The sequence below is a fragment of the Cajanus cajan genome, chromosome 5 (assembly GCF_000230855.2).
Source record: "Cajanus cajan strain Asha chromosome 5, NIPB_CcT2T_4, whole genome shotgun sequence".
NCBI lineage: Eukaryota > Viridiplantae > Streptophyta > Magnoliopsida > Fabales > Fabaceae > Cajanus > Cajanus cajan.
The window spans coordinates 67,141,822-67,212,241 of record NC_138521.1 but is presented as its reverse complement, the minus strand read 5'-3'; the positions used below and the strand labels follow the sequence as shown (position 1 = coordinate 67,212,241).

Here is a 70,420-nt window from a genome sequence, read left to right as displayed (position 1 = left end):
TTCACTTTGAAATCATCCCAACTACAAGTTCATTTGTAACTTCTAAGGCTTGTAGTTTTCTCTTCTCTCTCTATTGTAATATTTCTTAGTGAAATATATTTGGTAGTGTCCGAGGAAGTAGGCATAATTGGCTGAACCTCGTTAAATCCTTGGTGTTCTTTCTTTCTTGTTTTGCTTTTGGTTTAAAATTTGCTAGACGTTTCCGCAACAATTGGTATCAAGAGCCAGGTTATTTTAAGGAAAAAACACTATGCTCTGTGCGCTGTAGGTATTCTATAGTCGGCACATCAGAAAATTTTTCCTTAATCCTGGACCTATTTTTATTATTTGACATTTAGCAAATTTTAAACACTCTTTTCGAATTGAGCTGAGATGGCAAACGAAGAAAATCCACTTAGAATTACATCATCAACTTTGAATGCTTCTTCAAGCATTTTGCAAAGAGCTGTTGGTGGGAATCCAAGGTTGATGGTAGAGATTTTCGATGGCAGCGGTCATTTCGGCATGTGGCAAAGTGAGGTTCTAGATGCTCTTTTTCAGCAAGGTCTAGACATTACAATTGAAGGAAAGAAACCAGAAAGTATGGGAGAGGAAGATTGGAAGACCCTCAATCGATTGGCATGTGGTACAATAAGGTCATGCTTATCAAGAGAGCAGAAGTATGCATTCTGCAAAGAGACCTCTGCTAGTAAGTTGATGACGGAGTTGGAGGAAAAGTTCTTGAAGAAAAGCAGTCAGAATAAACTTCACATGAAGAAAAGGCTGTTTCGGTTCACTTACATTCCTGGTGCCACAATGAATGATCACATCACTAGTTTTAATCAGCTTGTTGCTGATTTGTTAAACCTGGACGTGACTTTTGAAGATGAGGATCTTGCCCTAATGTTGTTGGGATCACTTCCTGAAGAGTTTGAGTTTCTGGAAACAACTCTACTCCATGGGAAGGTTGCTGTGTCTCTAAATGAAGTTTGTGGAGCCCTATACAGCTATGAACTGAGGAGAAAAGACAAAAAAGATAGCTCAGAGAAGGCTAATGAAGCTTTGGTTGCAAGAGGACGTCCGGTGATCCAGGCGAAAGGAAAGAAGAAGCGATCGAAGTCGAAGGCTAAAGTTGGGAAAGATGAGTGTGCCTTTTGTCGAGAAAAGGGGCATTGGAAGAAAGATTGTCCTAAACTAAAAAACAAAGGTCAATCTAAGACTGTTGCAGATTCAAATGTAGCTGAGTATGTTGATGACTCAGATTGTTCACTTGCTGTTTCTGGTTCAACCAGCTCTTCTAGTGCTTGGCTTCTTGATTCGGGATGCAGCAATCATATGTGTCCTAATCGAGAATGGTTCTATGATTTCAGAGAACTAGAAGAAGGAGTTGTTTATACAGCAAATGATGTTCCTCTTACCACACATGGGATTGGTTCTATTCGATTGAAGAATCGTGATGGAGCAATCAGAACTTTGAAGGATGTTCGTTTTGTCCCGAGTTTATCAAGAAATCTCATTTCTGTGGGAGCCTTAGAAGAGAAGGGTTTCACGGTGCACGCAGAAGGTGGAGTAATGAAGATAATCTCTGGAGCTCTGGTGGTAATGAAAGGAGTTCGGAAAAATAATAGGTTGTACTATTACCAAGGTACTACTATTATTGGAACTGCAGCAGTGGCATCCAGTGACGAGAAGGAGTTGGAGTCGGCCAAGTTATGGCATATGCGGCTGGGACACGCTGGTGAAAGATCCTTGAATTTACTCATGAAACAAGGATTGTTGAAAAATATTCAGGCTTGCAAATTGGACTTTTGTGAGCATTGTGTCAAAGGGAAGAAGACAAGGGTGAAATTTGGAACAGCTATCCATGATACTAAAGGTATTTTGGATTATGTTCATTCTGATGTGTGGGGACCTTCAAAAACAGCATCATTGGCAGGAAACCACTACTATGTCACCTTTGTTGATGATTTTTCCCGGAGAATTTGGGTGTATGCAATGAAGACTAAGGATGAGGTGCTTGGAATTTTTCTTAAATGGAAAAAGAGGATGGAAACCCAAATTGGGCGAAAGATCAAGCATTTTCGAACAGACAATGGTGGGGAGTACACGAGTGATCCATTTAAGAAGGCTTGCGAAGAAAGCGGCATTGTCAGACACTTCACAATCAAGCACACACCACAACAAAATGGAGTGGCAGAACGCATGAATCGAACATTGCTGGAGAAAGTTCGGTGTATGTTGTCCAATGCTGGATTGGGCAAACAGTTTTGGGCTGAAGCTGTTGTATATGCGAGTCATCTTATCAATCGCCTACCATCAAGTGCAATTGGTGGCAAAACACCACTAGAGAAATGGTTCGGAAAACCTGCTACAGATTATGATTCCTTACATGTATTTGGCTGCACTGCTTATTATCATGTTAAGGAGTCAAAATTGGATCCTCGTGTAAAGAAAGCAATTTTCATGGGGATTGCATCTGGTGTAAAAGGATATCGTCTTTGGTGCCTAGAGACCAAGAAGACAATCATTAGCAGGGATGTCACCTTTGATGAATCTACCATGTTGGGAAAGGTGACAACAGAACAAAAGAAGAATGGTACTCCAAAACAGGTGGAGTTTGAAAGGAAGATTGTTTTTCCAGCAAATGATGAAGAAAAAACTCCTATGGTAGATGAGGAGTCAGATGAAGAAGAGGTTCATATCCAAGAACCTCCACAGCAACTTGAATCAATTGCATTAAGAAAGCCAAAGAGGACAACCATAATGCCTGCTCGTTATGTTGATATGGTGTCCTATGCATCTCCAGTTGCAAGTGATGACATTCCTACCACTTATATTGAAGCAGTCAAAGGTTCAGAAGAAGATAAGTGGAGAAGTGCCATGTCCGAAGAAATGGAGTCCCTTAGAAGGAACCAGACTTGGAAGTTAGCAAATCTTCCAAAGGGAAAGAAAGCAATTGGGTGCAAATGGGTATATGCAAAGAAAGATGGATTTCCTGACAAGTCAGAAGTGCGCTACAAAGCAAGGTTAGTAGCCAAAGGTTATGCTCAGAAGGAAGGAATTGACTACAATGAGGTGTTTTCTCCAGTTGTAAAACACTCTTCCATCCGTGTTCTGTTGGCTTTGGTGGCACAATTGGATATGGAACTGGTTCAAATGGATGTAAAGACGGCATTTTTACATGGAGACTTGGAGGAGGAAATCTATATGACTCAGCCTGAAGGGTTCAAGGTTGCTGGAAAAGAAAATATGTTTTGTAAACTTGAAAAATCGTTGTACGGATTGAAGCAATCACCAAGACAATGGTACAAACGATTTGACAAGTTTATGTTGAGGCAAAAGTACACAAGGAGCAAGTACGATCACTGTGTGTATTTGCGCAAGCTGCATGATGGATCTTTTATATATCTTCTTCTTTATGTTGATGATATGTTGATTGCTTCCAAGAACAAAGAGGAAATTGAGAAGTTAAAAACTCAATTAAATGGTGAATTTGAAATAAAGGATCTTGGTGAAGCAAAGAAGATTCTTGGCATGGAGATAAGTAGAGACAGAAAATTGGGAAGACTTTGTTTAACTCAGAAAGAGTATTTGAAAAGGGTACTAAAACGTTTTGGCATATCTGATGAATCCAAACCTGTTAGTACACCACTTGCTTCTCATTTTAAACTCAGTGCAAATTTATCTCCAAGAGATGCAGCAGAGAAAGCCTACATGTCTAAAGTTCCATATGCTAGCGTTGTTGGAAGCTTAATGTATGCTATGGTGTGTACAAGGCCTGACATTTCATATGCAGTAGGGGTTGTGAGCAGGTACATGCATAATCCAGGAAAAGAGCATTGGCAAGCTGTGAAATGGATTCTACGGTACATTCTGAACACTGTAGATGTTGGTTTGGTATTTCAGCAGGAACAAGATGGTCAAAATGTGGTTGGATATTGTGATTCCAACTATGCTGGAGATCTGGATAATCGTCGATCAACTACTGGCTATGTTTTTACTTTGGCAAAAGCACCGGTATGTTGGAGGTCTACTTTACAGTCAACTGTAGCTTTGTCTACAACAGAGGCAGAGTATATGGCTTTGACAGAGGCTGTGAAGGAAGCAATTTGGCTTCAAGGGTTGCTTGGTGAATTAGGAATTCTACAAAAGCATGTGAAGGTGCATTGTGATAGTCAAAGTGCAATCATGTTGGCAAAGAATCAAACTTACCATGCAAGGACGAAGCATATTGATGTTCGTTACCACTTCATAAGAGAGATTATCGAAGAAGGTGGAGTGGCTATCCAGAAGATAAGGACCACAGAGAATCCAGCTGATATGTTGACAAAGGTAGTAGATTCAATCAAGTTCCAACACTGTTTGGACTTGATTAATATTATCAAAATTTGAAGACTGCATTGGTAGACACTATCAAAGATGAGAGATTTGAAAATATGAAATTTGCCAAGGTGGAGATTTGTTGAATATGGTGTGGCAAATTTAGTCCCACATCGAATAAGTTTTTTTTGATGTGGCCAAATTAGTCCCACATTGGATAGGTTTGGGAATGTGTAGTGCCTTAGGTTCTATATATAGAAACCCTTCCCTTCACTTTGAAATCATCCCAACTACAAGTTCATTTGTAACTTCTAAGGCTTGTAGTTTTCTCTTCTCTCTCTATTGTAATATTTCTTAGTGAAATATATTTGGTAGTGTCCGAGGAAGTAGGCATAATTGGCTGAACCTCGTTAAATCCTTGGTGTTCTTTCTTTCTTGTTTTGCTTTTGGTTTAAAATTTGCTAGACGTTTCCGCAACAGGCAGATGATTTGTTTCCTTTGGTGTTTTGGGTTTATATATATATAAAGCACCAATTCAATCTATGCATTAATATGTGTTTTTCTTAATGGTCCATATCTAGATCTATATATCATCGTCCTCCCTACTTACCCTATATGTTTCTTGTTTTTTATTTTTGTAGACAAGATTGATAGCTTCTTAGTTTTATTTTGCTCCTATATGTAAATTTGGTGTAAAGTTACCTTTTATAACATCTACATTGATGATTGAAGTTATTATGTTATTCATTACTTTTTGGCTTGCTTCAGCTCATGCTAATGATCATGATCTACTATTCCCCGCGCCTTAAGGCTGCCCAGAACTTCTAGTACTAAACATTTATATGTATTAAAAAATTTAATGCTAAGTGAAAATTTAACACAAGAATCTACACTCAAGATACACACAAATTTAGTATGAAGTTCTTCCACTCTTGTATTCTAGTTAATATATGATCTGAGTTTTAAAATGTGCTCTACTTGAGCAGTGCAATTTAGATTTGAAGCTGAGATAATTAATGTTTTCTTTACTCTCAATCTTTCATAGACTAAAATTAAATCTTTCATAAACTAGAATTAAATAATTTTTTGTTTAAACACTAAAAATAAAAATTGAGTAATTTGTAATCCGTATAAAATTGAACTTATGTATAATTTGTGAACTCAAAACTTTATTATACGTGTCTTGAACTCCTAGCATTTCATTCAATCAGTACCTCAAATGGGGAAATAAGAATGTCGCTATCTTAGGGAACTTTCATGTTTGGTGACCGTCCAATTTATTTGAAGTGAATAATAAATGAGTTCATTGAGGGTGACTCCTTAAAGGCAAATGGTCTATGCATTAATTATATAACTACTCTAATCTTTTTATACTCCATTATATTACATGTATTAGCTATTTTTCTTTCCGTTGTTCTTGCAAATTTTGGGAGTGTGGAGGAGAGGGAGAGATTAAAAATAAAACTAGTAATATAATAAGAAAATGACTTTTATATATATTTAATGCTACCTGGACATTGAGGAAACTAAACTAAAAGATTTATTAATAAGTTTTTATTAAAAGTATACAAGTCATTAAATGCTTATTTTATTAAATAATTAAAAATATTTTATACTAACTTATTTAATGTTTTTAATATATACTTCTTTAAGGTTTGTTTGGTGGATAGAATGAGAAGGCTATCATATTGTATATAATCTATAATAATATATAAAGGGGATATCCTTTTCGGTAACTGCCTTGGTCTATATTTTTTTTGACTATTAAAAAAATATTTTTTAATCAAATTTAAGAACTTGAAACTAATGAATATATACTAATATATAAAGGAGATATCACTTTCAATAATTACTTTTAGTTTTCATTTATATATGGACCATTTTATCATTTGTTTATATATTTTTCAATAATTACTTTTTTATGAGTAATTTTTCATTTTTTTCTTATTGATTTATTTATTTATTTTAATACAATGCAGGTACGGAGTGCCTTTTTCCTGCTAGTAATAATAATAAGTTTTTGTTGTGCACTTACTTTAGTACATTAATTAATTTTTGTTGTGCACTTAATCTACTTCTTGTCGTATTTTGTTGGTTTATCATATTTTTTATTTTTAGAAAAATTGGGTTAGGAAGTAAAAATAAAAAAATAAAGTTTCTTTCTCTATATTCAATATAACGTACATAACATTATTATATACGGTATATATGAGATTTATATACAATATATACTATATATTATAAAATATGTATTCTGACATATTATAATAACATACATTAACCATTTTAAACTAACCAAAAAAATATGATTCCATTTCTTCTTTGTAGTTCTGTCTTACTAACCAAAAAAAATATGATTCCATTTCTTCTTTGTAGTTCTGTATTATATTATATATTTATCATTAGATATGACAATTATATTTGGACATGATAGCATCTGAAGAAAAAAAATCCACAATAGATAGGATAAATATCTGCTTAAAATGGGTAAATATGAGATCGGATATTTATCTGCAAAATTTGGTGAGAATTGGTGCAAATGAAATAGTAACTGACATGCCCCATACGTGCATCTAGTGTCATATATGAAAAAAAAAGTGTCATTTTAATTTCTTAATATATTATTAAAAACATTTTTTCATTTATATCTATAATATTTAAAAATATTAATAATAAAATTAATCTCATAAAATTGATATTTTTTTCATTTATTATTTCACTCTCTGTCCTATAATAAGTATTATGTGAAATGAAAAAATAATTCTCAAAATATGTATATTTTTGGTTTTCATTGTAGTATTAATTTTATATTTTTTTAAAAAAATTAAATGTGTTTGATATATTATAGCAAGAAAGATTAATTAGTAATAAGACTAATTTTAATAAATTATTATTATCTTTCATCAATTTATTAGTTTATATGATAATAATAACTTAAAACAACAAATATTATAAAAGACGAAGAGTAATTTAATTTGGTTTTGTATATAGGAAATATATGAACAATGTCAACCACTTTCTTTCCAACTCTTTTTCAACATTTAAAATTTATTTGAATATAATTTGTGATTTTCACTGTTAAATTAATATAAAGACTCGTTAAGTAAGATATAAAACTCACTGGAATTTATAAATTTTAATAAATTTCGGTCTGTAATTGAGATTGTTTTAAGAAAAAAAATAAGTGTTGTTATCATTCTTATATATAATAAATAAATAAGTTAAATTATAGGAATTATTATAGTATTAAAGTTTTTTACTTAAACAAAATAAAAATAAAGATACCGTAAGACCATGAGTAAGGAAATAAGAGTTATTTTATATACAATTTTAGTGTACAATATTTTTACACATATTAATTAACAGGATGTGATAAAAATAATCAAATATTGTTACAAGTTTTACGTAAACATATTGCAATGACATTGTATATAAATTGAATTTATTATAAAATAATTTATACAAAGTATATATTAATTTTATCGATGACTTACTTAAATTTTTTTATTATTATAATAATATCATTTAAACTTACGATTTATTGATAAGAAAAAAAGTGATTTATATTTACTATTCAAATAATGTATTTTTTTAGAATATTATTTATAAAAAAAATTAATTATTTTTATTGTTAGCTATAATTTTCTTATAATTAAGTATTATTTGATAACAATTGTGTTAAATACAGTACAAGAGTCATATAGTGATATAAAAATTGACACTAAAAATTATTTTCTTATATAATAAATATAATATATGTTGATGTATTATTAAAAATGTGTATATAGATTAAAATTGTGTGTAAATATTAAATAGATATATACTTGCATACATTGTACAATTGTACATCTAATGACATTTTTTATATGCCACTCTATGTAACATTTTTTGTATTGATACCTTAAAAAATTTCATTAAATGATAGATATATCTTTTTATATATCCACAGTGAAATGTCATAAATATTTAATTATAACATTTTAATCAATAATTTTATAATTAATAAAAAAATAGAACAATATTTGATAAAAGTATATTATATTTTTACATTAACAAAAATAATTCTTTTGAACACGGGAATAATGTTTCTTAAGAATTTGATAGTATTGTCCATGAATTTTGTCTCAAAACCAAAAAATATATATAATCACCAAAATCAATTCAACAAAATACAAGGAGGTTTAAAAATTAATATCTAAAAAATATAGAGCAAAAATTGTTCATTATAATATAAATTGATGCATACTAAAGTTATCATATTCATCATATTTATTTATGCGTATCTTTTCACTATGAAAATATTTATAAAGATTAATTACTTACTATATCTCGTATAAAGGAAATCCATATATAAATTTCTCACCGTCATAAACGATTGTAACTTTTAGTAGATAAATTGAAAAAATATACACCACTAATATTCCAAAGGTATTAATGTTCATTATATGATTACACATTTAATTAACATACTCAAATGACACTCAATTGTCACTGGCTATCTCTAATGTAATGCCATATAGATTAACATATAGCCTCAAAAGCAATAAGTTAAAAAAAATAATAATTAATACACCTTAAAGACTCAAAGTAATTCTATATATGTTTATTATAATTAGAGTAACAAAAATACTCATTTATTTGTTATATAAAGAATTTTGTTTTTTTTTCTTTTTCTGGTAATGAAAATTTTAAATTAAGGCAAAACAAGACTTCATATAAGATTATAGTAAATCACCAACTTTTCTAGATATTTTTAGTGGGATAAGTATTGCTTATCACATCCTCAAAGCAAGTTTGCCATGATGATATTGTTGTATAAAATTGCGGACGCAACTATGAGCAACCTGAAACACCGAATAAACATTAGTAAAATTCTCCTAAGGCATGTGATGACAGACCTTAAGGATTTATCCGCGGGATATGTGCAAGCCCCCCAGGATACAACATGGTCGTCTCAAGGAATTGAGGAGCAGAACTAACAATTAAAAAATTTGAGTACTCATAAAGAAGGAAGAGAGAAATGAGTTTTGGGATAAGAAAATAGTGTACCAGGGGCCTCTATTTATAGAGTTTCAAAAATCCTAAAAATCACGTAATTAATTCGGTAATTAAAAAAAATAAATCTGGTAATTAAAGGAAATTAATTCGGTAATTAAAAGAAAATTAATCCAAATTTGTAACGGTAAGATATTAATGACAAAATTAAATTTGAATTTGAAATGTGAAAATTGTCATTTTTAAATAAGGTTTCTTATATAAACCAACCAATTAAGAATTCTTAGATGTACTGGTATTAGCAATAGCAAGTGCATATTTGATGCATTTCATCAATTCTCCCGAGAAGCCACAATTACCGCTAGCAAACATATTAAAGATGAGGAACGCATTTTTGCTACGCTAATAATACTTTACTTGTTGTGCTATTCTGCCCAAACCCGGCTGAGGAAGAATTACTAAGCGTAAAACAAAAAAATGGGAATTAAAAGATTAGGGGCATATTGGATTTATATCAAAATATCTAAGATTTACGAATATTTTTCTTCTTCTTTTCTTTTTATTAAACAGAAAATAGTAAGGTAAGGTCATTCCATTTCGATAAAGTACTTACAAGTTCCATAGCTTTTGGTCCTCTAGTCCGATCATGATTTTCCTACCCCAGAGAAAAAATAAAAATATTTTTGGATCTCATTTTTTTTAGAATATCATATGTTCAATAAATATAAAGTATAAGTTAAGAAAAGTTAGATTTGATCTAAAGTCTTAACTAGTAAAAATAAAAAGATTTAACCATTTGTATTAACATTACGAGATTATATAAAAGGATTTAAGATAGTATTTCTTTATAAATTTTAATGTTTGAATGCATTTTTGGTCTCTTGATTATTGAAATTATATTAAAAATTCATTAACTTTTGATGATGTAACATTGACAAGTGACATGATATGTAATATGGTGTTGATCTTGTGTAAGATATGTCATGATAATTTTTATAATAAGTATCATCTTATATTATTTTACACCTATTTATAAAAGTTAATAAATAAATGAAAGAGAATAATAATTTCGCAAAAATAGTCATATAATTTTTTTTATAGAAATGATGCAATACAATAATTACCTTTTAAAGAATATTACAAGAGATAAAAGAGAAACAAATATTTAATATTACATTAAAAAACTAACATAACAGTTATTTTAAAATTTATATTTTATTTAAATATAATACTTATTATAAGATAAAGAATTTTTTTTCTTTTTCAAAACGTTAAATATATGAGATTTGAAATCACACACATAATAATTAAATGGACAATTAAAGTATATATGTTTAATGCTAAATATTTTTTTTATATATAATTATGTATATATATATATATTATTAGTATATTAATTATATTTATAATCTTAATAAATTCTAACTAATAAAAATAGTGTGTTTAGAAGAACGTTAATAAAATTGATTTTAAATAAAATTTGTTTTAAAGTAAAGTAATTTGTGTTTAAACATTTTTATCTTTAAAACAAATTTGATATAAAACTTAATATATATATATTATCTTAAGGTAAAAACTATATTTTATCACTTTTAATTAAATCAAAATTTAAAGATAAATCAATTTTACCTAATAATAATTAAAGATTCATAAAAAAATACTAGTATCAATTTAGTAGTAAGAGAGTTGAGATAGTATATTAAAGTCTTATGTTTAAATTTCATTATTGTATTGTAATTAATTTTTATTGATATAAATATTACTAAACTCATGTTGAACCGGAAACAAAAATAATTTTTGATTATGTCTACCATAAAATCAAACACACGCTTAGGTCGTAGGGAGGTGAATCGAAGTGGTAGCTAAATTTTGAAATTTCTACCCTCAAATTATTTTAAACTCTTTTAATTGTCAAATGGTAGTACTGCAATATATATAAGAACAACTCACATGATTTATCGGTTTCCCACCTAATATTAATTTAGTTGTGAAAAATTTTACTTTGACGAAACAGCTTGCATCCATTGTAGTATTTATAAATCATACTTGACTTTCAGAACTATTTTCCTTTGGAATCAAATTCAACATATTTTTCTATTAATGTTAATCGTCCCTGATAATTTATTAAGCAGCAAAATACTAGGTCAGCTACTGAAATATCATGCGTAACACGTGATAATATCATTATATTAAGATTAATTTTTGTACGTCATCATAGGTGGTTGACCATTATATGTATGATGTATCTATGACGGCACCAAAGCTAAATCATCTTCTTCGTCAACAGTAGGAATTTATATCCTAGCTGTTGGTTGTTGAGTATTTTAAGTGTCATGTCGTATTAAATATTTGTCAATTATGCAAGTGGTTATTTATATTAATTTGATTAATTAATCGAAGGCTGGGTTAGGTAATTTTTCAATCTTCTCATAATGGCAACGTTAATGTAACCCTGTTTAATTGGGTTCTTAAACTATGGTTTTTTTTTTTTTCAATATATAAAAGAGTCGAACCCTTTCATAATTCATGCATAGAGTGAGTTGAGGTGCCTGTCTCTGTGTCTCATATAAAACTTAGAAGCAATTATTGCTTTAGAATAAAATATAAGAAAAATGTAATAAAATGACATGGCATGTGTCCATTTTTTAATATTTTAAAAATAAAAAAAATGACATGACATGTTGGATCAATTAGTGACACCTATTGTTGTTAACCGCTCCAAAATGATAAAATATTTCAAAAAGTAATATGTTTTTATAATAATTAACTTTCATTCTATATGATTCAACACGTCCTCATTTTTCATATTTATGATGTCCCACAAAGTACGCTTAGGGTACAAGTATGAGTTTTTACCATGGAGAAACTAAAAAAATTATTAAATGTTTATAAATCAGATAATTCGTAATTAATCTTGATATATAATTAAATGTCATTAATTTCTTCACAAATGATTAAAAATATTTATGTTTAGAGAAAATGTCTAAAATTATAAATACTTAGTAATTTTGAGTTAATCATCCCGAACTAGTTAATAATTTATCAAGAGAAATTAGTCATATTCTTATTTTTTAAGTCAAATATTTATTGTTATGCTATCAATATAACATCCAAAGAGAAAAGAAAAAAGTCATATAAGTGAGTGAGATGTACACCTTCTTGTCCAATATCCATTTATATCAAGTAGATGCTTCTCCACACTCACATGTATTAGTTATGTGACTTTCAATTATCTATTAAATGAACAATGAAGTTTGAAGAGGATCTTTATCATGTTATTAATTATAATCATGGATGATATCATCCTTTATTTATAAAAAAAAAATATACTAATCTAATCCCACATTGATTCTCACCCATGATTAAGTAATAGTTAGTTTGTAAATTATTTGTCATACCAATATTTATTTAACTTTCATTTTTTTTATTATTCTTTGTTAATGCTTTCATTGCTGTTAATCGTTAAATAATTGAATTTGTGTCCTTTAAAATAAAATGTATATTTTTAAAAACAATTGGTCTCTGAATTTTCTTAAAAATATGTAATTAAGTTCCTAAAGTTAAAAATATTATAATTGAGTCTTTGATTTTTTAAAATATTTTTTGTAATTAAATATCTGTGATTAATCTGTGACAGTGTAAAACTATTACAAAAGTAATTATTCGTGATAATTTTACTAACTTTAATGAACTAATTACAAAAAATTTAAAATCTTAAAAATCTAATCAGAATTATTTTTAGTTTAAATACTTAAATTAAAATTCTAAAGAAAATGTAGTGACACTAAACCTTTAAATAATTAAAACTTGACGCTTTCTTCGGCAAATTGTACGTATTATAAGAACTGCAAATAAGAACTTTTGCAAATTGTGAATACTCCCTATACTGTAGCATATTTATAGATAGATCTCTATTATGTTTGGATTTTATAGTAGTGTCCCATACCCAAATCAGTGGCCACTGTTTAGTTTAGTGAAATTTTTGGAGCCCCAGAAGCAGAAGCTAGTAAGGGTGCTGTGTCCACTCATTATTCATATATGTAGCCTTCACAAATCATATGAGTTGTTGCTCTGCTATGGCGTCCCTTCTCAAAGCTCCTTCCTTTATCTCTCCTCTCAACCAAAAGGTGTTTTTTAATTCATCATGTTCAGCAATCTCATGTCACTTGTATTCTGGGTTTTTGTTTCTTGCTCCAATAATCATAACAAGGGGTTTTAATTTGTGTTTCTATTGTGGAGTGTTTGGTAATTGGAGAGTTTGGTGGATGTGTTTACTTTTAACTTGTTGTTCCCAATTAGGGAGTTGGTGGGATTGTCTTTTAATTCTTTGGCTGCTAAATAACTACATGTTGTGCAATTACTACAAGGTGCAAAATCCATGATTTAATGATTTATAATGCATAGGAAACTCATGTTGCTACTGATACCACTCTTCTCTTCCTTGCCACCCTTGATGATTTGATATATTTTGTACCACTTGTCCTCTCTGTTCTTGGTATTGATCAATGTTATTGTTATAATTGAGAAGGGCTAGGAGGGAAAAAAGTGGATTTTCGTGGGCATTTGATGCCTTTTCGGATTGGTAAAAGTCATAACTGATTGGGATATTGTTGGCATCTGACTCCCCCTTACCCCTGATTGTTTGACATGTTTCTGTATCGATCTTAGGTGCTTTTTTGGTTGGTGGTAAACCTAGTTATTAGAATCTTCTAAATCGAGATTTGAATCACACAAATTGGATACAGCTTGGTAATAAATCACAAAGGACTTTGTATCTTATGATACTTGGATGAATTGCTGTGATTCCATATCTCAGATTTAGTAATTTGTTTTATTTGATATTCAACTTTTCTTTCACCATTTAAAGGAAATTGAAAAGTCAGATGAGCTTAAATTATTAAATGAAAAGTAAAGGAGGGTTACATAGCTCTGTGGCTTCATCCACTCAGTTGTTTCGTGATACTAATGGTCATTTTTGTTTTGTTTAAAATTATTTCACCGAACATTATAACATCATTAGTATGGTATATTTTGAGTTATTTAGTTTCTCTGAATCTTGCGTTTGATACAATTTATGATTCATTATTTGAATTGCAATTTGCGAGTTGCGACTGATTCATTATTTGATGCTGAATGAAATTTGTTGTCTATTAAGGAAAAAAATGCCCCAAAAGATTATTTTTTGTTGGTATTTCTCAATCAGATTGAGGAAAAATGGATTAATGAGTGGATCTCGAAACCATGTAATTTCAATTATTTCAATCTGAATTTCATCAATTTATCAGCAGTGAGCCTTGTTAATTGACACTTCAATAGTATGTCCTATAATATGCTTTGTCGTTCCGGAGATCCAATCTTAATTCTCTTGTTTAGTAACCCTTTTTTGTTGCAGTTGAATTATGTTAGCATTACTCCCATAACCACAAACATGCAACCCAAATTTTATCATGCTGGTGTTAGAAATGGGAGATGGCATTTTCCTAGCATGACAATAAAAGCTCAGGCAGCTGTTGAAGGGGATGTACTTGACAAAGAATCAGTCTCTGCCAATGAAGAAAATGGTATGAAGTTGGTTATTGTTCAGTTTCTGCTTTATTCATGTGTTTCAGAGTTGCTTTTGATCCATTATTTCTATTTTGATCTTGCTGTTTCTTTTTCTTTTTCTTTATCAGATTATGGGCTCGTTTGTATGCACCATGTTGGAATTTTATGTGAAAGCCTAGAAAGATCACTTGACTTTTATCAAAACGTTCTAGGTATGCCAGCTCGTGACATTAATTGTGTTTACCATGAAGCAAGTATATAAATAACTAAACTGAATGAAATTTAGGCCTCAAGATAAATGAAGCAAGGCCACATGATAAGCTTCCCTACAGGGGTGCTTGGTTGTGGGTAGGCTCTGAGATGATTCATTTGATGGAGCTTCCAAATCCTGACCCTTTAACTGGAAGACCTCAACATGGTGGTCGAGATCGTCACACATGTATCGCAATCCGGGATGTTTCCAAACTGAAAGCAATCCTTGATAAAGCTGGTACAACTTCTTCCCTTGTTTAAACAACATAACTTGTGGTTCACCATGATATACAGCATTTTAAATGGCATGTGCTCTATATTTTATAATATTTTCTGTGTTTTTTTACTTTGTAGGCATCCCCTACACACTTAGTCGTTCTGGAAGACCAGCGATCTTTACACGTGATCCTGATGCAAATGCTCTAGAGTTTACACAGATAGATGATTGATGTTTATGGATGTTACTTGCGTTAAAGTCACCAAAACTGAATGTAGAATTATATGTACAAATAATTGCATGTATGTAAAAACTGAAGGCTGAAGGGATTGTAACCAGTTAGCCATAGTACTTAGTAAAGTAGCCTGCTATGCAATGGCACTGGCAGCAATAGATGATTACTGGCTCGTCTTATAGCAGAACTGTATGGATAAACGAGACGTAATGTTGAAAGAGACAGTGACCTTATTTGAAGATATTCAGAAGCCAAGAGTTTCATTATTTGAACATAAAAAGCCTGAACAAATGGGATAATCGCGTGCAACTTACTTTTTCTCATGTATACGAGTCATAAAAGATATACTCCAAATTAAAATGTTATTCTACTTTGATGTTCACCAAACTTTTTTCTTCAATACATTATAGGTTTTTATGTATTTTTCACAACTCGTGCATTTTGAGATATGTAAACACTCCTTTGAATAACTAAAAGTATTCCATTACACTAGTCTTGTAAACATCAAATGTTATCAACACAATATTACTCTTTATTTTAAATTAAGGTATAGTTGAAAAATTGTTAATCGCCTCCTGAATTTCTAAAGCACCAATAGCTTTTAAACAAAATTAGAAAACTAAAACATCAATAAATATCAAACACAGGGAGTAGTTAGTATGTTCTATCTGTTATAATCTCACAAGTAAAATTATTTATCTTTGTAACATAAAATAAATAAAAAGGACGTTTTCAAACAAAAAAAATATAAAAGAGTTTCAATACTTTAATAATAGAACAATGACACAATATACGTGATTGAAATTAGGTATAGTTATTAGTTATTACTAATCGATTCCTTTAAATAATCAACTCAAAGTGGTATAAGTATTAGGTAGTATTAATCAATTTCTTTAAATAATCTCGTAGCTACATAGCCTTTGGACCCTTTTATTCCAATATGGCAATATGTATTCATGTATCTTTACCATTAAAAGCCTACAGGGAGTATTTCCTTGTTCGTGCCTCATGTACCACCGATAACTTTCTACCCTCATCAATGCCCAAAATATCATATAGACTATCGGTTTTCACTTTTTTCGTCATCTACACAGTAATGCTAAGCATTATACAAGTAAGCAATCAGCAAGTACTCTGATTTGCATGCTAAAAAAGAAACATCACCAAGATGTTTTTAAAAAGCTCACAGTGCCGGAGACAAAACATGCAGGAGAGATTCCCTTTCCATCAAAGATGTGCCCATGCCAATGTTTTCCGATGGGAGGAATCATGCGTAAGCAAGATCTTTCTCTAAATCATCACATACCATTGTCATATGTTAGTACAATTGGCTGTTAGTACTTATTAAGCAATCACAAGATCCAAATCCCTTCACATTAATAAAGTTATATACTACACTATACTAATACTATAATATTACACAGCAAAAACACGAGGTTTATACATTTTTGGTTTTCCCTCGGCAAACCAAAGACAAATGCATAAAGATCGAACATAAACTATGTCCTGACATCATATTTGGATTCTATCATCTTATTCAAAACATATAACCAAAGGACTAAAGAAGCAAATCTGCCAGATAATTCACAATACTAACCCAAAAAAGGGCCTAGAATCAATACTCAAAAACATAATTTATTCACAACCAATCATATACGATGCAGTCACTCTAGCAATGAATTATCCACGCAAAAGAGAGATCAGGTGAACCACACCGAGGATTTGGTCCCAGCACTACACATCACTTGATGAGGAAAATTAAAGTGAGGGTCATTGATTGAATCTCCGAACACACGAGGGACCCACAAAGCGCCTTGGTGGGTGTCCAGGGAATGCTACTGGCTGCACACCATATCCTCCACCCCAAAATGGAGGAATTCGAAAATGGATGGGTGGGGGAATAGTGCGTCTTGAAAAACCACGATAAGAAATCCCTTGCCACCTCTTCTTTGTTTTCCATGACAAAGCAAACAAATCCTTGAAAATGCGCCCTCTACTCTCTCCCACTTGTCCAAACTCCTCCTCGTACTTCTTCTTCCACAACTCATTGCTGGTGGACAAGTATCGCAATTCGGAACAGGTGCAAGCCACTTTCGCCAAATCAACACCGGGAAGACGCTCCAAAATCACGAGCTTAAGCTCCATTGGTAGCCACATGAAACAAGGTGGAAGATCCAAACCAGCCTTCTCACAGAGATCAATCAACAGTGGCAATGCAAGCCTATCTTTCAGCATCTTCCACATTTCAAAAACTTCATTTCCAAACTGAAAATCTCCCCCATCATTAACACTACCTTTAGATTCAGAATTTGACAGCATCAACTCCAAAGGTCTAGCACACTTACGTTTATCCAAACAAACATAATGCAACCTCGATCCAACATCATCAGACAAAGACCCACACACATTCACAAAATGCCCCAATGTCTGAAATTTCAAATTCACACTATGAGAAGTACCATTAGTCAGAATCTCAGGCAGGGTATACCTCAAAGACACCACCGAAGAAAACGCTGAAGGAGAATAGTCAAGCAGGTGAGAAAACCTAACAACCATACCCGAATGCAGATCGACTCGAACAAACCCGGATTCAAGAACAATACCATGGACAGTAAACACTAACAACTTGAAATCACTAACGTTGTTCCCAAGCGCTTCTTTTAGAACCCTTCTCACAAAGAAAGGCTCGGAATTGGTACTCACCACCACCACCTCGTCAGACCCATCAGTCATATCGACGGTATCAGCTTCCGCAGCATCCAAAGTCGGAGGCTTTTCCGCGGCGGGAGTCGAGGGGGCGTCTCCGGGGAGGCTCTCCGGTGAGTCATGGATGGTGGGTCCGTCGCGGGAAGCCGTTTCTGGCTTGTGGGGTAGGGTTTCGAGGGAGAAGGCGGTGGGGCTGAGAGAGTAGAAGACGAGGTCGCCGGCAGCGATGCCGAGAGAGTGGAGGGGCTCGTCCGGCGAAGAGGCGCGAATCTCGTCCTTTCTGTTGAGCGAGAGATGCAGAGAAGACAAAGGAGACGAAGAGATTGTGTGAGAAATGGTATCTTCGAGTTGCTGCAGAGAACAGGAATCGGGAACTTCTATTTTAATGGTTTCTTTGGATTCCAAAGATCTGAGTCTCAGCTTCATCGTGTTTGATTCTCTGTTTCTCTTGAATTGGATAGGAACTTTGATACCAGTAGGTTATTTTGTAATAGGAGCGGAATTGTTTTCTTATTGTTGTGTAAGACAATATTTTATTTATTTATTTTTGGATAAAAATTAAACCGGAGGATTCACTATGTTTTGTTTTTTTAAAACCTTTTTTAATGTTTGAATTTGGTGGGTTATCTGTGGGAGTGTTAAAAATAAGTCAAGCTTAATAAGTTGACCTTACTATCTTAATACATGAGTTGAGTTGTAAAATTTGAAGTTTGATTGTCTGAATTTATTTTGGTTTGGCTTAGCTGAGTTTCAATTTTTACTTTATCAAATTGGGTTGACCTAGATTGTTTATACATTTTTTTATTATTTATAAACGGTATACTCACAAATGATATATATTTTTTCTTGTCGGTGTTCTAAAACGATCATTCATACAAATGATAAATCGGAATGTGTTGATGGCCATTTTAAGATTAATATTTCAAGTACTTGGAGGTTTTTTCTTAAGTTATATCTCTTGTGTATGACTATCACTACCACTAATACACTCCATTTTATTTCTATTGTTTCAAATTTCTTTTGTTATTTTGTAATATAAATGAGTCGTGAATATTTCATATGCTATATAAACTTTCATTCTTGTCCAACAAGACCGTAAGAAAAGTCTGCCCGCGTTGCTAGAACTTACCTTTGGGCTAAATACAATGGCTAACGAAAGTTTATATACAGCCTTAAATAAATAAATAAAATTAGCAGCACGTGCAGCTAAATTCTCAAAAAAGTTATACTTATCACACAATAATTTCTTACTATCCTTTTACGATATTATATTTCTCGGCATCTCTCTCTCTTTCACATCATCCGTCTAACAACCCTTTTTGTATAATTCAAATTCTGACTGTTTTTATGCTGCGAAGTGCAAATAAAGTCGATGGAGATGAGCAGTAACCAGCAAGATATTCACTGATTTCTAATCAAAAGGTCACTCCTGACTTCCACTCCTGAATGGCAGAACGTAAAGTATGGTTTGGAGTCAACACAGAATGCTGGAGTTTAAGCTTTGTCATCGGTGATACATTGTGTTTGCTAAGCCATGCCTTGATTGCTATGTACTCATAAGTGAAACCATCCGCAGCAATATATGGATCATCCATGATTTCCTGCAATACTCACAAGTCAACCAATGATGAAAAAATATATCTGAAAATGATATGCATCACAAAGATATCAAAACACAATAACCAAATGCCCTTCAGACAAGTGCAGATTTATTATACCTGAAGGATTGGACAATAATACTGGCTTGGTGCACTGGCACTATTTCTTCCCATCCTTGCACTAGCATTTGCCGCATCAAAAAATCTTTTGAGCAGTGGAAGAACTTCAGTATCAAGTTCTGGTCTATCTCTGCATCTGAGGGCAGTGCATTTAAGGGCAACTTTAGCCAATTCCACTGTCTCATCTAGTGGCCAATCTCCAGCTGATGTGTCTAAAATATCACGGAAGGAACCATTTCTGATTGCATCTTCAACAGTCATAATGAGTCCACGTGCATGGCGACCAGTTATCAATTGCAGAGTTATAACTCCGAAAGCATATACATCTGATTTTGGTCGGACAGTGCCAGTTCTCTGATACTCTGGGTCCATGTAATGCAGAGTACCGGCAAGCATTGATTCTCTGTACTCTGTGATATTGTCAGGCACGACTTCTGCAAGGAGTTTAGCCAGACCAACATCTGAAATTTTGCTCACATAATTTCTGTCTAACAAGATATTGCCAGGTTTTATATCTCGATGAACAATAGGCTCTGGCTTCGAATTATGCAAGAATGAGAGTCCACAAGCCATTTCAAAAGCTATACGAAATCGAAAAAACCAAGGAAGTGGTGGTTTGCTATTTTTGTTGAGAATGTAGTCTTCTAAACTTCCATTTTCCATGTACTCGTAAACAAGGCAACGATTCTCCGGACAGGCTCCTAGTAACAAGACCATATTAGGGTGATGTAGTTGACTAAGAATCTCAACCTGCAAGAAATGGGAGACAACAGAAACTCAGAAAGGAATGCTTTTTCTTGTTATTCCAGCATTCAAATACTGAATTCATTTAAGATATTTAAAAGGCACCTATCATTCGGAAACATTGAAAAATGAGACGCAAGGGAGTGTAGTTTGAAAATTTAATGAAATTTTAAATCAGCAAATTTCATATGAAGACTATTTCACCACACAAAGAACAAAGAGTAAATCTTAAGGAAGCTAGATCTGATATCTGTCGAGGATTAGTTGATTAGTAACTTCTTATCATAAAAACAACTTCAAAGGGAAGAAAAAAACCGAGCACAAGGTAGACCTCTTTCAGAAACTCCTCTTTCTTGTTGATTGCATCCTGATGCAGAACCTTTACAGCTACTGGTGTGTGATCAAGATTACACTTATAAACTTTCCCATATCCTCCTTCACCAATTATCAAATCCTCAGCAAAGAAGTTCGTCACTATCTTGATTTCATCCATGGTGTATTTTCTGTATCTTCTGTCATTTGAGAGCAATGTATCGACAATTCTCTGTTTTTCTATTGATTCTCTAAGGACATCAAGTTCAGCCATCTGTCTTTCATATGATTCTTTGGCAAACTTACTTTTCGCCTCCTCAAGTTCCTTCATCACTTTTAAATACTTTGTTTTCTCTTCAGCAGCAATCTTTCTCAAAGTCTCTTCTCTTTTTAGGGAAGCATTTACTATTTTAGTTTCTTCAAGAGATTCAGAAGAAAGTAAAAGGGCCTGCAAGTGAAGACATGCATGTCAAAAGGGCCAAGTGGTGAAGGCATAAATTTTCAGAGTGGGGCATAAGTACTGTGGGGCGACAAGTTCTAAACTATAGATTTTAAGTTCAATTGTAGCAATTTAACCACATGGTCGTGGCTTTCAAAAAAAAAAAAACATTGAATAAAAAATAATGAAATTAAAGAGAACATAAGCTTTATGTTTGAAATAAAATATTTTTCATTTTGCTTCCATTTATTTATTAAATTTGAATTTTGATGACTTCTTGGCTCTTGATCAGGTTTTAGTCATCCAAAAAAATTTGTTCAAAAATAGTTGATTAGCAACATATATGCTCTTAGGGAAATTCATTTGCGTTTTTTTAACAAATTATTTGAGTTAATACCTTTTGTAGGCGTTGGCTTAGGCATTGGGAACATAGGGGGAAATCAAATATTATCAAACTCTCACCTGGTTTTGAGCTTGAACCAGATCTTCACAAACCTGTTTGTACATGGCGATAGTATTTTGCAACTCCTGCTGCAGCCGTTCCACTTCTTGTTGCATGACTAACTGCTTGTACACATCATATGAACACCACAGCCATGTTGGAGAATAAAAAATATATAGCACTTTCACAAGTTATTCTAAAAAGAAGAAAGTTACCTGTTCACGTTGTGCAGAAGCAATGGAATCAAATGAATGGAGGCTGATAGCTTCAATATCATCTCCACAGTTTTCTGGATTTTCTTCTTCATTTTTGGTAGAATTTTCAAAAGAATCCCTACGATGACTAAATGTTTGCAGACCAATGTAACTACGCTCAGATATTGATAAAAATTTGAAATTCTTTAGAATTTTAGGTTCTGTTGAGGATGAACTAATTCCAGACATTTCTCTACCAATACCAGCATCATTGTCTGCTTTATTTACTTTAGTAGACATGAAGTACCTTTGGCTAGTTTCTGTTGAAGGGAAAATAAATAAAATCAGAAGAAACTATACAACTTCTCATGACCCTAATTCTATAAAAGCATCATAAACCTCCCGAAATGCAAGAACTTCAAACATACCATGAGAATGTGAAGATGAAAAATCAGCCAACTTTGATATAATTCTATCTCTAGCTACAACATATACATCACAACCATCAGGAGCACATCTTAGAATGGTAGTTGGTATTCCAGGTCCTTTTAGCTTCCTGGAAGAAGAAAAACTGAAATTTAGAATCCAATGTTCTGAAATTTAGAATCTAGTAAAGGAGCAATATTGTAAGATTATTTCACACGGATTAATATATGAACAAAACAGAAAAATCACAATGTTTGCTTTAACGCTTTAAATATTTAGAAACACATACCTTGTTATAAAATTTGACGAGTCAGAACCCAGCACTAATGTTTGGACCCTGGATTCCGAAATAAAGCTAAGAAGTGCTTCTGCAACATTGTCATCTTCTAGCAGTACGGTTTCCATCTACAAAATTTCCACATTAATCTACCCATAACACCTTTTCAATCTTAAGTTGAAACTAGCACAGACCAGAAAACGAAATTATGATGCCTGGATATTCCAATACCAATACTTCCACGATACTACTACATTTGTATTTTTAACATATCTCCTTTTTCTTTTATCATCATTGTTCACACAATATTGCTTCTCAAGAATCTGGGATACAGATTTAAGTCCAGCTTTCAAACGTTTTTTCAAAACATATTCTAACTCTAGAAATCTTTCCTAACTCTAGAGACTCTAAGGTTGCCTAATCACAGATAATATAAATATGTTATATAAGATAAGTCAAGTCCTAAGGTGTGTTTGGAAGAATATACTTACAGCTTATTTATACTTGTGACAAATTTATGTAATTGTCTAGGAAAGCTTACGAAAATAACTTCTAATACTCCCTCATTTTATTATTGGACATTTTTAACCAAATCACGAATTAATATAACTAGTTATGTTAGTTGATTTTATCAAGTTTATAAAACAAAATAATGAAGTATCAATTTTACCCTTTTTAATTATCATTAAATTTCCATGAGAGGTGAAAATATTATTCCATACAAAAGCTTATGTACCAATATTAATAAAAATGGTAATAAATGACAATTGGAAAGTCTAAAAGGTGAGAGAGAAGAACACACTCTCACAATCTTTAATAAGGGTAAAAAATGAAAAGTAAAATTAATACTTTATAGAGATTGTAAAGTCCTTTATAAAATAAACCAACAATTTCTTCTAAATTGTGATTTATAATATCCATAAGTTCTTTTTAGCTTGTTTTTATAAGTTCTAGATATCTTATGAAAATAGTTTAACTCTTATTAAAGTTAGATGATAAAATTTCTATAAGAAAAAACTCACTTTATACTTTTTGTTTTTTCTTGTATGAGTGTTTATAGCAAAATTTATCCTTAAGTAATACTCCAAACAGGCTTATAACTTCTTTGATTATAAATATAACTTATACTGTTATACAAAAAGACTTACTCAATAGGTTGTTTATCCAAATAACCTTAAAGACTGTTTGGACAAATTTTTACACAAGTATTTATAAAAGAAGAAAAATAAAATAAAATTCTTCAAAAAATTAAAATTAACTTATATATAAAGTAATTTGTAAAAGTTGTTGATATTGATTTTTTGAATTTATGTATAAGCTAATTTTAGAAGTTTATTTAATTTTTTGTATATCTGAACAAGCCCTTAGTATATGATACCGTGTTCGAATCGCAGAGTTTGGTGAAGGGAAGGAAGATTTGTTGAGATTTTAGTTTGACATCCTGCACACAAGATGCTAAAACATCGGCGTCTGCTTCCGAAACGGGAATATACTCTCCAGCTGCGAATAAACAACGCATCTGAGTTCAGATAGTTTGTTATGATAATCGTGGAAAAATAAAATGAGAGAGTGCGTACTTGGTGTTGCAATTGAAGTTATTGGGGGGATGACGTGAACCAAGATGAACCTATCCGCCTGAGGGACCAGATTCTCCACCGCCCACTGCACCGCTCGCCGGCTACCCCTCACGCCGCCGCTCACGGCAACGGCAACCGATCTCGGTGGCGGTGTGGACATTGCTCCTTTCTTCAACTACCACACCGTTCGCGTTGAACCATCATTTCTTAGCTCAGACCGTTCGCACTTCTTCTACCAATAAAACTCATTTTACGTCTTATAAATTGTCAAATGGTTAACTTCAACATTTTAATAGTTGCCAGGGAAAATAAGACATTACTATATTTTTAAAAACTAAAAAATAAATAATAAAATACTAGTATGCAGTTAATAATAATGAAATAATTGTAAATATTAGTTGAAGATAAAACTGTAAAAGAATGAGAAAAAAAAATGTGACCACCAAAATAACTTATTGATTCTTTTATTTATAATCCTATTTAGTTTTTTTTAGTATATCAAATTAATTTGATTTATAAAGTAAAAATTGGCTTAAATGGACTTTTGGTCACACCATGATGTGTTATGTAAAAATAAAATTAAAAATTAACAAAACATACATAATAGGATAATGAGGGAGGTTCAAACGATACTGATGTAACTTTTACTAATTTTATATTAAATGTGAATTTTGAAAATCTAACCGTTAGATTGAAAGTTCATTACTCTTAGATCATATATATCAAATTTTATATTAATCTAAGATGATTTGATACTTCATTCTCATAAATAAAAAATGACGTAATATATACATTTTAAAATATACTAAATATGAACACTTTGATTACTTTCAAGTTGTTGTTTAATTTTAACAAAATTTAATATATATGATCTATGAGCAATGAACTTTCAATCTAACAGTTGAATTTTCAAAATTCACATTTAATATAAGGTTATTGAGCGGTGTAACACTTAGTAAAAATTACACTGGTGTCGTTTGAATCCTCTTCTAGAATAATATATATATATATAACAACATCATTTTTAAGGAAAATACTTAATCGCCAAGCCAATGTAATTCTTTGATATATAAATTAGATATTCTCAATGAAAATCAAAATTTTACATACATTTGGTATTAATAATATATATAGTTTATCACTAGTATTATTAATACTGATAATATAATATAATATAAAGATTTTCATTTAATAATGATAATTTTACGTATAGTTTTGGTTTCATTAAAATTATATACAATTTATTTATTTTAAATATAGTTGTTTAAAATTTTCAAATTAAAAAATATAATTTTATCTATATTATACAAAGTATTTTTTATTTATGTGATTACTCTTCTTAAAATTATAAAAATTATAATATATTTTTAAAATTATAATTACTATTCAAATGTTTTTAAAAAAGTTATTTAAATGATTTTATTTTAATTAACAATACACTTTAAATTTATATATTAAAATTATTATAATTACATATAAGATAAAATATTGAATATATATTATATATATATATATATATATATACTTTTTTTAATATTTTGGTATTAGTAGAGTATCTACGAATTTCATCAAAAAATAAATCTCTCTTTAAAACTTAATTACATTAAGATTATCTTTATATTTTTTTTTATCAAATTCAAAACTCGAATTTAAAATTTTAAGATTTGAGAACTAACTATAACATCAATCAGACGAACAAACGGTAGTATATATAATAATTTATTATTTTATAAATTAATATTATATATTATATATATATATTACTATATATTTTATAAATTAATATTTAATACTATATATGTTATATTTATCACATATATATTGTTATTTTGTATAATATAATATATAATATAATGAGTATGAAGAGAGGAGACCGTTATTTTATGTTGGCGCAATAAACAATAAATTATAATAAGATATGATATTATTTTAAAATTTTATCCCATCCTATCAAATATTGACCATTAAACAAATTTATAAGATTACTTGGATGTAGCTAACTCTTCTCAACTTATCTAGTCTTGTATTTCTTTTGTGATTACTTGAATGTAACTAGTCCATTAATTTTGAAGAATCTCCAATATATGTATGATTTTCTTATTTATAAGATTTTATATTCAATTAAATCAATAATTTTAATTAATTACACCATTTAAAAATATTTTATTTGTCAATATAGATTGATATAATCGGTCAAGGATCTAGAGTAGCTCTCATCTTTTTCATAGATATGGGTTTTTTTTTTTTTACGCCATTAAAGTGCTACTTAATCTCCATAGATGAGAGTTTATTTCTCCTTAACACCATTAAAATTCTACTCATTCGAAAAAGAGAATTCTTTAACTCTTTGATTGGGTCTTTACCAATAATCATAACATGTGAGTCTCTTTGTTTCATGTAACTTCTTTAATTATTTTAGTTAATACTTAATTTTTTCGGTAAATATTAAGTATTGACATGAATGTCTTTTATTAAAATAATATTTAATTAATTAATCTAATTTTAAGTTTTTTTTAAAAAAAATTAAAAGCTTTAAATGTTTATACTTATTATAAAATAGTTTTAAAATTTTTTTATTATTTAAAACATTCCGTACATGTACGGCATATTTGCTTGTGTGATTTTTAAACATTCATACAACCCGAGAATATTTGGTACACTAAACAAGATAAAGTACAAGGGTACGTATGAGAGAAATTTAGGTGCTACTCATCTTTAACAACTTAACATACATACATGCAATGTTGTAAATGAATCCGTACAGAGCAGAAACTCGACTCCATACGTATTGCATCATCATGTTTGGGAATATCTAATGAGCTGCATCACCAGCATCAGCATACACACATCTCCATGGTAATCCTCAAAGTGCCACCGGATAAAATTCAGTCAGTAGAAAGAGTAGTAAATATATAGTTTTCATTAATGAAGAAGAAAATTTAAGAACACATTAACAGTCATATACCATGAGAATAGAATTTATACCTTTAATTGCACACGTTATTTCATAAGAGTACAATGACTATAAACTCATACTGTAGAACACTTTTATATTATTAACTAATTATAATTGACGTTGATTTATTTTGCTAGTTATTTATTATAACAGTCACAAATTTACAGTACATGTAATGATTTACTGACAGTTCAATGTATAGCCTATTTTCTGTTTTTACAAATTTCGAGTGAAGTATAAAAAATGATGACTTGTACTAGACAGTTAACATATATCTGCATGAAACTTGAGTATCAGTTAATAAACAGAATGAGTAATTCAATTGAAGTATTAATATAGTTGCAGGCAAAATGAAAAAGATTATTAAGAAATGAGAAGGGAGGGAGCTAATTAAAGAAGGTGGGTGACAGATAGAGAGTAAGCACACAGCTTTTAGCATGAAAGGTCCATGCTAGGAAAGAGCTAAGTGCTCACTCTCTTCTGTCACCTCCACAAACAAACCTGCACCATTCATAGAAGATTCTGCTTAATTAATTTCTTTGTTAAGTTCTCGACCCTTTGGCAGAAAGGAGAGAGCTTTTGTTTTGTGTTTTCTTGGACTGTGTATCTTCTGGAACTTGATGGTGCAGAGAGTTGGTTTGGCTCTCAATATATATATATAGGGGACTGAGAAGGTATCTACCTCCCAATATAAGGTATTAAACCTCCAAACATAACCAATGAAATATGCAGCTGACGCAGATAAATTCTCTTTCATTACATGTAATTGGCTCTTTGTCCTGCCAAACTAATAACCACACAATGCATTGAAAAGAAAGATATGGGGCAATCATATACTGTGTAACAAATGTACTTTGCCTTGTATATAGTTGTTGCAAGTAAGCACCTCTGCCAGCTATTTGGTTGCACTCAAGTCGAATAAATGGATACAACAGGTGTTTTCTTGATTTTGATTTTATTTTTAGTTGACATATATTTTGTATCAGAGTTTCATTTAAATATATACCGTATATCTCAAATGATGGTATTTAGTGAATTTGTCATTTTAATGATTAAGATTATATTTTGATTGATTTATTTTTATTTGATAACAAGGTGTAATTTTTTCTCACCAAGTCAATTTCTATAAAATAAAATAATATTTTCGGTCACAATTTCATATTAAAAATAAGGATTTAACCTCAATTATTGATCAGAAAATATAAGTTTCCACGTTTGTTAAAATTGATTAAACACAGGATGTCAATATATCATTAAATAGCATGTGAATATATCAAATTGATTAAAGAACATGTAGTCTTGAAAACAATATATATAATTACCCTTCTCCAACAAGATAGTGGCTCAAAAAAACTTCAGAGAAAGAAGATAACACTCTCAAATATAAGAAGAAATTTTCATTGTCCCAATTGTTCTATGCAAATCATAACGAGAGTGATCATATTTATAATAAAAAGTATGAAATCTAATTATGACAGGATAAATCTTATACTATGCCCATCAATATGTTAATTATAATTCTTATTATGATTATCATATCTTTTCAATCACTCTTACAACTAGAAGTAATAAATATAGATCAGGCTAATTAAACTAGAATCTAATTCTTATAAAAATTCTTAAGTCTGATTTGTTTACGTGATATAAGTTTTTTTTTTCTTCTAAAAATTAACCCTAACTTAAGTTACGTAAAAATCTAACCTAACATATAAACCGATTTTATTATAACGCATAAAGAAAAAGGTTAGTATACCTGTTGACCTACATAAGTCAATAGGCCTATAAATAATTATACAAATTTTTATATAACTATTTGTAATATAATATAATTTTAAATAGGTTGACATATCTTTTGTCTCTTTTATTTAACCAGTTTTGCAATTATTCTTTGATAATTTACGGAATTGATTTGGTGATCAATTCGGATGAAACAAGTCGGACCACTCGGGTGGATCCAATTTTGACAAACATGTTTGTCACATAAAAAGAATGTTTCCTTAACTTCAAAATTTTCTTATAAAGAATGTGAATATCTCACTATTTCTAGCATATGTATAATGCATTTTGTGGCCCCATCTTAGGTCATCTAAGCTTTTGCTTTTGCTATTATAAAGTTTATTTGCAAGTGTGGCATTCTATAGAAGACGATAAGCATCTAGGAGAAGATTTCTATAATTATATTATCACACTATTGGAAAATTATGGAGGGGACATTGTGGATTAAGTTGACCATATACATGTTTTTCTAACATATGGTTAACGTTACAAGCCTTTGCACGCAGAGTAAGCTTATTGATAAATAAAGGTGAAGATTAAATGCTAATTAATTTTATGTGGCCATCCTTATCAAGTATTTTTAATAATGAAGGAATAAAGAAAGGGGTCGATAGCTATCTAGTGAAAACATAATTTATCATTCAAGCAAGAAAATTAAGCTCCTTAAACCTTAGAAAATCAAAATGTACCGCATTGTAAGAAGGGGATGTTTTGTCGTGCACATACAAAAATCTATATTGGCATAAGTGGCACAAAGTATATATTCGTTTGTCAATTAAACAAAAACAAATGAGGCAAGAATCATTAGATGTTCTTAAGGAAATTGACACAAATTAACCAATGGGCACAGAGATTTTTGACGTGTCGGCCTATGAGACGTTCCCTGTTGAGTGCTGACTAAAACAAATAATTTATTGTTCGTGATGCTCAAGGAAGGCCCTTTTATTTGCTCAACAAAAGGTATAAAGCAGTGACTTACGTTTATCAAGAATTATTCATTCCCCAAATCAATACCTAGTAATTAAAAATTGCCAATTAACCAGGGGTTATGCATGGCACTATCAGTTTCGATTCCGATGACATTTGTCAAATTGGTGTGTTCAAACTTCAAACATGAAAACAACAGTCAAGTCATCACATTTCATTCAAGAAAGGATAACGAAAACATTGTTAAAATCTCCTCGAGTAATAAGGTGTTAATAGAGTACACAATAGGGGAGTCCTCTGGGCTCTTAATTTTTTTTGACAAATAGAGAACCAAAATCCACTTTCTTATATCAGTTTCATAACCTATTTTAACTAATTGTATTAAGTTTATCAAGTCACTTGTTACTAGATCACTTTACGTTCAGTCCTTTAACTTCAAATTTTATGTTTAGTCTTTGATGTGAGACAATTTGTATTAGTGAGTGAAATGACCAAAATAATATATGCAAATAGGAAAGGTAAACTTTTGGTCACTCAATTCCAAACACCATGGAATATTCCGACTGAACTTTTTGTGACTTGTTTGCATTTATTTGACTTTGAGCTGTACCTAATAGGCCGGGAATGTCAAACAGCCAGCAGCAGAGTATCAGCAGCCTCCGAAGAACTTATTCTGAGTTGTGGCAAATTGCGGTTACTTTGCATAAAGCAAGTCGGTTCAAGTCTTACCATCTAATTTCGTGCAAGAGATCTCACTCTAGTGTAATGTGTCTCAACAAATATTTTCTATATATTTTTTTTTTATATTCTTGTTATGTTTGTTTATTAAAAACTTATTTGAATACAAATTTAAAAATATTTTGAGATCTTCTTTATCAGTAAATATTCTTTATTATAATAAAAAAAACTCTAAAAAAAATTATAACTTGTATCTAAACAGACTTTAAATTTATTAACAATTATATAAGTAGAACATTATCCATATAGATGTTAGGATCTAATTATAAGGTATGAAATGGTATAAAAATAAATAAATTATAAGTATGAAATTTGGGTCTCACTTTATTATCAAGTTTTACAAACTAACTACAATGGTTAGCTTTTGTAGTTTGATTTTCATGAGGTTCTTATTAATTCCCCTGTACTAATTAAAAGACTTCTAAAGGTAATGACTTAAACAACCATCCAAACCGCAGCATTCCTATAACTTCACTTTCTAAATTAATGTTTGAAAACATACAACAACTTGATGTTTGGTTGTCCAATATAGTATATCACGATCCTCTACAAGAGAGAATTTTGAGACATAAGAAAAAAAAAATCTTGAGAAAATTCTAAAATGGGAATTGAAAATAAACTATCTGTTTAAATAGTATTCCTAAAATCCAAACAAAAGGTCAATAGTATTGCTAAAATACACGAAAATAGCTCCATAAAAATGACATTGTCAGTGGGTTGACGTACTCGACATAAAGGCGTATGATTTTGGACTCTATCAAGTCCAAACGTGTAAGTGTAACCCATAGATCTTCTTGGCTAAGAGACTACGATTATTAAAGATTGGGCCCATAATTTTACCATGTATTAAATCATGGTTGGCCATGATTTACAATTATTAGAAGATTAGTTTACTTATAATTTATGTTATGTTATAAGGAAAGGAAAGCAAAGAAGACCTTTTAAAATTTTTTTTAATCGGAATTACAGTAACAATAACCTAACATAGGTTGAATTTGTAACCCTTGAATTTGTAATCCACTCCCACAATTGACTTCAAATTTGCTTTTTTTTTTTTATACCAATTATTCCATTGCAATCCGTCCTTAATGCTGGTGGCTGTAATTTTGTTCAAATTAAATCTCTATATCGCGACAAGATATGAGCCCAAGGGCTTTAATATCATTCACAACACATTCAATTTGAAAGTGTAGTTAGTTGATCAAACTTGTCAAATTTTGAGCAATGCAAATTAACTAGGATCCTATTGAAGCCAGAGAATAAATTAAAGACAACTAAAAGCACTGTCGGTTATAAGAAAAAAATGTGCATATCAACAACTTCAACAACCACTTCAGAGCAATAAGAAGTGGTGGACTTGTAGATAGAAAATTAAAATGTTATTTTCTAGCATTTCTAACAGCCAAAAAGGGAAGGATAAGTACAATGTATTCCTGCATGTTGTTGAGATTGACCGAGTCTGAATTATCTAATAGTAGCGTATGTGTCTTTTGTACCTCTGTGAATTATTTATAAGAAAATAATAAATAATAACAATTATATAGTAATATACACTACAACAAAATTTGTTATTAACGATAATTATTTAATGATAATAATTTAATTACCGTCATATATAAAAATATTAATGACTAATATATAATGACCACTAAAAATGTATTTATATTACACTGAAATTTATTATTAGCAATAATTATTTATTAGAAAAAACTTAAGTCTCACATTGATTAGAAATAAGATAATTATAGTATATAAGTGAGTAATAACTATCACCTTACAAGTTCATTCTATAGGGTTGACTCCTAATTTACTATTCTAAATTAGTATCAAATCACCCATTATTAGATAAAAAAAAGTATATAAGTTATGAATTTAGAAAAGAAAATTATAGGAATAAATTATTTAAAATAAAGTAGACAATTGAAAAAAATAAATTTTAATAGCCTTTTAAAATGACTACTAGAATTGCGACTAAAAAAATAAATTTTTTCGACAATTTAGTAGATCTTTACCAGCATTTTATATAAATGTCGGTAATAGTATTAGCAACACTGGATACACCAACTTTTATTTAAATACTGGTAAAAAAATAATAGTCATTTATATGACCGCTAAATAATAAATTAATTGTCACAAAAAATTAATTTTGGTGTAGTGATATTACTATTAAAAATACAAATGGTTATAAGGCGAAATTTACTTTAAAAAAAATAAAAACTTATAATTTATAAAATGATAATTATAAGAATAAAATTATCTAAAAATGTAGGATATCAAATGAATAAATCTCCTTTTATTAATAGCATAAATATATATGCATAATTTGCTATTTTTAAATTTTGTATGTGAGTTTTCTGTTTCACTGGAAAGTTGACAAAAACTGGTTGAAAAGTTTAGCGTAAAAGTCTTGTCTGTTATTTTATTTGAATCATAGCCTCTCTGGTTATGGTTACATATGGTCTCAAATACATACAGTAACAACTAACAAGCCACATCGTTTTTGAGGCCATGGATGAACAATATCCTGCAATACTTTACAAGCACGACTGCACGAGCACGACCACTATTAAAAATATGCTAATAATTATAGGTAGCTCCATTGATATATAATATAGATTTTATCTAACAAAAATTTAATTGTTAGAAAAATATATATTGTATTTCTAGTTAATCATGTGATGAAATCATATTAATAAATAATTTCATTGTATAAGAAAATGATATATACTCTGCATTACAGTTTTAGTAGGATGCCTACATTACAGTATTATATAAGATTAATATTATATCGATTCTAATGGATTTCCTACCTGTCTCAAAGCTGTCATTTAATTAACCTCAAGAGGTAGTTGTAGAGAAGTGATCTTCTCCTTCTGTAAGTGGTGTGCCAAATAGGGAGAGAATTATTCTTTTATTTTCAGTAGAAATCACGTGTACGTACGAGGCAATCCTACTCAAGGTAAATACAAACATTATAAATGACAAAAAGATTTTGTCTAAATATATTTAATGTAGTTATATATTTAAAACTCAACCTTAATACCACCGATTAAACTAAAACAATCTTATACTAATTGATATATGTAATATGGAGGGAATAGCCGTCAACAAAGTTAAGTACCTTTGAATATTGATAATAAAGACAAGTTTCCAGCACAAAGCTTCCCACATGCACAGCCAAGTCTCGAGGAATTAATGAATCTAATCGTCATCCACTTTCAGTCCATTAGGAAGAACTTTTATTGGGCTTTGATATAAAGTTAGTGAATGGAAGAAACATGGGTGCATGTACAACTGCATATATTAAACAAATATGGATTATTAAAATACAGTATGTGTGGGCAACTGAAAACCTGACGATATGGAGGTTTATATTATATATTTTGGTGCGCCTTAATTCATGAATTCCAAGAGAGAAAATTAACTTATCGTCCATTACATAGAATGTGATAACTATTACATCATGCATGCATGCCAGCGTAATATCACACTAACACTTGCATGATATGAGATTGATAATATACTATTTGAAGCTTTGTTGTTGGATCACTTTTACTACAAAATTCTAACTAGAATAAGAATTTAAATGTGCAAAATTGATTTAATTATGTATGCAAAGTTAAAAAGTTAAACAGCCTTAGGGATATACGCACACAAGTGTTGAATTTAGTCAAACACGAGGGCACTGTTAGCAAATTAAGTCAAGTGGTGATTTTATGTGAATATATAAATGTGACATCTCTTGTATCATTGTCTATAAATTAAGCACATATGTTTCCACATTCATCATATCGTGGCCTGGCCTCTTGCATAATTTGCATCCTTTCTTTGGTCTTACAGTTATTACTTAGACCTTGCAAACTGCAATTAACTATTAACAATGAAGGGGTCATGTAGTTCGAGCGGTTATTACTTTTGTCTGATCAATATGTTCTTGTTGCTTTTGGCAGTAAGTTCTCAACTGACAACAGACTTCTACAAGTCATCATGTCCTAACGTTTCCAAAATAGTAAGGAGAGAAGTTCAAAAAGCTCTAATGAATGAGATGCGAATGGGTGCTTCCTTGCTTCGCCTTCACTTTCATGACTGCTTTGTTAATGTAAGTTTAATTAAGTTATCTATCTATCTATATATATATATATATATGTTTTAATTATATGCACGCTTAAATTAGTCAAATTGTTAGGGATACATTACCTCAAAACTCCCTAATAAAATAGTTTTATATGCATGCTAACTTTATTTTCTTGAACATGATCAGGGTTGTGATGGATCAATACTACTAGATGGTGGTGATGATGGAGAGAAGTCTGCTATTCCTAATCTGAACTCTGCTAGAGGATATGATGTTGTAGATACAATCAAAAGTTCAGTGGAGAGTGAATGTCAAGGGGTTGTCTCATGTGCTGATATATTAGCCATCGCTGCCAGAGATTCAGTTTTCCTAGTAATTTTATTCAAATCCCACTACTCTCTATATATTATTTTTGCTTAAATTCCTTTACAACTCCGCTAACATGCACGGGAATTTCATAAGAGTTACTCAAATAAGTTGGTATTTAGCATTTTACATACATTACTCATTAAGTCTCGTAATGTTTGGTAGAGTGGTGGTCCTTCTTGGAAGGTTCTGCTAGGACGAAGAGATGGAACAGTCTCAAACGGAACACTAGCAAATCAGCTTCCTTCGCCGTTGGATTCATTGGATACCATCATTTCAAAATTTAGTAATTTAGGCCTTAATCTCACAGACGTTGTTTCTTTATCAGGTAATAATAACATATCACGTTAATAATCAATTTGTTAATAAGTTATTAACTAACGATACTAGACAATTAACTTAAATATGATAAAATATATAAAATTTTGAAAACTGAATGATAAAATTGATGATATCCGGAAACATGGATTGCAATTATGCCTAATAAATTCGATACATGTTAACTAATTTATGTATTAATTATTTGTGAAGGTGCTCATACTTTCGGGCGATCAAGGTGTACACAATTTAGCAATAGATTGTACAACTTCTCAGGAACAGGTGCACCAGACAGTACACTAGACACTGACATGCTCTCTGACTTGCAAAGTTTGTGTCCTAAAAGTGGAGATGGAAACGTAACTACAGTCCTTGATCGAAACTCTTCGGACCTATTTGACAACCACTACTTCAAGAACTTGCTCGTTTCAAGGGGCCTTCTGGGTTCTGACCAGATTCTGTTTTCTAGTGACGAGGCTAACTCAACCACTAAACCTTTGGTCCAAAGCTACAGCAACGATAGTGGACTCTTCTTTGTGGACTTTGCCAATTCTATGATCAGGATGGGGAACATAAACCCAAAGACTGGGTCTGATGGAGAGATTAGGAAGAACTGCAGAGTGATCAATTCTTAGTACATGAATGAGGCTTTCCAAGATGTGAAATAATAAGCACAAGATCGGGTGTGTCTTCTAGTTACAATAGCGTAGTTTAGGTTGGTGTTGTTATGTTATTAACCGGAATGGAAATGTGCTTTCATGTGCCACATGGTGGATATGAAAACCTAACCAAGGTTACAAGGCAAAAGACAAACTACAAATATTAAATAAGATACTTGAATCATTTCCTTTCATCTTTTAAGGGATTTAACTTATTATATTCTTCAGTTTAATTTACAACACTTACTAAATAGAGAAAATAGATAATATCAGTAAGCAAAGTTAAATGTTTTCACATTAAATATTACCATTATATTTTTTAACTTATTAAAAATTATAACATTTGATAAATTTTATTTCTTATTTAATGCTTTTTTTTAATATTAATTTAATTTATTAATTTTGTCAATTTTATTTGGTTTTTATTTTCAAAATAAAATTATTTTTCATATTATGTAATATTCATTAATTATTTATTTTTTCTATCTTATATATAAGTAAAAAAATTGATTCATGCTTAAAATAATAATTTTATATTTTAGAAGATGAAAATAAAATAAATATTTTATAAAAGTAAAAATTTGCTCAATTTATAAGATCAAAAATAACATTTTAAATTTTATAAGAACTAAAAATAAAATTTTCTTATAGAGATTATAATTAAATTTTAAGGTTTAGAGTTTAAGATTTTTGTATTTATGCTAAAAATATTAATTTCTTGTAAGAAGAGACCGAAGAGGGATTGGGAAGAACTAACGAAAATAAAGAAAAATTTTAAATTTTCAACAAATAATTTCAATAAATTTTTTTTACTATTTTTAGCAGTTAAAATTTATTAAAAAATAATTATTTAATTTAGAAAACTTATTTCCTATTTTTTTGACACAAAATCTTATTTTTTATTTAAAGTGTAAAAAATTTATATTTACTAGTAAAGTCTAGGTACTTCGTGTCTCTATTAAAGATAAAATAAAATAAAAATTAAGTAATAAATATATATTGATCTAATATTATAATTAATTAATTAATTTTAAGGTCTTGAGTTTGATGAAAATATTTTTTTTAAATTTTTTAAAATTAAAAAGTATAATGATCAACAAAATATAAAGATTAAAATAGTTACTAAAAGTGATATTCCTTTATATATTTGTATAAATATTAAAAGTTCTATTTAGGATGTATAAAAAAAAAATATTAGAACCAAATTAAATTAAATATAGAATCAAAGACCATCATTAGAAAATAAACTCAATTTCACTTTTGTTCTTCAAGTAAAAATTATGCGATTTTGATTTTCCAAGATTAAATTAAGTGAATTGGGTTTCCTAATTATTACAATGGTGTAAATTTGATTTTTTTTGTCAATTTTTTTTAAATCTAATAATTTTGGTGGATGGCACACATATGTTGACATTAAACAATGATTCTCATATGAAAATAAAATTAAAAGTTTATTAAAATGTAAAAGATGAAATGTGATAATTGCTGGTTAGTGGTCGTTGAGAGCATTGCTCGTTAGTTGTCGGCGGAGAAACGCCGCAGAAGAGAGAAAACGGGAGCGGCGAGAGCGAGGTTTGAGGCACAATGAGCGGTGACGCCACGAACTGGGACGAAGATGCATACAGGGAAACCGTACTGAAGGAGAGGGAGATTCAAACGCGAACCGTTTTCCGAACCGCTTGGGCCCCGCCCTACAGCACTAACCTCGATACACTCCTTGTCGCCTCTAGCGACGGTTCCGTCGCATCCTACTCCATCGCCGCCTCTAAGCTAAAAAACGTCCGTATCATCTCAATTGCATTTCGAACTAATTTTATTTGGCTTCAACTATCATTTATTTCCACTGCTCCTGATTTCACTTCACTAAGCGCCTTTACTTCTTCGGATGATCGAACTAACGGTTCTTATTTCGTTGTTTTTGCTTTTTCTGCAGCCGTTTGGTTTTGTCAACGCCGATACAGATACGTATGTAAACGTTCAGAATTTATGCCTAATCGATTATTTATTGGTCTTAGGGTTAACCGTGTTTTGCGTGCAATGCTGTTGGTTTAGGTTATTGGCAGAGCCAAATTGCTTCGTTCAAGCGCATGATGGACCTGCGTATGATGTCAAGTTTTATGGTGATGGCGAAGATGCTCTCATGCTGAGGTTCAAATTATTACTCTGTGACTGTATTCCTACTACCTTTTCATGATGAACCGCGCTAGGATACTTTTCTGCATGCTTGTCGTGTATTCATAAAGAGGCAGACTCAAATGTGGGACTATTAGAGCATGGTTTTTGTGTTTGCTGCACGAGTGCTACCATTGTTTCTTATTTTCTACTTGGAAAGTGTTTATTACCCTTTTAAATTTTAAAATGAGAACATTATGGTACTAATTGTCCTGTGTGATCTATATCATGCCTCAAGTTAATAGATCTGAATTTCATATTTGAAATGTTGGCATTACCATTCTGGTTTTTGATAGTTGAATTTAGTATTTGAAAGTTCATTTTTTCACCATGCATGCCTATGTTATGTGCGATTTTATTTGCATTTACTAGCATGATCGGGAAGGAAATAATTGCATGATGAGTCAATTTGTGAACTTGCTATATAAGGGTTTTGTTTTAAAGAGAAGGGAAATTCTTTTTGCTGGCTATTGTTCTGGGTTTGCAGATGTTATAGTGCATTTTAATACAATTCTTATGCATGAAGAAATGATTGTTTATGACTAGATGCAATCAAACCACTTGGCACAACTCCTGACAGCAGTTTTGTCCTGCAGCTGTGGTGACGATGGTCGGATTCGAGGATGGAGATGGAAGGAATTTTCAAACTCAAGTTCTTTGGTTTTTTCCCAAGGTGATAATGCTTGTCTGGGAATGGTTAATTTTTGGAGAATAATTATTTTTTTTTATAAGAACCTTGGGAGCTTCATACCGCAAAAGCTTGCTGTTGTAGTTGGAGAGTTGAAGGCCTTATAAACCCCACATTAGAATCCCATACTTCCACTGTTGGACTCCAAGTCCCGTACCTAACAATTGGATCCTAATATCTTTTCAAAAGCTCTCTCAAGAAGATGGTAAAAATGCAATTATTTCCTCAAAATAAACTGAGCCAAACATGCATTACAGTTGCGGTTAAATTTTAACTTAACCCTACTATTAGTGCATTCATTTATATTGTTTTCATCTCTGAAGTAACTTGCATCATTGTTTTCTTTGTTTTCCCCTGATTATTTTGTTTATGCATCTATGAATCTTAGTATTTTATTTTAACTTGCAACTTTTTCTTTTTTATATAGGAAGCGCCTGTTGGATTTGTTTCTTTGCAAAGTACGATAAAACTAAATCTGATTGATTGCATTTTTACATAATCTATATCAAACTGCAAAGTGTTAATGAGAATTGATGTTTGTTCCAGTTGAAATTATAGGTAAAGATGGAAAAGATAGAAGAAGGAAATGCAACTCAGATGATATTAGAAAAGTTATGATGTATATATATGATATAAAACACTAATATAGTATTCCTATTTATATTAACATTCTAGGTGAAGTACTAGAATTGTAAAACTAGTACAAAGTATGGACCATTAACACTTCTTTCATGATAAGACTTATAAATGGATATGTCAGTGAGAAATAGAATCATAATACCCTAATAGTTCTGAATCTCATTTTTATTTTCTTATATAAGGATATAGATTGATGTTATGCAGAAAGTGTTAACTTTGTTCCCAAATATAAGTAAATTATGGTTGGCTGAATTTCAATGGTTGCTACTAAGGCTCACTATGACATCATTCTGTATCCTCTTCTTTTCCTTCTCTTACTTCTTGTATGTCACTTACTTTCTTATTTTTACTGTTGAATTAACGATTTGCTGTATGTCTTATGTATGTCATCCCCTGATATTTCAGGAAATGACATCAAGCCTGTACTTGATGTGGTGAATCCTCAACACAAGTGAGTTTTTAGAGAATTGATGCTTGTTTCAGCTTTGTTTGCTAGTTGTTTTCTGTAATTATTGCAGAACTACAGGATGCTTTATCCTTCTTGATATCACTGCTTTTTGGTTCATATTTCCTGCATATCTCTGAATATACTCTAGTACATTTGGGTTCTATGTTTGGCATTGTTGTCTATTGCACTAAAATTATTTAAAATGATTTGGAAATAATATTGAATGTTTACAATTATTGTTTATCTTACTTGCTTTTACAATTATCAATGTTAACTTTTATTGTATTTGCTTGACTTGAAACCTGTCAGCAAAGGATATTCTTCTCAAAATCTGGCATGAGCAGAACATTTTTAGCTTATTATATATTATCTGCAATTCCTTTGTACCAATGCTTTTGGTTGTCTGATTGTCCTCTATATACCCACACACTGTTGCCTTTCAGAGGTCCTTGGGGTGCCCTTTCACCTATCCCTGAGAATAATGCTATTGATGTTAATACTCAGGTTTGCAATTGTTTTCTACCTTTTATCACAATAATTTGTTTGTTATTTCATGACTGAGTTTGTGTCTATATTTTCTTGTTTAATTGTAGGGGGGATCTGTTTTTGCTGCATCTGGTGATTCTTGTGCATATTGTTGGGATGTGGTATGTATTCACGGGAGGTGAATATAATTCTTGCATATGAAGTTTCTTGGATAACTTGATTTATAATTGTATTTGTGCTGATGGTGGACTAACATGTTTTAATGTTTGTAGGAAACTGGTAAAGTGAAAATGGTATTCAAGGGGCACACTGACTATTTGCATTGTATAGTTGCACGCAACTCATCCAATCAGGTTTGATTATTGACCTTATTGTCATTTGGACTTGATGGTAGTTAGTAACCGAAAGAAATAAACCCAAAGGTGAAGAATGGAGTTTGTGTCTTGTTCAGACACTGGTCTGAATTGTATCAAGTACATGGAAGCATTTTACAAGCTTTTACAGCTGTACAAAATGACATGAAATAATATAACACCTAAAGCTAAAGAAACATAATTAATACAATAAGACAATGCATAAAACTAAAGATACAAAACTAAAACAATAGGACTAACATAAGTTTCCCTGTATATCTAGCAGTGATAATTTTTTCTCCATCACATTTTCTGTTTACAAACTTATTGCAGGAATGTTTGCATTTGGAGTTTTAGAATTGATTTTTTATTTTATTTTTAAATATTTTTCATGAATGTATGAGAAAGAGAATGAGCCACACACTCATTTGTGTGCAATTAAGATAAAAATTGTGGATATAAGAGGAAGAGTAGCGGTCGTATAGTGGAGACAATGGTATTAATATAAAACAAGGAGAGTGGAGCGATTACATGGAGTTTTATTATTTAAAATAAATTTATTTAGTTTTAAATTTTTGCACTATATATGATATTGTCTTTATTAGTAGTAAAGGTATATGTTAATACTTTTTGGAACTATATGACACATAGACAGGGCAATAGTTTCATGTACCATATGAAAGGCTATTGAAGGGGAAATGAGAAAAAAGAGGGATTTATAGTTATATACTGTTGAAGCAACTAGAAATCTTTTCTGCTGAAATAGTTCCTACAAAATGTTAAAACTTTACACTAGCAATAGAATTTAAAGTTCCATTACTCTTCTGGTATTTTAAAATCCTGAGTTCCCTACTGCTAAAGCATCTTCTCTGTTGCCATTTCCCTTTTTCTTAGTGATCTTTTTGTCTGCACACATTGTGTTTAGTACCCTAGTTTTTTAACTGCTGGTTTTTTCTGATCAATGTTCAGATCGTAACAGGTTCAGAGGATGGGACAGCACGAATTTGGGGTATTATTCATTTTTCAGCTCAAGTTAATAAAGCTGAACAAATTAGATTAATTACATTTTTATCTAAATTAGTTGGTTACTGAAACATATTGGTGTAGCTTTTATGGTTTTATTTTTTTTTTGTGGCTTATTTACCATGTGTTTACTAGATTGCAAAAGTGGAAAGTGTACCCAAGTGATTGATCCAGCAAAAGATTTGAAGTTAAAGGGATCTGCTTCATGGGTTGGCTGTGTTGCTCTAGATGCAAGTGAGAGTTGGTTGGTAAGAGCATATCTCTTATTTTATAATTCCTTGGCCCTTGCCTTCATATTTTTGGTCTACATTGCTAATCTGGTAAAAGAAATATGAATGTTCAGACAAAATGTTGATCGCTTCTGTGGTAACTACAGATGCAGTTGATGTGACGTAATGAGAACATATATTACACAATAGTTTCACTTTCTGATGCTATTGGCATATGATGATTTAACAATTAAGACTTGGATAATCATTATTTCTAACTATGATACATTTTCTTGTTCTGTGTGATAATAAGTATTGTACGAGAAGCTATTTTTGCCAGTAAGTTTTCTATTTCAGCAATAAAAATCACACGTTGCTAGCCAGAATAATCTCCACATTATAAGGTTGTTCTTAGCAGTGGCAAATGGATCCATTTAACCATCATCCTTCCAATTCATCCACAAGTAAACTCATCCAATTCATTCATTACAATAAAAATAAATAATGGATCGAAACCAATACATCTATTTAATTTTATGGATGGTTAGTGATCCATCCACTACTTTTTTAGAATTTATTAGATTACATATGAAATGTTTATTGGATTGAGATTTTTAAAGGCTATTTTGACATTAAAAAAAAACAAGTTTTGTGAATTTTAGAAAATTATATAAGAATGTAATGATTTATAAAAAAAAGAGAGAAATAAAATATTTTAAAAAATAAAAATTATTTAGTTTTTAAACATTATTTTTATGGATGAACACATGTATGGGAGAATATGGTGTGTATGTTGTTAAGTTGTTGCTTGATTTTATAAATTGTTAAGGGACCATCACTTTTATTCAGGCTTGCAGTAGTGGACGATATATATCACTTTGGAACCTTCCTGCTTCAGAATGTGTATCAAAGATTCCAACTCGTGCTTGTGTACAGGACATGTTATATGACAATAATCAAGTGAGTCGGTTATCTCTCTATATTTTCTCTTAAGTTGTTTCAAACACGGTCATGCATGGTCATACTCTTTTGTTATCTCTTTATTTGATCTTGGTGATATGATATGCATTTGATGAGCTGGTATGGTGATGCTATCAAAATTGATTGGGTCATTTATAATCTTTTAAAAGCAAGAATAGATGCTCTCAAAAAAGGATAAATGTCCACTCTAGATGATAGTGGTATAAATTCACAGTTCAGCGCCTGTGGTCTCTGTCCTTATATATTTGTTTTGTTAGCTCGTATATTTTTCTGGTGTAAATTTGCCTTGCTTATTTTGCTCCTCTGTCAGTTGTAAGTATTGCAATTATCATTCAGTATCTGTCACATGGAAATTGTTAATCTCTTTTAATAGAGTGACTCATTTGTTGTTCTTATAATATAATTTTAGCTCTCGTAATTTTTGTTAATTGTATGTATTTCTTTCAGATTTTGACAGTTGGTACAGATCCTCTACTCAACCGCTTTGACATGAACGGCACGATCCTATCACAAATACAATGTGCTCCTTCATCGTCTTTTTCTATCTCCTTACATCCTGCAGGGGTATGTTCTGATTCAAAATCATTGCTATTGAGTTGTTTTGGTACCTTTGCAATGCTTAGCTCAAACATGCTGATGGACTCCTTGTTACTCTCATTTGATATATTGGGTGCATTACTGTGTCATTCATTTCAGGTTATGGCAGTTGGAGGTTATGGATGTCTTGTTGATGTTATCTCACAATTTGGCAGCCACATGTGCACATTTCATTGCCAATGTGTCTAAGCGAAGTTCTCGGATAGTTTTAAAATTCTGATACCTCCAGGCCAAAAGCTCAAAACAATTTCCAAGCTTCGGGATTTAGTTCAGTATCGGGAGGGAATCATGGATATCTTATAATTATGAGAGTGGTCAGAAAAAGAAGTTTTTATTTTATTTTAATTTTTTTTTTAAAGGGAGTGAGGGCTGAAATGTAAGAAATAGGAAAAGCTTGGAGAATAAGTTATTTTGTTTTAAAAGAACAAATGTTGTAATTTGATGAGTATCATTTAATATGATGGAAGTTTTTGCTTCCTTTGTTAACATCTACGTTCTTTAGGGAAACCGGAGGCGATCTTTTCTTCTAAATAAAGCCCTTGTGCAGTTATGCTTAATGAGTAACACATTACACATCTGCCTTGCTGTCTAATTCGGGTTTCATTCTTATAAATATACTGCTCAGCCTATTTATCAACAGGCAAAGATTCCTCATCTGCATGTTTCTGAAGTTTTCGAGTTATCCCATCCCATCTCAATCTCTCTCTCTCTCTCCCCTTTACATATTTTAAATGAGTTCCCACTATATATAACTCGTTGTTTACTTATTTAAGTAACTCTTCTCTCCAATCCAATAACTTTGAAAGTTCTACTAAATGGATCCTACAAATAATCCCACATCTTTATATTGTAGGGTACTGAGAAAATTAATTTTGTAAAATTATTATTTTTTGTTCATTTATTTATAACATGTTTGAGACAATACCTAAAATTTGTAAAAGAAAAATTTTAAAAATAAATTAATTTCATACATCTGAAATATTTGAAGCTTGTATAGTTATTTCATATTATGGTTGTAATTGATAATTTACAATTGATTATATATATAATCGGTTATTGGAATAATTTAATTTCTGTAACTGTTTTAAACATATTCTTGTTAGTTTTTTTTTTCTCTATAAAAAAAATAATAAGATGACAATTATTATAGAATAAATACTTTCTTATCCCTTGTGAATTGCACAACTCCTATAATGCAACCAGAAAAAACAACAGGAACATGAGTAAGCATAATCTTTTTTTTTTCATAGTAGTTTTTTTAAAAATTTTAATTGCTTAATAAAAAAGAGCTATATGTCATATAAAGGAAGATGAAGGAGAAATAAAGCACATAATCCGCAAATAAGAAAGAAAATAAGTAACAATAAAAAGAAGTGACAGGAAGAGGGAAATGAGAGTTTTCTTTAGGAATTAAAAATGAGAGATATTTGAAGAGGTGTGAAAAAAATATTTAGATAAAAGTATCGACAAGGAAGATGAAAGGAGATGCATTTAATAAAGAGATGCGTTTGATAAAATGGGCCGAGAAGACAGAATGATATGGGCTGGCTGGAGCCCAAAGGAAAAGCGATGAACTGTTGCGCGAGAGTTTGACCTGTTTTCGTTGACCGGGTGCAAAGGGGCAAAATAGGGAATATTTGAGCCCGGTATCGTCTAGGAACCCTGGTTTTATTTATCACTGCATAGTATACTTTCTCACTCTCACTTCCCTCTCTGCAACCAAACGCTCTTCGTTATCTTTTCTCGACTCCGCGGCGTAGATCCGAGGAGTTCGGGAAACCCTAACTCAACTTCCATCACCAAAACCCAATCCACTCTTCATCATCATCTCAAGGTCTCTCTTCCACCATACTCTTTACTATCGCAATCCCCTTTTTTCTTCTACTTTTCGCCGCTTCTTTCTCACAACATAATACTTCTATATTTTTTTTTTGTATTTGCCTGCTATTCATTATCTTTAAACTTCATTTTTTTGTGGTAAATAAATGTCTCTGTCATGCTCACTCATATTTCATATTGTATGTTTGTTCCACGCTTTCAGAGATACGAAGCACAATATTGCTGAAGTCGTTTCATAATTTTATTCTGTTTGAGATGACACTGAACACTCGCCTTTACTTGTGCCGATTTTGTTGATAATTGCGTTGTGTAATAATTTCTGTTCGTTTTGCAGTCATGGCTGGAATTGCACCTGAGGGGTCACAGTTCGATACTCGTCAATATGATTCCAAAATGAATGACTTGTAAGATTTTTCTTCTAAGCAATCTGGTTTTGTCATCAGCTCTTCATTTCTATGACTGAAATGTTGGTCTATGTTCTTGTTTTCATGTTGATGCGTCGTTGCAATTGGATGATAATGTTAATGTTAAGTGTTGGATTTTGATGGCTTTTTTTATTTATTTTAATTTTCCCTTTCAGACTTTCATCTGATGGGCAGGATTTCTTCACTTCCTATGATGAGGTCTATGATAGTTTTGACGCTATGGGTTTGCAGGAGAATCTTCTCAGGGGCATTTACGCATATGGTAAATTTAATGTTCTTTTCCTCTTTTCCCATTCCTACCTTTAATCACCCAAAAATAATATTCATCCTAGTGATTGCCATTGGTGGTTCATTGTTATGCCTTGGAATTCTTCTGTTTTCAATCGTTCAAAATATATGGTATCAAAGCATAACACTAGAAACAGGGTGTGTCATACTCGACTGTATTTTTTTATTAAACCGTGGTGTTTTTGTTGTCCTGCTCCTGCGGTATGTTCCAATCCTTAGACTTAGTTTGTTATCTGCTTTAGGTTTTGAAAAGCCATCTGCCATTCAGCAAAGGGGAATAGTTCCCTTCGTCAAGGGACTTGATGTTATTCAGCAGGCTCAGTCTGGAACTGGGAAGACTGCTACTTTCTGCTCCGGTATTCTGCAGCAACTTGACTATGGCTTGACTCAATGCCAAGCCTTGGTTTTAGCACCAACCCGTGAGCTGGCTCAGCAGATTGAGAAGGTTATGCGGGCACTTGGAGATTATCTCGGTGTGAAGGTTCACGCATGTGTGGGAGGTACCAGTGTGCGTGAAGACCAACGCATTCTATCTAGTGGTGTTCATGTTGTGGTTGGTACCCCTGGTCGTGTGTTTGACATGCTGCGCAGGCAGTCACTTCAGCCAGATTACATCAAGATGTTTGTATTGGATGAGGCTGATGAAATGCTTTCCCGGGGTTTCAAGGATCAGGTGCTTTTCAATTCACAACTTGTGTAATGCCTTTTCACTTTAATTTAACTGATATTTTATGTTTATTTTATAAGTAATACCTATACTTTATTATCTTCTTTTGTATATTGATGTGTAAACTCTCCCATTTCAACTGTTTTACTTTCTTTATTATCATTAAAATATTTGTATTTTCAACTCGAGCAAACACGTTTTATGGTGGGCTCATGTAAACTCGAGCAAACTCAATCGGACTTGCTTAAACTTGAAATTGCGGGGCGGGTTGGCAAATTTAATTAGTGCCCAAAAGCTGAGGAAAAGAAGTTAAGAGCACCAATAGAGAAAAATTTCGTGACACCCAATTTGTGATTTTGATTTTCATTGACAACACTGATCTTGCAATTTCCACCTCTGCTCAATCTCTCTCGTGATTCTGTTGTCTTTGTTGAAGGTTCTCTCTGTTCTATGTTTTGTTTCTCTCTGTTCCGTTGAAGACTTCAATTTTCTGTTACAGACTACAGTCATCTCTTTCTGTGTATTGTCTCTCTCTGTTCAGAAACTGCTGGGCAGCAAGTAGGAGCTGTACTTTCCTTCTAACCCTCCTTTTTTTCTCTACCCTCTGTACTGGTGTGCTTTCTTATTTAATAATTTTGTTTTTATTTTATAGGTTAGAAGCCTTCTATTCTCTGACCTCCTGGTTTTATAATTAGTCTTGTTAACATTGTATTTGATGAATTGAAAGTTTCCATTTGAGATAAATCTAATGGTTTTATTATACTTACTGTAATGGTGAGTAGTCATATGGAGAGTATATTTCACTTTCTGCATATTGTTGTTTTTCATATTTCAGCATGATTTTTATATTTCAAACCATAATCTATTACCAAACTTTGTTAATTTATTGTTAGTTTGTTAATTTTTATATTTTGAAGTCCAAATGTTGAAATATTATTATATTAAAAATATTGTGTTTCAAGCATATATATATTTTTAGGTTTTTAAATACTATTTTTGTATTGGGTAAACTCTAATACAGTGGCTTCATGAGTTTGAGTAAATTCTTGAGTTTGACAGCCTCGGTAACATGTAATAAAATATGAATGCAATTGCCTTTCAATTTATTTTTTTAAGAACCACCTATTGGGTTAATGCAATTGTTAAAAGGATTGATATGTGTAACCGCTCTAACATTGGTTTTATATGGTTATCAGATCTACGATATATTTCAGCTGCTGCCATCTCAGATTCAAGTGGGAGTTTTCTCTGCTACAATGCCTCCCGAGGCCCTTGAGATCACAAGGAAGTTTATGAACAAGCCTGTGAGGATCCTTGTGAAGCGTGATGAGCTCACCTTGGAGGGTATAAAGCAGTTTTATGTCAATGTTGAGAAAGAGGAATGGAAGCTGGACACACTCTGTGATCTTTATGAGACCTTAGCTATCACTCAGAGTGTCATTTTTGTGAACACTAGAAGGAAAGTTGATTGGTTGACTGACAAGATGAGAAGCCGAGACCACACAGTCTCAGCAACCCATGGAGACATGGACCAGAATACCAGGGACATTATTATGCGTGAATTCCGTTCTGGTTCTTCCCGTGTCTTGATTACTACTGATCTTTTGGCTCGTGGTATTGATGTCCAACAAGTGTCTCTAGTTATAAATTTTGATCTCCCTACACAGCCTGAGAACTATCTTCATCGTATTGGTCGTAGTGGGAGGTTTGGAAGGAAAGGTGTTGCTATCAACTTTGTCACAAAGGATGACGAGAAAATGCTGTATGACATCCAGAAGTTTTATAATGTGTTAGTTGAGGAGCTTCCTTCAAATGTGGCCGAGCTCCTCTGATGAGATTTTGTCCTCCATCGTATTAGATGTAATGCTTCTCTCTCCCATCTGTTTCCCTGGTTGTACTTCTGCTCTTAAACTTTGTTTAATAGGCTTAGTAATTTAATTTAAATTGTGAGTTGTCTGAATATCTAACTGATTATTACTTTGCTATGTCGAATCTCATTAATGACCCAATTGGTGTATGTCTGTCGTTGCACATTTCTAGCTGGCATCTCTTCCAGAGTACGTTTTAATTTTACTTGATCGTAAAATGATTTGTTTGTGTATTTTTTTAGGTTATGATTTGATGATCAGTGATAGTGATGAGCGGAATGAGATGAAATGAAATTGAAGAAAACAAAATTATTATATTATAATTTAGGTCTTATAGTTGATAGAATTGTGTAAAGGGTTTATTTAAGCAAAAATATAATAATAAAAGTAAACAAAAAATTAAGAATTTTGGAAATTAACGTGTTTATGTTAAGAATTTTGAGTAAAATAGTTGAGTTACTTCCCTTTTGAAAGTTTTGAAAAATAGGGTTATGGTTTCCTAAACCGAGTTTTTTTCACAATGCATGCTGGGGTATTCCGCCTTTTCATTTTGGGCAACGTTTGCAATTTTATTATGGTTACGAATCATGTAGCGATTTTCTAAAAATTAAGGAGGTCAAGGTGTAAACTTATAATAATGTAAGTACTAATGAACAAAAAAGAGAATTTACTGTATATATTTAATATAGGAAATAATTTGCCCTTAAATTAAGATGTTAGACTTTGTATTTATTTGATTAGATAAAAAATAAGAAAATATACAATTTTATTCCTAAAAATGGTATACTAATTTAGTCCTTGAAATTATTAATTTCGTATCAAATTGGTTCTTTTTAATGTAAACTTTACTTAGTTTAAGAGTTAAATTTTTTCATGAAAATTAAATGATATATATATATATATATAAAGGAATCTATTTATTTCGCTTAATAACACACGTTCTATATCAAATTTTAAGAATTTTTTTTTTTTGTTCATTCCTGGAGTATCTACCGCTGACAGCAGTGACTAATCTTCTCGCTACGTTGGAGGCACCTCAAAGGGTGGGATAGCTGACCCCAAGATTTAACACGGCTGCATACACAAGGCAGGATTCGAACCTCTGACCTTGTTTAAGCGTAGATCAACCCCTACCGCTGAACCACACGCTTGGGGTTAAATTTTAAGAATTTTATTAATTCAAATCAAGGTATAAAATAATTTTATAATTATTTATTGATTTGGATTAATAACAAGAAGTATCAAATGATTTTTAAATTTTTAAAAATTTGTGATGTTAATCTATGTGTTAAAAATTTTAAATCAATGATTGGATCTTTAAAATTTAATATAAAACATGAGTTATTAAATGTAGTAAGTTTAGATAAACTTATTTCTTAAGTAAACAAATGCTCTCTCTCTTTCTCTCTCTCTCTCTCTATCTATCTATCTATCTATCTATATATATATATATATATATATATATATATATATATATATATATATATATATATATATAAAGAGAGATTTTATTACTTAAAGAACAATCTACTTAAACTTATTTTACTCAATAACTCTTGTTGTATCTTAAATTTCGATGATTCAATTTTTAAATTAAAATTTTTTAATACATTGATCAAGTCTACAAAGTTTTAAAAAAATTTAAAAAAATTTTATATTCCATTTCATTAATTAAAAGTAATGGATGATCATAAATCCTAAACCCTTTTCTCTCTCTCTCTCTATATATATATATATATATTTTTTTTTTTTGGTTCGTCCCTAGAGTATCCACCGCCGATAGCAGTAACTAATCCCCTCACTAGGTTGGAGGCACCTCAAAGGGTGGGATAGCTGACCTTGTTTAAGGGTGGATCAACCCCTACCGCTGAATCACACGCTTGGGGTTTCTCTCTATATATATATATAGTATGAGTCAAATGATATGGGTGTAACTATTAATAATTATTGCATTACTTTATAATTTTAAACTATATGTAAATTTTGTCAACCCAATTATTGATTTACAACTTTATATCATTTTTTATGTTTATGTAAAATTTTATTAAAATTGAACAATAATTCAAAAGTAGTCAAATTGTTCATATTCTAATATAATTTAAAGTGTGTATATTACATTAACTTTAATCTATATGAATAGGATATCAAATTATCTTCAATTAATATAAAAGAAAATTTATATATCATTTAGAAGTAAGAAACTTTCAACCAACGTTGAGTTTTGAAAAAGCTCACATCTAATAAAAATTTATAGAATAGTGTAATAGTAGTAAAAGTTATATTATTTGATCTCTGCACACACACACATATACATATATATATATATATATATATATATGAGGAGAGTTATAATAATATTAGTGTAACTTTTACTAAGTATTATACTGCTCAATAACTTTATATTAAATGTGAATTTTAAAAGTTTAAAGAAGTATTGGGTGATTAAGGATTTAATTATTTAATTTAATCTAATTCGTTAAATTAATTTAAGGATTATGTTTTAATTCTCTCATCTCTCTCAATAACATATTATCTCACCTGATACGCTCCCTATATATATATATATATATATGAACTTTTAAGATTTTATATATATTAAGTTTGTAAAGTTTTACAAAATTTGAAAACTATTTAATATTTTATTTTATTAATTCAAATTGACATATAAAATATTTTTGTATTTATCCGTCAATTTGAATTATTAAAACATAGTATAAAATAGTTTTCAATTTTTTTAAACTTTATAAATTTATTTATATATTAAGAACTTTTAATTAACAATTAGATTGTTAAAATTTAATATAGAACATGAGTTATAAAGTAAAGTAAGTTTTGGTAGATTTATCTTTAGAATTAGTGAATCTCTCCTTTATATATATTATAGAATAAAAACGTAGTAAGTTATTTATATTAAATAATTTAAAATATTAATAATATTAATAATTTATTTTAATAATAATGAAAATGAAAACATATATAAACAAGTTGTTAAAGAATAAAAATGTAATTCTGTAAATAATTTATTTTTATTTATAAATATTGAAATATAAAAAATATAACTTAAAAATATTAATTTTTTTTCTATTTATCATCGAATTCTATTCTATCAAATAAACATAAATCTTACTTTATTTTTTTATCAAATCAATTATCATTTATTCACATCTTTATTCCTCCAATCCCTAAAGAAAACATAAATCAATCCAAACCTGATTTTATATTTTTTTGGTGAATTTGAAAATGGTTCCAGTAAAATGGAAAATGGCCATTTATAGCATTGTTGTAGTTATCATTTGTGCTTTGTCGATTGAAAGGGTTGTTGTAGTGATTGGTGTTCCGTAGATGGAGATGAAGACAATAATTGTAAGGCAAGGGATTCCCTCCATCCATCACCCTTCTACGCTTCCTTTGCCATTTTTAATGATGTTTTACCTTCCATCATATGAAAAACAATAATGTTTGCTCTTTGTTCACTCATGTGTGCCTCGTTAAATCATCTCTTTGAAGATCCTCTTTTACCGTTAGTAGTTAGTTTCCTATGTGCAGTTGAAAATCTGATATAAACATGTGGACCAATCATGTTTTTTTTCTTTTTTTTCTACCAGCAGCTTTATAAATGTTTCATTTTTCAAATATTGGCATTTTTCATTTTGGTAGCGGATATTTTCGTTGTCGTTTATTTTTTGGCAAAAGAAAAGTTTAAAGACGTGTAATGCTTTGTTAGATTTGGGTGAACCCAAATAGAAAGAAAATGGACAGTAAGAAATGATAGGATAAAGTCAAATTCCATTTTTGTGACTTTTATTTCCGTTCCCGTTATCTGTTGTTAAAAGCTCGAGTTTGAAGACGTGCTTTGTCTGATTTGGGTGAACATTAGTAAAGAAAAAATGGGCAGAAAGAAAGAAGTGGTAACAAAAAGTTATATTAATTTTACACTTTTTGTTTAATGAGAATATTGGAAGAGAAACAACGATATTACTTGGAGGTAAAAATTATAGTATTTATTTAGTAGTAATTTGAGTCTAACGGTAGACAAATCAATTAATCGGTCATTGTAAAGTTGTTTTCAGTTAAATTAAAAAAAAAAGAAAAGAAAGTAAAATATTTAATACATCTATATATATATAGTTGCAACACGAGTTCCAAATTATAATCTATTTAATATTGAGAAAGTTTTGCGTTAGGGAAAATATTTGGTTGTGATTTAACGTGGGGGCTAAGGTTGGTGGTAATGCAAATTGCGAATGAAGTATGAAGCAGTTGTGCATGGAATGTAGCGTTGTGTGTGAGAGAAGAGAGAATACGTGTCCAAGAATTACAATTAGAAAAGACGGCATTTACGTGTCAACTTGAGCAATCTCAATGTGGCTTCGTTCTCTTCTTATTAATCCCTCCCTTTTTATTCCATTCAGATTTCAGATTCCTTTCTATCTTTCCGCATTCTGTTTCTCTCTTTCCTCCTTTTATAAATTAATATATTTTTAAATTAATTATTTATTAAATATGGAGAAGACCGAGTAAGAAGACGGTCGGTCTTCTTCTCCCATGGCGATTGCCGACGACTCCGCTTTCAGCCACTCCTCCCTCCGCCGGAGGCCCACCGCCACATCGGACACTTCCGCCGAAGACTTGACCAAGGATTCTGGCTCCGACGACTCCATCAGCAGCGCTGCTAATCCGCAACCGCAGAAAAAGCAACAGCTCGATAGCTCCCTCCTTAAATTCGCCTACCGTCCTTCCGTTCCCGCTCACCGCAGAGTCAAGGAAAGTCCGCTTAGCTCCGACAACATTTTCCGTCAGGTTCTGATTAACAAACAACTGAATGCATGAGTCCTAATAGTGCTACTTACTTATTGTTTGAGTAGTTTTTATGGATTTGTGATTTATGATTTGAATTTAATACATCTGGCGGAGGATCAGGTTTATAAATATTATGATTGAACTCTGTAATTATGTTTCTTTACTAATTATTGAATCAGCTGCAGAGTCACGCGGGCCTCTTCAACCTCTGTATAGTAGTCCTTGTTTCCGTCAATAGTCGACTCATCATCGAGAATTTAATCAAGGTTTCCCTCTTCCCTGCATTCACCTCCAACGTTTTTTTTTTCTTTATGCTCTTCATTTTGACCATTCCGTTTTTTTTCTGTGTTTTATTTGTTTTGCAGTATGGCTGGTTGATCAGGTCTGGCTTTTGGTTTAGTTCCAAGTCACTCAGAGACTGGCCACTCTTCATGTGTTGGTAATGCGCCTCATCATACGCGCTTTCTAATTATTTTCGGATTGTTTCTTGAAATTCTGTGTGACAGTTAAGTGATTGTGTGCTTGCTTTGCAGTCTTTCTCTTGTGCTATTTCCCTTTACTGCCTTCATAGTGGAGAAGTTGGCACAACGAAAGTGTATTCCTGAACCAGTAAGTAATCCGCATTGTGAGCTTTTTTCAGATTTATTTATTTATTTATTTGAGAGGGGAGAGGGGGGCGGGGGGGGCGGGGGAGGATTGTTCTGTAACGGCTTAAAATCCTTGTTCGTTGCATAATATGGTCAGTGGTGCCATGCTATTCTCAACCGTATAATCTTCAATATTTGCATACATGGGAATATTACATTGACTTTAGTATTGCAGGTTGTTGTTCTACTTCACATAATCATTACTTCAACTTCACTTATCTACCCAATTTTAGTAATTCTCAGGTCAGTTTAATTTTTAAAAAAAATTGTATATATTCTTCAAATGTGATTTTTTTTGGTCCATTTTGAAAGAATTTGCTTATAGAATGTGGTTTTAAATTGATAACGGTGTTATAATTAATAAACTTTGTCACTATCCTGCACAGGAATATAAAAAAAATATTATTATTTTGTAAAATTGTTTGCGAAAAGATTTAAAGCCCTTGGGTTTTCTTTAGTTTATGATGTTAGAATTGAATTATCTTGCTAATTAGTTTTATTGGATTGCTTCATGAACAATGAAGATGGCTGCTGAGAGATAAAATAATTATACAGTTGTACATTCTTAGTAACTTCAAAGACAAGGATATGGCAAAAAGATGGTTACCGACTTGTAACATTCCTTTGCAGGTGTGACTCTGCTTTTCTATCAGGCGTCACATTAATGCTATTTGCTTGCATTGTATGGTTAAAATTGGTGTCTTATGCACATACCAACTATGATATGAGAGCACTTACCAAATCAGTTGAGAAGGTAATCTATAACCTCTGTTTGTTTGAGTGTAGAGAAAATGAGGGAGAGAGAATTTTGAAAAGAGAAAAAAGGAGGAGAATGAATTCTGAATTTTTTTATTAATGTCAACTGTTCTCTCTCTCTCTCTCTCTCTCTCTTTCCTCTTTAACTAAACAAAAGAAAATATATCATTATCTCTGTTTTTACTTTTCATTTTTTATTTCCTCTAGTTTTTTCCTTAACCAAACATAGTCCCAAGTTCTACTTATAAGTTGGTAAATAACTATTGCCAAATATCATTTTCACTTATTTGTATAATTTATACTTTAAAGATGATCATTTATTGCACAATGTATGTGATTAGTTTTGAAACAGAAACATCCTGCTACAGCTGCCACACTGAGCTGTAGCCTATGGATCTTGTTCTCTCAGAACTTCATTGCTACAGTGCAGTTTTATTTCATCTTCCTTTGTTTTTCATTCATCCTGTTTTCCCTATATTACTAACTTATATCTAGATTATTATCTCTTCACGTGTCAAAGTGTGATAAATAAACCATTTGTTTTCCCCTCTTATTCAAACATGATTCATGTGATACAGGGAGAAGCACTACCCAATACTCTGAATATGGACTATCCTTACAATGTGAGCTTCAAGAGCTTGGCATACTTCATGGTTGCCCCTACATTATGTTACCAGGTAGCAGTACTTTCAAGTGATTTAGTTGATTTGTGGAAGCAGTTTCCTTTTATTTGTAATTGTTGTGGTGTTGCCTTATTTAGGTTCGCTGATTTTACATTTGCATTCATTTATCTCTAATTAGATTGCTTAGAGGCACAACCATGTGGACTGACTTACACATATATATTTGGTGTGGAATGTGTCTGAGGATTTTAGTCATTGTCTAATCAGACATGCTGTTGGGAACCAAGAACAGAATTTGATAAAAGAATGTTGTTGTATTGAATATAGAACGATGACAAAAAAAAAAGGAGAGAATTCTCTTCCAAGGGTTTCTCTTTTCACAACAGAGCAAATACATAGCTTACAAATGCTAACAAATTTGAATGACCCCCACAATCTGTTAGTCAATATGTTCCTCAACCTGCATATAATAGTGCTTGCAGAAAATCTTAGAATTCACCTAGTTTGCAGAAAATTTGCTTGAACTAAAATAGGTTTCTGCAGTTCATTTGTTTTTAGATTTTCTGCATAAATGTTTCTCAATGTGATTGCAGCTGTTAATTTTATTTTTTTCTCATTGCGAAGTTTCTCACATGTATTTTGTTTTATGAACTGTTGTTTTAGCAAAGCTATCCTCGCACACCTTATATTCGAAAGGGTTGGGTGATTCGTCAGCTTGTCAAGCTGATAATATTTACAGGAGTTATGGGATTTATAATAGAACAAGTAAGCATTACTTGTTAATAAATTATGCTCATTTCTAACTTTTCTTTTATTTGTTCTATTTTTTTCTTGAGTTTTATTTTACCAATTCCATGAGTATTCTGACATTGTTTTAACTATTTAATTTTGCAGTACATCAATCCTATTGTACAAAATTCGCAGCATCCTTTCAAGGGAAACCTGCTCTATGCCATGGAGAGAGTTCTGAAGCTTTCTGTTCCAAATTTATATGTGTGGCTCTGCATGTTCTATTGCTTTTTCCACCTTTGGTATTCCATCTCTTGTTTGGTTCAACACATTTATATGTGTGTGTGTCCATTTTCCTTACAAGACATTTCTATGATATTATATTCACTTGCCATAAATTTAAAAATTGTAGTTCTGGTTTCTTGTGTTTGATACCTTAACTTCTGTACCCTAGAAATTTCTGGTGCTGCTGCTGTTACAAGTCTAATTGATTATTCTTTGAATTCATCCTTGAAGTGATGTCCACTTTCCTTAACACCCTCAGTAGTAATTGCATCATTTATGAAAGATCTAGCTGATTTAAAGCTGTACATGTAGTGACTATTGTTGTCTGGAGTATATACTTCATAAAATGTAACGTTAGCTTTATATCCTCTTTGGTGTGCCACCAGTGGCTAATTTAAGTGAGACTCTGACAGATGTACAAAAGGATTTGAGAGATTTATTTACTTGATGAGTTTGTATATTTTTTGTGTGGTCGCTGATGTTATTTTTTCTTCATTGCTGCACCTTTTTCATATATTTGTAGAACTATTCTTAAAAAATAGATTTACTTTTAGATTCATAAATGCCTATCTGCTTGTCTTATTTGTGAAAAAGTTCGGCTTTGATTCTTTAAGATTTGGTTAATATCTGAAGCAACTGCCGCAATGTAGGTTAAATATACTGGCAGAGCTTCTTCGATTTGGTGATCGTGAGTTTTACAAGGATTGGTGGAATGCCAAAACTGTTGAAGAAGTATGTTATGTTGCCCTTGTATTTAGTTGTTTGCTTACAGTACTTTCAATCTTTCATAAAGATAATTTGTGACTTACTATCTTTGTCACCTGTATTTGTCCTGCTCCTGCCACCATCAGTATTGGAGGATGTGGAATATGGTATGTCTCCTTTTCATGCTTAATTTTGATAGACAAATTGATTGGCTGGTCTATTGTTCGCATCTATGTATAATGATGGTTGCCAACTCTCTGAGGCTATTTTTTAACTAAAGGAAGAAAGAGAAGTTATAGCTTTTTGCCATCTATTATGATTGCTACTGAATAAATGATTTCTATACCATTTGTCAGAACATATGATTGATTATTTCTTGCTTTGGAGTATAGTTCCAAGCCATTAGTGTACAACTAAGTGAATTTTTTCACATTGCAGCCTGTTCACAAATGGATGATCCGCCACCTATATTTTCCATGTTTAAGGCATGGCATACCGAAGGTAATCAAGCATCCTCCTGTATTGCCGAATGGATCCTGAACTTATTTGGTCTAAACGCTTTTTAGAGTATTGTCAATCTTTGTTTAACATCTCAGGTTGCCAGTAAAATGGTCACATATAACATTTTTTAATAGAAAAAACATCTTACTTTTATCCTAATAAATAATTAGTTGTTTAAAAACTTATCAATAAAACTGTTACATTATTTTTTTAATAAAAAGTATATAATATATAATTTTATGCACTAATTGTAGTTTGATATGTTTGATGCACTCAGGGAGCTAGGTGTAGAAAGTTTTCAATTGATAGACAATAATTAAACTTCATCTTCTGTTCAGTCATGTCAGATAAATGACTTTAGAATGCATAAACATGCATTTGCGTGTAGACTCACATGAACATGAATTGCAAAGGACCTCCATTAATTAATTTTCTCATGTTCTTTATCTTTGTGATTTTTTTTATTGGTCTCTGTTATCAACAATTTCTTATTAACATAGTTGCCTCTCATTGGTTAATATTTGGATTGGTTCTTTTTCTGTCAAACATTATTGGTATTTATTTATTTTTGAGTTCTAGATATATGTATGATTTTGATGTTTTTTATCATTGTACAGGCCGTTGCTCTTTTAATTGCCTTCCTGGTTTCTGCTTTGTTCCACGAGGTGTGTTTTTTGTCTCTGTATATCCTTCTCTCTTCCTCTTGTGGTATTATGTCATAGTGGTTTTCTTATTGAGTGCTTGTCCGCGTGCTACACTGAACAAATTCAGGGTGAAAGTAGCATTAATTTATTCTTTGGAGTATTCTTTCCCCGCTTTCCCTTAGGCAGTTTTGGGAGAGGATTGAAAATTTGATGCTAAGTTGTCACTGATTTGCTACTTGTTAGAATTTGGTACATGACATTACTTGTGGCATGTACGTACACATGTGGCTTGTACATGTACACATGTTGTGGCATGTACTCGCGATGGCCTCAGAAATAGCCTTAGGAAGTTAGCTACCTAAACCTCAAATACCTTGTGGCATGTACGTTGTTGGCATTTGTAGATGCTGCAGTTTGTATATCTTAAAATGGACTCACATGACCATTCTAACAGTTACATTTTCTAGTTTCTACGCGAGTTATCACTATTAATTTTGGAACCAAAATTTTCCTATATTTACTCAACAATACTTTCTTAGCCGTGAATCATTTTGGTACACATGTTGTGACATTGTAATTATGCTTTCGATGCTTGTCAGAGTTGTGCAATTTTTCTCACGATTTCTCCCTTTCATCTGAGTGCAGCTGTGTATTGCTGTTCCCTGTCACATATTCAAGTTGTGGGCTTTCGGTGGAATTATGTTTCAGGTAAAATCAAGTTACTGTATCATACTACTGTTGGTTCATCTTCTATTGAACTAAAGTACCTTAGAGTAAAATTAACACATTTTCCTAGAAACCAAACTTCTCCCCTCTTCCCCCAGGAAGAAGGTGAAGGCTAGCCCAGAATTTTTTTTCCAGTTCTTTTATTTTCAAACGAAAGAAGTATTCTCTGGAGTAATGAATAGTGTCATGTTTAGAATAGTCGATGATTTTGATATCATTCATATTTTTTGTTCAATTGACATGATAATGAATTCCTTTTTTCTAGGTTCCTTTGGTCTTGATCACTAATTATCTGCAAAATAAATTCAGAAACTCAATGGTACGTCTGCTATTTAAGCATATCAGTTCATAATGTGTTTTATGACTCCATCATCTTGAATTTAATTCATTGCTTTTTAATTTGTGATTTTCTTCATGCTAGGTGGGAAACATGATTTTTTGGTTCATATTCTGTATTCTTGGTCAACCTATGTGTGTACTGTTATACTACCATGACTTGATGAATAGGAAAAACAAACTTGACTAAAGCTAGCATTACATTATTAATCGTGCGTGTGGATGAGCTCTTCAATTTTCAGAGTGTACAATTGATGTGGATATGTTGGTCAATACTGTTTTCCACGTGATATGCCACTTCACAAGGCTAATTCATCTTGATCTATGTGATTACCAACATTCCTCTGGCAGTTGTATCAATATCTGCAATTTTGAAAGCCATGCACTCATATTGATAACTGCCAAGGAACAATGTTGATTAGTAGAGGAATAGATTGATGTAAATGGTTTAATGCTCAATATATTTATTTCTTCCTAGTCTTGAAGATCAACGGGGTCGAATGATGATGCCTTTTTAATATATAGCATTTTTTGGTGCCGCATTAGCATGTTAAGCATAACTAAAGATACTTGGAACTTTCAAAACGAGTGTATTGCCTGAAGCAGAAAACTTAACTAACTAAAAGACCTATTTGTTCAATTTCGATTGACGAAAAATAGTTTGTTTTATGCTTGTCTAAATTTCTCAATTGAAAACGCTGCATTTGTTGAATTGGAGGGTTTCATTTAAAATGTATACCGTGTTTATTGACTATTTAATTATTGGTTGCTAATATCGATTAATGACATTTTTAATCTTTCTTATATATAAGAAATAAATATTTTATTCATTAAGATTAATGAAAATTGTTAAATTAATTAGTTTTTATTAATAATATCATAATTGAAAATTTTATTTTAAAAATATTCATAGAATTAAATATTGCATCTACTAGTTATATTTAATTATAATATTCATTAAGGAAAAAATTGTTTTATCAATAAACATAACTTATAAGATTAATAGCTCAATAAATATGTTGACTTTCGTTTTCTTTTGGGTACAGTCAAGAAAAAGAGAGAAAAGAAAAGGATGTCTCATTAGATTCATAATAAGTTACAGTAATAAATATATTGACTTTCATTTACAGATAATTTATTAAATATATTCATAAAAAAATTAAAAATGTAAAAAGAAATTATTCCCTGTAAATTTATATAAGTAAAAATAACTAATTTTATACAAATTAAGAAAGTTCATTAAATGTATTTAATTTTCATAATTTCACATAAAATATACACTACATTTTCTTAAGATATTATCAATCATATTCATAATAGAGATTGCTCTTATTTATTATTATAGAAGTATTTTTAGATTAAGAATGTTGAATAAGATTAATTTGATTAAAATTTACTTATAATTCAGTCCAAAATTTTCAAATATTTTTTACTGGTACATTAAGACATGATTTATAAAATTGATTCGGAATAAATTAAAGACATTAAAAGAAGAAATCATGAATTACATATTAAGACTAAAATGGTATTTTTATATGTAGAAAGACGGAACAAGGTAATAAAGGTGAGTTATAATGAATTAATGAATGAATAGTTAATGGCGAATAATTAAATACTACACACTACAGAGTGTTTGCGTGATTCATACATTTAGGCAAAAGTCTTTAATGAATTGTTGAAGTCGTATAAAAAAGGGGTACCCTATCCGATTAAGTAGCAGGAGGAGCACATGATCCAACTCGGACACCCAACCCAAGTGTCAAACTTGAAAGACGGCGTGCCTGTCACGTGACACTCATGGCGTGGCACGCTCTGATTGGACCCTCGATTCCCTTTTAAAAAATAAAAAAATAAAAAACCACCGACGCGAAGATGGCATTGTAGTCAGCGCCCCCAATATGAGTAATGAAAAGAGAAATATGAAAGATGGTTTGGGAATTGGGAGTGGCTACTGCCTACTGCCTAGGTTGTTTGTAGGTTCCTCTTAAGTCTTAACTGTTATCTCCCTCTCCTTAAAAGGTCGAATCTTTGGGTGCTCATGGAAGATTTCAGATCCAAATCCTACGGCGACGGAAGGATGCAGATTGAGAGCTACTCCGGTAACAACATGCAAGATCTCCGCTGCCACAGCGCCTCCTACGCCTCCTCCGTCCACCCGACACAAACCCACAACGATGCCAAGTTCAAAAAGGGCAAATCCACCAACGCCTCCACCTCCAAAACGTGGACTTTCAGTGACCCTGAGTTGCAGAGGAAGAAGAGGGTCGCAAGTTACAAGGTCTATGCCGTTGAAGGTAAACTCAAAGGCTCCCTCAGGAAGAGCTTCAAGTGGCTCAAGGATAGGTGCAACAGAGTTGTCTATGGCTGGTAATACTACTAATAACATAACCACCTTTGTTACAATCACTTTCTTTCTCAGATGGGGTCGCTGTCTTATATATATATATATATATATATCAGAATAATTTATTTGTTTTCCTTTGTTTATTTGCTGAATAGTGTTTATTTATGTGGCTGGTAAAGTACACATAAGGAATGTAATGTAACATGGAAGAGGAAAAAATTGTGATTCTTGTGTTCGTTTTGGTCTCTGTAAAGAGTACAATTCAATCGCCTTGCTTGCTTGAGTTTCATTTATACTAGTTGTTTATAATTTGGACAAAATTGGTATGCATGTTCGATAATTATTATTTTCAATCGGTGTTCCCTTATTTGTCATACGTGATTTTGTGTCGAGTGAGTTTGTGGTAGTCAATGTGGTTCACTGGTTTTCCCGGTTGATATTCTTCTGCTTTCCCTCATCGAGAATTGATGATCTTTTTTCACTGCTATGAGGAGGAGGAGCCTTTTTTCGTAACTTTCCGTTTGGATTGTTGAGTGGTTGAGCTTCGGGGTCCACAAGGACATCTTTTTATAGCTTTTCTGAATGATAATGATGATACGGTTCAGGAAGATACATTGGGATGCTTTGTGCTGCTTTATTGGTAGCATTTTGTCAAAGACTTCTCGAAGAAGTCTTCGGTACAGGGAAAAAAATCAGGTCATTGTTGATTAAAACGATAATTTTTTAGGGGTAATTAGATTTGGTATAGCAACAATAGCATTTTGCTAATGTCCCTGTAGATTTTGGCAGGTGAATTTGATTTGGCATTGAAGTGATTTTTTGTATGTTAGTCTTATATTACAGATTTGTAATTTTCAAAAACTATTAATTTTCTTTGCCAAATCCTTGAATGGTTCTTCCACCTTTTGCATAATTTAAGCGAAAGTGTTTCATATGTATACATCTCATCCTATCTGGGTATCATGATTTGCTTAACAGCTAGTGTATTAACCAAGCTATAGGAGTTGCATAATTCTAGATTGCATTACATTCATGGTTTGCGTTAGGATTTTCACCAATGTAACCAACTGGTATAGTTTTTCTGACCAACCTTCTACCACAGAGATGAGTTAGTCTCAACTTTTTCATCTGATATATCAGGTAGAATTTCAACATGCTCACTGCCAACATGTTTCTTTACAACCCTCGGCTAGGCTAATATTATTCATAGCTAAACAAAAATCTAAGTGACAATATCCACCCTTTGCAAACAACAGAAATATTTACCTGCACCAGCCTAAGGTGAGGAATATTCAAGACAAAATTTAGAATCTCTACTAGTTTTCCAAGTTTCAAACTCCAGTTTGATCACTTTCAAAGCCTTTGACGCCTAAGTCAGATAGCATATGCAGCATATGATGTGAAGATAGAATTAGAGTCGTTTGTACGTTGAGCTTGCTAGGATTACTTATAGTATATGACTCTGAGTTAGGTAATTGCTACATTGATTCGCAGTTACTCGTTAGTAACAGTCTTAGGTTGTGTTCCACAGTCCTTGTTTAGTGCCAACTGCCAAGAAGATTCTCGAGTAGGGGTGTTGTTCTGGAGTTGGGAGAGTCATGTATTGGGTTTGTTACTTTCTTTGATATATGTTCCTAGAAGATTACTTACATGTATTGTCGGTGTTTGGCAAAATAGCCAATAACAAGTACCAACAAAGTCAGTTTTGAATGGTTGTTAACTTGGTATGTGCTCTTGACATTTGCTGACCCCCATTTCTTTCTACCAGAGATCGCATTCAAGAGGCCTTTATTTCTCAATTCAACCTCTGATGACAAGCCATATTCGGTTTATATCTACAGTCCAGTTTTGGAGAAATTATTAGGTGATATAAGATCACCAATTAATCACTACATGATATGTATTTAAATTTTTTAACTTATGAGAAAATTAAGGTTTAATTACTTTTTTATTCCTATAATTAAAAACAATCCATTTTAGTCTCTGTACATATTATTTTTGTTTTTTCTTTAGTTCCTTGTTTATTTTTATAATGACTAGAAGAAAAAGTTTATACAGCTATAAGAATTAAAAGGGAAATTTTATGTAACTATAGGGACAAATAGGGAAAGTTTTTGTGACTATAGGAACTAAAAGGGAAAAAATGGTATATATAAAGACTAAAAAAAATAATAATAATAATAAATAAAAAATATATATAGACTAAAAAAGTGATTAAACAAAAAATTAATTTTATTACATGTCATGTAAAGACTAGTTAAAAATCATGTGATTTAAGATTACTTAATGATTTCTTCCTATTTAATCTATAAGTAACTATTAAAGTTTAAGACGAAAATTGACATGTGACATGTAATATTAGGCTAACATTTTGAAAAAGTGTATAGGGTTAAATTTTTTTTTCTCCATAAACATGAAAAAAATAATAATAATAATTTGAATCTCTCAGTTTTAAAATGTCAAATTTTGGTTCTTCCTTTTTTTAAAATGTGTGAATTTTTATTCTTGTTACACTAAAGTTAAAGACCCTAAAACAGTAAAGTTAACTGAACATTAATATTAAATTAGATTAATAAAATTAAAGAAAAAAACACCGATGGTCGATGTTTAAAAAATTGGAGGGTTTAATATTTAGGATTTACGGTTTAGGTTTTTTTTTCTAGGAGTCTAATCTCTCGAAAATAAATACAGAGACCTCTTTTCTTACTAATTTCTGTATATTGTTTATTTGCACGTTGTAACTTGTCAGTTACTTGGCAAGTTAGATCACGATCAGACGCAAATGTCTGAATTCTGCATAAACTCATATAAATTAATGAATGGGTGATTATTACTATCATAAAAAGTACGTAATTTTTTTATTAAAAAAAAACTTTTTTAAGAGTAAAAATGTCTGATCTAAATTGAAAACTAAAAAAAATGGTGTTTAAAGTGTATCTCCATCTTCTAAAGAATTGCTAGAGAGCAGGGTCATACAGACAACATAGTCCCATTACAAATGAATATCATCTTTATTAATTTCGTACACAAATTTTAGATATGATAAAGTTGCAAAAATAAACATTGTTGTCAAACCAAGTTAACTAAGTCTTGAATTTACTATTCTAGGTAGAGTAAACAAATTAACTTCTTTCAATATAAAATTAGACAGACTGGTACAAAGTCACATAAACTTTCAAGTAAAAAAAAAAACAGAGTGTTTAATGCTGGCCACCCACTATTTGTGAGCCCAACATAAAAGGTAACATTCTACTCTGACTTAATTACATAAATCGATCAAACCCTCACACCGCTGTCCATTTTATGCCAACCAATCAAAGCTCAATCGTAGCATTGAGTTTTGTTATCAAACTTTATGCTGCCAACTTGTCATCCTTCCGTCACAACAATGCCTATGAACCTGACATTCCTTCTGAACCCAACATCAATTGAACCTGATGTTGTCAACTCATCGTCAAGGATCAAGCTAAAGGGCATTGCACAGTAAAAATAAGGATTAATTAATGTTCTTTAATATGGAATACTTCCTAGATAAACATGTATATCCTTCTAACATGCTATGATGCGAAATGTAATGTAACCGGTTTCTAACATTTTAACAACGTAGATGGACCTTAATTTTAGAGTCAAATCTAAAAGATAACCAATCATATGTAGAGGCATGCAAGTCGATGTCTATGAGTGTGTTTGTTTCAAATCCTACAAAATTACTTCTAAGAATGCGAGTATGAAAATGTACCAACTTGGCTCGAGTCATTAAAAAATATGTATATGCATTATTTATTTCCAAGAATCTATATTACATGTGTTTTACCCCTTTTTTTCTAATCCCATGTAAAAGGATAGGCTGGATAGCAATTTTATATCCTGTTAAAATGGAAGTTATTTTTTAAAAGACTGAAATATGCTTCTAATTCTTGTAAAGTACAAATTTTAATTTTGATTCATGTAAATAAAATTGTTTTTCATTCTTCTAATTTTTTTATTTATTACTTTTAATGTATACTATTATGTGATCTTTATTAACTATTTATGTTTATGAAAAGGTAAAGTAACTATCTTATACATTATATCTACAATTATTTGTGATTTTATGTCAGCACATAACTTTATTAAAAATAATTTACAGATACTTAAAATAAACAATTATTAAGACCAAAAATAGTAACTTCAAATTTTTGAAACATGAAAAAAAATATATATGTATATATACACAACAATTAAAATCAATATTTATTTATTTAATAAGATAAAAGTGGTTTTAAATTTTAGATAAATAAAAAAATTACGAAAACCAAAGTCAACTCTCTTCAATTTATGTTGGCTAAACATATCTAATCCTTTTTATTAAAAACAGTATTCCTAGTAAGTAAATTTGTTACAACTCATTTTCTTTTTTTTTCACTTTTCTAATTAAATAATTAAAAACGTTCCAAAGAATAATAAGTATTAATCGTATATTTTTTCTGATGGAAATAGTATCCCTAGTAACAATACACCCAAGAATATTATTCTTAAAATTATTACTAAATCCGTGAAACAAACACGCCTTATGTGCCTCTATTATAACCAGTGATAGATTTTTATGTTACATTTGAATATTATCATATTTAAAATATTTATAATTTAGTAATCTGTTTTAAGTTTACAAATCAAGTCAAAGAAAGTTTTGGAGAATGAGTTACTCCAGTTTGACAACCATGGAAACTATAAGGATACCGAATTGGCTATGCAAGTATTCATTCAACAAAAGGCAAATAAGAGGACTTGAATTCCCAGACATGATGAGTACACCAGACACTCCAATTTAATGATAACTTTCTCAGATCGAAATAAAATGCATACAAGTTTATTGTGACAGAACTAAGAAAAACAAGAGAGACACTATGATTTAAGCTTTTGTAGGAATCTCACAAGAACATTCAAGTTCCTAACACAAAAATAATTGCCAGGCAGTTACATCGTGGAAACCAAGGAAATCTTTATCCAACAAGAGTACAATGGCTAATTACATTTTTTGCTGGTATTTGATAGTTTCGACATCTGCAGTCCACGTGAAACTGTAAACATCTGATAAACCAATATAATAACTCACAGAAAAAGATGTTATAAAACTTAGGAGTTCCAGCCAGAAGTGCCAATTAAAACTGAGCTTTACAGCAAGCACAATCCCTGGTTTAGCTCAAATTATTTCATCTTCTCAGCTTCATCGGTTTGAGCAGATGAGTTAACAATACAAAGCCAGAATTTCTAGTTCAGATCCAAATTTCCTCACAGCTCAACTAAGCAACGTAAGCAACTTTGGCAGTGCCTATCAACTCACAAATTCACTAGGTGAGAAGGTGAGAAATTAATAATGGGTCCTCTCATCATTCTCTAATTGCAAACCTTCCATGCCCCTAAGTGCAGTGTCATAATTTTTCACATGAGAAGCATTTCTCGCCGATGTAACAACTCTCTTGGGATCAGAAGATCCAATTGGTGAACTTCTTTGCCCACTCAAACCTCTTTGTGCCGCTCCAGGGCTAGCCTCAGCAGTGCGAGTACGAATATCTGACTCGGTGCCAACAAATGCATCACGGCTACTAGAAACAGCAACTCGCCTTGATCCACTTGACTGACCCAACGCATTGGCACCTGATAACTGCATGATCACAGATGAGGCAATTGAATTAGAAAAAGAAAAGCTAATTTTCATTGCACATACTCGGACATCATATTCAAATCCAATTTACAGATCAGTAACAATGAACTGATTTTGAAAAAGGAACCACATGAAACCAGGTACTATAAAAAACTCAAACATCCTTAACAACAGAGGTGTTGGAGATTGAATTTTTGACTTTCAGAAACTTACAGTATTTAAAATGGGCCCTGAAACTCTGCGCCTCGAGGAATCCACTGAAACCAAAGCAGGAGGTCGTCCATCTTCACCTCCTGTGAGAGACGGGGAAATACAGAAAACACCAGACCGATCAAAAGGTAAATAGAACCCATTTAAACTCGAGTGAAGAATTACAAGAGGCATGCTATTGCAAAACCTAAATGGATCATTGAAAAACAAACAGAAAGTAATAATAAAGCAACATTGAGGAATAGGATATGGTTAAAAATCAACAATTTCTGTAGTATGCATAAAAAGAATATTATTTAAAATAAGAAATTTTCAGAAAAATTGATCATCTCTGACACTAACAGAAAAGTGTGGTTTTTTACATGAATACAAAGGAAACCATACACTTGAGAAATAAATTTACTGAACTACAGTGTATTAGAGGATCGAACAGATAAAAGTATGAGTAAATTCCTGTAAAATTAATAAAAAGAATATTATTTAAATTAAGAAAATATCAAATGGAAAAGATTGATCAATTCTCACACTATATTAGAAAAGTATGGTTAAATGAATATAAAGGAAATCATACAATTGATAAATATTTACTGAACTACAATGTGATAAAGGAACATACAGATAAAAATATGAAAGGCCTGTCACTCTACAAGAAAACTTGAAAAAATTACCTGTATGCCTATCAGCATTAGTTACAGCTGGGGGCACTCCAGAACTGGTTCCAGCACTAGGACCCTAAAAACAAGCATCAGTAAGTTTCATCAATTGCAGACGACAAAAAATTCCCAAAGGGGGGAATAAGAAAAACACTTACAATGGCACGTGTTGGAGGAGTAGCTAGCTGTGATTGCTGATACTTCAAAATGGTCCAGTCAAAGACATAATCAAACTGGAATCCTGTTCAAATGCTAACTTGATAAGAAAAGCAAATTCAAAATGTGATCTTACATAGATTGAAATGCAATATACAATGAAGTGTATAAAATGATAAACTTAAGAAGACGGGCCAAACGGGTCTCCTTTTTACATGAGAATAATTACAAAATACAAACCTTCACGAATAAACAGGTCACGAAATATCCTTTTGAGGTAAGCATAATCTGGCTTATCATCAAACCTTAATGACCGGCAGTAATGGAAGTAAGATGCAAATTCTGTTGGATAACCCCGACACAAGGCCTGGAGTAAGCAATAAACTCTCAGTGTAGTTCATGAAAAACACGTATTGCATGCATAAGAAAATGACTTATAATTTAACTTACTTCAATAGAAGTAGAAACCTTCTTTTCACTGATTTTCTCGTATTTCTGTTTCTTCGTTCCTGCCTTAAGTCCCTGCCAAGGAAGACTACAAAGAAAAAGGAAATCAGACAAAGTTTAGGGTAATGGTAGGCACCAGAATAAGGTACATAGCAACAATCACCTTCCTCTCAAGAAGTACATCAAAACATAACCAAGAGATTCAAGATCATCTCTTCTGCTTTGCTCTAAGCGTCAATCACCAGAGAAGTAGAAGCAACATGAATCTATTAGATAACAAAATTTAACCATTTATAATACAAATGTTGGTAAGGAATCAGGGAATAACACATACCAATGCCAAGGTGAGTATTCATGCTAGCATATCTTGCAGTTCCAGTCAAATTCTTATTTTCCCTGCAGTATTAATGATTGAATATTTTACAGATAAAATAAATTGATGTTCAAATAGCAAACGTCTACCCTTTTAAAATATTTGCTAAAATATTGGTGATATTACTTATAGAAATCACAACCTGAGCCTAGAAACCAGAAACTAGAATAAACAGAAAACGAGAATAGTATGCATAATTAATGCACTTCTCACCACCAAACCAGCAGGTGGATAAAATATTTCAAAAAAGAATCAAGCAATGATATCAACTCGAAAATATTAAGTCATCTACAAAAAAAAAATAGGGATACAGGGAGATGGTGTGTGTGTAAACTTTTTAGGAGATGGGTAGGATTTGCACGCAGGGGCAGGACCAAAACTTTTGGAATGTGTGTGTAAGCTCAAAAAGGTATTCTTTAAGTGCTTCTTTACTCATGACTTACAAGTTTTAACAGCCAAGCATTAATCTTGTACAACAGAGACAGGAATCCTCCCACAAATATATGAATTTATTATTGAGAGTGATGGTGAATGAAGAGAACATATTCCCTTGTGTATATTGTGCTCTAGAGATGTGTTTAAATACAAAGTAGTGGGCCTAGGCCCATAAGACTAAATTATATCTAACACTCCCCCTCAAGCTGGTGTATATAGATCATATGCACCAAGCTTGTTACAAATATAATCAATCCTAGGACCCCGTAATGATTTGGTGAAGACATCTGCCAACTGATCAGTAGAGTTAACAAACTGAGTAGTAATGTCCCCAGATAAAATCTTCTCACGAATGAAGTGACAATCTATTTCAATGTGTTTGGTCCTCTCGTGAAATACTGGATTTGAGGCAATATGCAGGGCAGCTTGGTTATCACATATGAGAGTCATCTGTGAAACTTCGCCAAATCTCAGCTCTTTAAGCAACTGTTTGAGCCAAATAAGCTCACACGTAGCAGAGGCCATGGCACG

General features: G+C 31.5%; 7 protein-coding genes across 16 annotated transcripts in view; 4 read left to right on the top strand and 3 right to left on the bottom strand.

Moving 5' to 3' along the window:
- The first annotated feature begins 13,245 nt into the window (after nt 1-13,245).
- LOC109808293 (Lactoylglutathione lyase / glyoxalase I family protein) lies at nt 13,246-15,783 on the top strand. Its single transcript, XM_020371220.3, has 5 exons — nt 13,246-13,421; nt 14,687-14,855; nt 14,967-15,050; nt 15,125-15,328; nt 15,445-15,783. The coding sequence occupies exons 1-5, from the start codon at nt 13,353-13,355 to the stop codon at nt 15,537-15,539; spliced, it is 621 nt and encodes a 206-aa protein (XP_020226809.1). The 5' UTR covers nt 13,246-13,352; the 3' UTR covers nt 15,540-15,783.
- A 1,100-nt stretch (nt 15,784-16,883) lies between these two features.
- Nucleotides 16,884-18,753, bottom strand: LOC109809963 (F-box protein SKIP22). Its single transcript, XM_020373395.3, has one exon. The coding sequence runs from the start codon at nt 18,672-18,674 to the stop codon at nt 17,313-17,315; it is 1,362 nt and encodes a 453-aa protein (XP_020228984.1). The 5' UTR covers nt 18,675-18,753; the 3' UTR covers nt 16,884-17,312.
- Nucleotides 18,754-19,344: 591 nt separating this feature from the next.
- LOC109808642 (U-box domain-containing protein kinase family protein) lies at nt 19,345-24,642 on the bottom strand. Its single transcript, XM_020371706.3, has 9 exons — nt 24,378-24,642; nt 24,179-24,300; nt 22,813-22,928; nt 22,526-22,653; nt 22,119-22,417; nt 21,924-22,025; nt 21,042-21,470; nt 19,967-20,716; nt 19,345-19,849 (listed from the first exon to the last, which is right to left on the bottom strand). The coding sequence occupies exons 1-9, from the start codon at nt 24,535-24,537 to the stop codon at nt 19,664-19,666; spliced, it is 2,292 nt and encodes a 763-aa protein (XP_020227295.1). The 5' UTR covers nt 24,538-24,642; the 3' UTR covers nt 19,345-19,663.
- A 9,906-nt stretch (nt 24,643-34,548) lies between these two features.
- Nucleotides 34,549-36,386, top strand: LOC109809838 (Peroxidase superfamily protein). Its single transcript, XM_020373240.3, has 4 exons — nt 34,549-34,873; nt 35,036-35,221; nt 35,381-35,543; nt 35,747-36,386. The coding sequence occupies exons 1-4, from the start codon at nt 34,655-34,657 to the stop codon at nt 36,166-36,168; spliced, it is 990 nt and encodes a 329-aa protein (XP_020228829.1). The 5' UTR covers nt 34,549-34,654; the 3' UTR covers nt 36,169-36,386.
- A 1,272-nt stretch (nt 36,387-37,658) lies between these two features.
- On the top strand, nt 37,659-49,024 carry LOC109807344 (eukaryotic initiation factor 4A-8). Its single transcript, XM_020369864.3, has 17 exons — nt 37,659-37,971; nt 38,126-38,157; nt 38,245-38,340; nt 38,961-39,037; nt 40,097-40,142; nt 40,583-40,643; nt 40,733-40,786; nt 40,898-40,978; nt 41,948-41,987; nt 42,137-42,249; nt 43,060-43,170; nt 43,639-43,755; nt 43,888-43,975; nt 45,962-46,031; nt 46,208-46,314; nt 46,583-47,013; nt 48,204-49,024. The coding sequence occupies exons 1-17, from the start codon at nt 37,777-37,779 to the stop codon at nt 48,837-48,839; spliced, it is 2,355 nt and encodes a 784-aa protein (XP_020225453.1). The 5' UTR covers nt 37,659-37,776; the 3' UTR covers nt 48,840-49,024.
- A 4,007-nt stretch (nt 49,025-53,031) lies between these two features.
- On the top strand, nt 53,032-62,260 carry LOC109807689 (diacylglycerol O-acyltransferase 1A). Of its 10 annotated transcripts, none has more exons than XM_083075768.1 (16): nt 53,057-53,675; nt 53,855-53,941; nt 54,041-54,114; nt 54,209-54,284; nt 54,498-54,565; nt 54,953-55,076; nt 55,657-55,755; nt 56,365-56,466; nt 56,596-56,732; nt 57,366-57,447; nt 57,567-57,587; nt 57,859-57,921; nt 58,539-58,586; nt 59,211-59,273; nt 59,557-59,610; nt 61,647-61,853. In XM_083075768.1, the coding sequence occupies exons 1-16, from the start codon at nt 53,421-53,423 to the stop codon at nt 61,713-61,715; spliced, it is 1,422 nt and encodes a 473-aa protein (XP_082931894.1). In that variant the 5' UTR covers nt 53,057-53,420; the 3' UTR covers nt 61,716-61,853. The 10 variants fall into 10 exon arrangements, 9 of the variants coding, with proteins under 9 accessions (XP_082931896.1, XP_082931895.1, XP_082931897.1 ...); XM_020370266.3 differs by lacking the exons at nt 54,953-55,076; nt 61,647-61,853 and adding exons at nt 54,847-54,952; nt 59,713-60,169; XM_020370264.3 differs by lacking the exon at nt 61,647-61,853 and adding an exon at nt 59,713-60,169 and having other exon boundaries at nt 53,061-53,675.
- Nucleotides 62,261-66,835: 4,575 nt separating this feature from the next.
- The window catches only part of LOC109807953 (casein kinase 1-like protein 1), an 11,419-nt gene continuing 7,834 nt past the window's right edge, over nt 66,836-70,420 (bottom strand). Inside the window, exons 7-14 of the mRNA XM_020370712.3 lie at nt 69,416-69,477; nt 69,245-69,308; nt 69,085-69,169; nt 68,875-69,001; nt 68,637-68,719; nt 68,494-68,557; nt 67,829-67,908; nt 66,836-67,615 (exon numbers count right to left, since the gene is read on the bottom strand). Of these exons, the coding sequence (XP_020226301.1) occupies nt 67,322-67,615; nt 67,829-67,908; nt 68,494-68,557; nt 68,637-68,719; nt 68,875-69,001; nt 69,085-69,169; nt 69,245-69,308; nt 69,416-69,477 (859 nt within the window). The 3' untranslated portion in view covers nt 66,836-67,321. The remainder of the gene's footprint in view (nt 67,616-67,828; nt 67,909-68,493; nt 68,558-68,636; nt 68,720-68,874; nt 69,002-69,084; nt 69,170-69,244; nt 69,309-69,415; nt 69,478-70,420) is intronic.

Coding starts and splice junctions, on each gene's coding strand:
- LOC109808293 (XM_020371220.3), top strand. CDS start 13,353: ATGAGTTGTTGCTCTGCTATGGCGTCCCTTCTCAAAGCTCCTTCCTTT. Junction 14,856..14,966: donor CTCTGCCAATGAAGAAAATG/GTATGAAGTTGG, acceptor TTTCTTTATCAG/ATTATGGGCTCGTTTGTATG. Junction 15,329..15,444: donor AGCAATCCTTGATAAAGCTG/GTACAACTTCTT, acceptor TTTACTTTGTAG/GCATCCCCTACACACTTAGT.
- LOC109809963 (XM_020373395.3), bottom strand. CDS start 18,674: ATGAAGCTGAGACTCAGATCTTTGGAATCCAAAGAAACCATTAAAATA.
- LOC109808642 (XM_020371706.3), bottom strand. CDS start 24,537: ATGTCCACACCGCCACCGAGATCGGTTGCCGTTGCCGTGAGCGGCGGC. Junction 22,654..22,812: donor TCGTCAAATTTTATAACAAG/GTATGTGTTTCT, acceptor TTCTTCTTCCAG/GAAGCTAAAAGGACCTGGAA. Junction 22,418..22,525: donor TTCATCTTCACATTCTCATG/GTATGTTTGAAG, acceptor TCCCTTCAACAG/AAACTAGCCAAAGGTACTTC.
- LOC109809838 (XM_020373240.3), top strand. CDS start 34,655: ATGAAGGGGTCATGTAGTTCGAGCGGTTATTACTTTTGTCTGATCAAT. Junction 35,222..35,380: donor CCAGAGATTCAGTTTTCCTA/GTAATTTTATTC, acceptor AATGTTTGGTAG/AGTGGTGGTCCTTCTTGGAA. Junction 35,544..35,746: donor AGACGTTGTTTCTTTATCAG/GTAATAATAACA, acceptor TTATTTGTGAAG/GTGCTCATACTTTCGGGCGA.
- LOC109807344 (XM_020369864.3), top strand. CDS start 37,777: ATGAGCGGTGACGCCACGAACTGGGACGAAGATGCATACAGGGAAACC. Junction 43,756..43,887: donor TCTCCTTACATCCTGCAGGG/GTATGTTCTGAT, acceptor CATTCATTTCAG/GTTATGGCAGTTGGAGGTTA. Junction 46,315..46,582: donor CAGGGGCATTTACGCATATG/GTAAATTTAATG, acceptor TATCTGCTTTAG/GTTTTGAAAAGCCATCTGCC.
- LOC109807689 (XM_020370264.3), top strand. CDS start 53,421: ATGGCGATTGCCGACGACTCCGCTTTCAGCCACTCCTCCCTCCGCCGG. Junction 53,942..54,040: donor TCATCGAGAATTTAATCAAG/GTTTCCCTCTTC, acceptor TTTGTTTTGCAG/TATGGCTGGTTGATCAGGTC. Junction 57,588..57,858: donor ATTGGAGGATGTGGAATATG/GTATGTCTCCTT, acceptor TTCACATTGCAG/CCTGTTCACAAATGGATGAT.